The sequence below is a fragment of the Canis lupus genome, chromosome 2 (assembly GCF_011100685.1).
Source record: "Canis lupus familiaris isolate Mischka breed German Shepherd chromosome 2, alternate assembly UU_Cfam_GSD_1.0, whole genome shotgun sequence".
Lineage (NCBI taxonomy): Eukaryota > Metazoa > Chordata > Mammalia > Carnivora > Canidae > Canis > Canis lupus.
In genome coordinates, this window is record NC_049223.1 from 30,466,066 (window position 1) to 30,538,154 (window position 72,089).

Here is a 72,089-nt window from a genome sequence, read left to right on the forward strand (position 1 = left end):
CGAGCACTGGGATGGGTTTTGCTTCTGAAATCAAATATGTCCCTGTTTACAATCAATCTTTCATACTCATAATCAACAGAGGAAAATTTCAGTTCTTGACTCTTCTTCCCTGCTCATCTGAACAATTGGTTGCTTTCTTTTTTTAGTGTTTGCTGAACTTTCCATATTTCCTCGTTTTCTTTAAAACTGAAGGCTCGGTAGTTTTAAATCAAGATGGTAAAGAAACATATTGTTTATGGGGAAAAAGATCTTAGATATTTCAGAATCACCGATACACTCTCAAGCAATGTATTTCTAACAGTTTAAATATTTCAAGTATTTATCTACAGAGTAGAAGTAAATCAACATGACCTCATCAACTGACACTGATTTTTTATGGATGTCCAGAAAATGCTGATGAGGACTGCAGCTTTTCATATTTCCTACTGATGAATGAAGGGAGACAGAAATAGAAATTCTTGGCAATTGGTGGTGTGTTCCAACATATGCAATCACTTCCTTCTATTGCAGAAAAGGAAGTGCCAAAACAAGTTGCTCCAGAAAGATAAGATGTATGGGGGGCTCTGTGGAGGAGGGAGGGGGAGATAAGGTGGGAATAGTGACATATAGAATCAGCATGGACAGTGAGAATGGAGTGAGTAGTATTGAACGTGTCTTGGTTAATAGCTATCAACAGGCCTACCTCCATCAATAATCAACAGCTTGTCCCAGAGATGCTGCTTCTTCATCTGCACGAGCAATGCTGTTTATCAGGGCTGCTTTTTCCTTTACTGATTGCTCCAGCAGCTCTTCATCCAGAATCTACTGGAGGTCAGGCATTGTTCCAAGTAGTCAAAAACCTGTGTCCTTACAATGTACCCATAGCATACTAGACCATGCAGCCTTATGAAATTAGATCTTATAATGAGGTTTCCTGCATTTTAAAGGTTAAAAAATTAATATCTGGGTCATATTTTGACCTCATAAGAACCCCCAAATGACCTCATTAGAATCCCTAAAATAGAATAAATAGTGTATATTTCCTCCCCAATGAGTGGTATACGCAGTCTGACCAGAGGTTATGAGCATCATTCCATCCTCTGAACAAGTTCTGTTTCTCCAGTCTCATTGGGGATCTCTAGGAGAGAAGTAGCTTGGGATATAAATGCAACTGAGAATACAAGTGAGAATTTGGAGCCATTTCTTCACCATGAGGGAAAACAACATGGCAAAGATGAGCCATGGTGTTAAGCAAAGCCAAGAGAATCACAAAGAATTGGAGCCAGATTCCTGCTCAAATTTACTTGAATATTGCTTTGTCTCTGGACTTAGCTGTTATGCAGTCCCCTAAAAAAATTCCACAAATTGTTTAGCTACTATGTGGTGGTTTTAAAATATGTGTACAAATTATTTACCACTTGTCCCTTGGTGTATAAGTTCATCTTCCCTTAAAAGTGAACCACACCTCATGACTTATTTCTGATGAATAGAATGTGGCAGATATGATGGTGGGTGGCTTATGAAGTGACATTATAATGATACTGCTAGTTCCCTAATGTCCTCTCTTGGATGACTTACTTTGGGGAAAGCCAGATGCCATGTCATAATGGCCCTCGAGCAGCCTATAGAGAGCTTCATCTGGGGAGGAACTGCTGAGGCCCCTAACCAACATCAGAAACATGTGTCATCTGTTTGAATGAGCAACTGTCAAGGCTGATCTTCCATCCCCACTCAGACATTCAGATGAGGCAACCCCACTGGCATCCTGACAGCAACCTCTGAGCTACCCCAGCTGAACAGGCCCTCAGAAACTGAGAGGAAATTTTTTTTATGCAGCCATAGATAACTATTGCCAATTTTGGCAGTAGAAGCAGGGCACCTCCAGGAAGTGGGAAGAAGCTGCAAAGATACTGAGTCAGGTGCAAGTGAAAAAAGCCAAAGAATCTCAAAGACCTGGCAGCAGACATCTGCTGGCCTTTGAGAAACCTGCAAGGAGGAAAGGCTTAATGTATGGTGGAGAAAATGCTCCTGAAAACAAAAGGAAAGGGAGCCTTATGAGTTGGTGGAAAGTTTACCAATACTGTTGATTGCAGTAATTCGAAAAATAAATTAAATATACCTTGTGAACTTAGTAACCAGCCAAGGAGACCTCCAGGCAGTGTTTCAGGGGTGCCACCAGGCTGCTTCTTGCTACAAACAGATGTGAAATGAAACGTGAAAAGACAGAGATCAGCTAAAGGAAATAAGGAGAGGAAGCAAGGACTTGCTGATATTGAAATTTCCCAGCACTCCTGATGGCAAACAATCCTAAAGTAAGACATGACTCCCAGGCAAAGAACAAATCCAGAGCACTGTCAGGAACACATGACATAAACTTGGAGGCAAGGCATGATTTCAAAATCCTTTGCCAAGGCCTCACAAAGGTCTAAAGTGACCTTATGTTTAATCACATGATCACATGATTAAACATAAAGTTAAAGAAACTTAAAGATGAGTTTCCTCAGAAGTCCCAGCAGGAGCTCAAGGTAAACATGAACTATTCTTCAGAATATGTCTAGGTGTGGCTTTCATCAAATGAAATATGTCTCAACAAGATTCATGGGAGATGCACATAACTTTTCAAAAGAATTGCAGTAACAGAAAAACCACCAGCCTAGACCAGAAAGGACAGAAGAAATGAGGCATTTGGACCCTAAACTTCCAGAGGCAAGAAACAACCAAGAAAACTACTTTGCTTGGGGCAAAGGCCTCATTTCATGGGAAAAGGATGATTCGGAGCAAAACCAAGAGCCAAGAAGGCAGAGTCAGAAGCCATGGAGGATTACTCACACACCTGGAATCCTCTTGAAGGATGTTCCAACATATGTCCTAGGAGAAACAAGGATTTCAAGGCTGCAGAGACTCCCGTGTGCCTCCGTTGTGAAGGAAAATGCATGCGGGGTTATCTTGTGCTTGCCACACCATTATACATCTGGATGATGTGGTTGGTGTAGCTCACAGGTCTTCAAAATCCAAGAAGCTGAAACTCAACTACCACCACTGGTGAGAAAGGAATGGAGTGAGTAGAATATATTTTCCGTGTGAAAGGGTAGATTTTGTTTCTAACCAAGGTCAGAAATCACTCTACATTTTAATCAAATTTCATAAAATAGCAAGTCCTTAATTTGACTTTTAGAGTGTTTTCTTAAAAGATATTTGTGGTATCCACAGTACTATGGACTGAACTGTGTCCTCCCACCTCCCTTCATATGTTGAAGGCCTGCCCCTGGTACAGCTCTTCAGAGTGAGGAATTAATAATCAGTGTGAGATGAGGTCATGAGAGGGGGTGGGCCCTGACCCAACACAATCAGTGTCCTCATAAGAGGCACCAGAGAGCATTCCTGTTCTTCCTCTGTAATGAGAAGGTGGTTGTCTACAAGCCAGGAAGAGAGCTCTTACCAGGGAACTGAACTGGCTAGAACATGATCTTGTACTTCTGGCATCTAAAACTATAAGAAAATAAATTTCTGTTTAAGCCACCCAGTCCGAGGTATTTTGTTATGGCAGCCTGAGCAGACTCAAACACATGGTATCATTAATTAAAAACCCTAAGATCTTTGGAGATGAAAGTATTGATTTTTTGGCCTGGTTACACCTCTTCCATTAGTTTTGAGGCTACTGTTCCTAAACTGTATGACTTTGGCAGCCTCTAGGGCTTAACTGGCGACACTGTGAAACAGAGGTAGGTTTACTGCAGAGCTATAAAGCTTAAGGCATTTGGGGGATTCAGTTAAAGAAAAGCTGAGCTAGAAGTACTTTTGTAAAAAAGATTTATTTAGGGATCCCTGGGTGGCGCAGCGGTTTGGCGCCTGCCTTTGGCCCAGGGCGCGATCCTGGAGACCCGGGATCGAATCCCACGTCAGGCTCCCGGTGCATGGAGACTGCTTCTCCCTCTGCCTCTCTCTCTCTCTCTCTCTCTCTCTCTCTGTGTGACTATCATAAATAAATAAATAAAAAATATTAAAAAAAAAAAGATTTATTTATTTATTTGAGAGAGAGAGCGCAGAACTGGGAGGGGCAGAGGGAGAGGGAGAGAAAGTCTGAAGCAGACTCTGCACTGAGCGTGTACCCCAATGCTATTCTCAATCTCACAGTCCTGGGATCACGAGTTGAGCCCAAACCAAGAGTTGGATGGATGCCCAAGTAACTGGGCTACCCAGGCACCCCTGAGCTAGAGGTACTTTTCATTCGGAGTTTTCTAGGATATCACTGTATGATTCTTTGTCAAATCTAGTAAGTTATTGCTAACTGGATGAACAAGAGGAATGCCCTGTAGGCTTACTCCCCTGTCGTCCCCACCACCATCCTCACATCAAATACCCTGGGGTTCATGACAGCAAAGTCTGAGGCCTTGAGTATATGCTTATCTTATTTTCTTGATCTTCTTGGGAAAACTGGGTATCTCCATAGGTCCTGAGGTTGTTAACCTCATCAGTATTTTGCAAATTATATGTTTTCTTTTCAGGATCATCTCCTAAATGTAAACATACGTGAGAAATTTGATTTTTCTTAAGATACTATCAGTGAAACAACAAGGCGGAAACACTCATGTTCAAATTTTGAAAATTGGGTCCCATAATGTTTTAAGGACTCCACGATAAATATTTGAAGACTCCAAAGAGAATCTCAAACACAGATTAGATACGATAAATTTATTTAAAAGATTGATAAAGTTTAGATATATCATTGTAACTACCATGTGATAGGATGTTCTACAAGTTTCAATGAAACAAGAAATTAAAAGCTGTTATACACATACAACAGGTATGTTTCAATTATTTTCAAATGTATTATCCAGTAGAACACCAATGGAGTGCAAGAGAAAAAATAATGGAATATGAAACAAAACAGAAAGACGTGTCTTAGAAGTAAAGTCTTTACTCCAATACTGAGTAGAAAAATGTAATGAATGTTTTCCAGATCACACCAAAAGCAGTAATTCATTAAGGGTAAGAAATAAATCTCAAACAGAAGTCACAAAAGGCTTTTGAATTTTCTGATCACACCAATGAAGAGATTGTGCATCATCTAAACCCTCTGCCAAGAAGTTTTAAAATTCTTGCTGATCCGACACAAAATCCTGGCATTAATTATGTTAACATGAAACATATACGATGCCACTAGAAATGGGACATTTTTTGGAAAGTTGGTTAATGTGTATTATCAATCAATTCCATTAATTATGAGTAAAATTTAAAAATCTTGACAAACCCTGTAATCTTACAGCTTACATAGGAGAAAAAGTTGATAGAGGACTTCAGAATATACTATCACCAATAACCAGTTGTAAAACTGAAAGAGATTTTTCAAAACTATTAATTAAAAAAATACCCTGCTAACCATTCTAGAGGAAAGACTAAATTGGTCTATTTATTCTATAAAAATGATAGAACAAATCTTTAGACCTGAGTTAGGTATGCTACCAATTTTTTTTAAGGGTTCCAGAATTATATTAGGCAGCTAATTAAGAGACAGTTGTGTTAGGGGCACCTGGGGTGGCTCAGTCAGTTGAGTGTCTGACTCTTCATTTCTGTTCAGGTTAAGATCTCAGGGTCATGAGATCAAGCCCCAGGTCAGGCTCCCTGCTGAGCATGGACCCTTCTTGGGATTTTTTTCCTCTCTCTCCCTCTGCCTCTCCCCTCACTCGCGCGCACATGCACTCTCTCTCTCTAATGATAAGGTCTTTTAAAAAGACAGTTATGTTAATTTTCTGAATTCCGTAACAGTTGTCATATTGGAATGCTTTCACAAAAATTGCATTTTAATTTGTTTTTTCCTTCTGATTAAAAACATTACTTTATCACTAATTTTCTCCTTGTTTTTTTGTATGTATGTTTTGGACCAATACAACATGAGATCGTGGTGCTGGGTGACCCTTGGCAGTGGTTACCGTATCACTTTCAAGAGTCTTGCTTTCAAGACTAAAGGAAAGGGAGGAATGGAGAAATGGAGTTATTTTAATTTTTTTCTTTTTTTCACTTTACTCTTTGATGGCTTTTAAAAGAAGTGATTGTGATTCTCCCAAATAGATAACATTAGATTAACCCCTATTAAAAAATTAATAAAAACAAAATTATATGGTTCGTATCCCCTTTAAATAAGAAGAGAAACCAAAATGATGACTCATCCATTTCAAAGGTAATATGCAACTCAACAGCAAAGACAGAAAAAATACTTCCCAGGTAGTTATGGTTGGGAATGCGGAGGATCCCTAAAAGAAGGAGGGGGAGATATGGGAATCTTTCCTCAGTCCCTGCAGAGCTAAGCCTTATCTTGCAAATGCCCCTAACCTAGAGAGCATTGGAGGGGCATTTCCTGTGCAAATGTCCTGCACCACAGAGGGAAGAACCCGCGACATTAACAGGGGCACTGGCTCACTTTCATGTATGGGTCAGTTTTAGTCTCTGATCCATGTATTTAAGATAAAATGCTTTTTGTGGTTCTTTCTATGGAATTTAACTGAATGATTAATGCCCATGGCAGGGCTTCTCTCCGTCATTAAAGGGCTTTCCATACTGCTAGTATAACAAGAATCTCTGCTTTGATCCAGGCCGGCGAATTGATTTGAACATGAAGTAGTAGACACAATAAAATATTTTAACAATGAACATCACACACTGTTAACAGCACGGTTGGAAATTATCAACAAGAACAAATGCGTGTTTTCCTAAAAAGACTTTTTTTTTTTTTTGTGAAGTGCAAGTAATTCTCTTCCATGGTTTTGTTAGCTTGCGGAATGCTTAAGACAATCAACACTTTATCAAATGCCTCCCGAGTGGAAGCATTTTAGAGAAATATCCAGCGGAGCTCACTGAGTGCGAGAGGGGGAGGGCAGAGGGACGGGGAGAGGGTGGTAGGGGGAGGCAGAGGCAATGATCCTGTCCCTGCAGGCCCTACAGCGTCCCTGAGGAAGTCAGGCAGATACACATTCCACAACATCACAAAGCAAGTAACACACCAAGGAGCAGTAACAGAGATGCAGAGGACGCCAGTGGGGAGATAACACATTCTCTGTAAGCCATGTGGTTTCTGATCATTTGTTTTCAAAGAGAACATAATTGATCTATCAGCTGATGGACTACATTTTTTTCAACAACAGATTACTGATATGTCTCACATAATTCAGAAAAAGTTGTAAGTACTTCAGTGGAATTCTGAGGCATCCCAGCTCTTCTCAGGGCCTCCATCAAGTAAAAAACCAAAACAAACAACCCCCCCACCAACCCTACAAAGAGATTTAATGCTATACTTATTCCATTCTGTCAGCTAAGTAATAATTACCCACAGATACATCAACTCATAAAAAATATGTGCATTGATTTCATTAGGGTACACATGTCTAATTAAATTCTATTCTTGACTTCCTGAACATACAGTTGTACAATATATTTGTGACTTTGATCAATCTCACACAAATATTAATTATAACTCAGTATAGAAAAACGGAACATTTAGAGCTGCCTGGGCAGAATTAAAAATACTTTATTTTTAATTTATATGTTTTCCTCACACAAGGAATTTTGAAACAATCGATTAAGATGTTCAAGAAAAAAATATTACATGAAGATAAAATTCTGTGGAGGGATACAGTTGGAATATGGTTCAAAGAGAAGAAAGAGTAACTCCTGCAGCCAAATTGCCTGTTCCTGTGTGTCCTTTTAATAGGGGACGGTCAGCAGATCATTTTGTTAGTAAAAGTCCACCAACCACACATAAAAGAACAATTCCATAGGTTCATTTCCTCTTGTCCACAACATAGTGTGCTAAAACCCCAAACTTGCAACTATTCCCCTCATAAGGAAACATTTCTCATCAATTTAATAATAATTGAGAGCTTGCAGTTTGTAAAATATATTAGTATATTAAGGTACTATGTCAGAGGAGTGAAAACATTTGAAGATCACTGTTCTAAAGCATCATAAAACATACCTTCTAAGCAAAATTATCTAAAAATGGAGTTTTTTTACTCATTTGAACAGCTTTGTCATTTTTCTTGAAATAGTGATCAATACGAAACACGTCTTACGTTTCTATCATGAAGTACGTATTTGTTGAAGTAACTAATGATTTCGTCATAATTTCCAGTGATTTTCTTTCATGACTCTTCGTCTCTACTGAAGTTCATTTTGTTTAGATTTTTAAAATCCACCCAGTAAATGTTTGATTTTCTTTTAATAACATGGCTCACGCACATTTCCTAACAGGCACATATACAGCATCTTACACACATGCGCACACGCGCACAGATTTTAACCGTTAGGACTGTAGAAATGTAGTTAGAGTTCTTATTGTCTTAAATAACGAGTTTCGCCAGACATGCAGAATAAAATAAAAATTTACAGCAGACAGTTGAAACTTACAGTACATGGCGTGTCGATGCAGCCACCTGGGCTCGCATGGAGAGGAACAAAATATAGCTTCCACCGATATGTTCTGGTCTGAACAGATGTTTCCAAACCCACATGGAGGATATGAATCTCTGAAAATAACATGCCATTTCCAGGGGCAGCGTTAGGATTATCAGCAACAGACTGCTCTTCACTAAAACTCGCTAACGCTTCAAGGCAGAGATTTCAGAAGTGTTTTTATATAAGGGGAGTGGGTCACACGTCCGCCCTTAGGGGCCTGTCTGATGCCTGCTGGGTACCGATGAGTATGTAGAGCTGCAGCTACACATAGAACTCTGTTGGGAAATATTTTCCTCAGTCTTGGAAGTGAGGCAAAACGAGTGAGTGTGAGTGTGCATGTGAGTGAGTGAGCATGAGGTGGTATGTGTGTGCGTGTGAGTGTGTGAGTGAGGATGAGGTGGTATGTGTATGTGTGCATGAGTGTGCATGTGAGTGAGCATGAGGTGGTGTGTGTGTATGAGTGTGCATATGAGTGAGCATGAGGTGGTATGTGTATGAGTGTGCATGTGAGTGAGCATGAGGTGGTGTGTGTATGTATGAGTGTGCATGAGGTGGCATGTGTATGTGTGCATGAGTGTGCATGTGAGTGAGCATGAGGTGGTGTGTGTGTATGAGTGTGCATGTGAGTGAGCATGAGGTGGTGTGTGTGTGTATGAGTGTGCATGTGAGTGAGCATGAGGTGGTATGTGTATGTGTGCATGAGTGTGCATGAGTGAGCATGAGGTGGTATGTGTATGTGTGCATGAGTGTGCATGTGAGTGAGCATGAGGTGGTGTGTGTGTATGAGTGTGCATATGAGTGAGCGTGAGGTGGTGTGTGTGTGTATGAGTGTGCATATGAGTGAGCATGAGGTGGTATGTGTATGTGTGCATGAGTGTGCATGTGAGTGAGCATGAGGTGGTGTGTGTGTATGAGTGTGCATATGAGTGAGCATGAGGTGGTATGTGTATGAGTGTGCATGTGAGTGAGCATGAGGTGGTGTGTGTATGTATGAGTGTGCATGAGGTGGCATGTGTATGTGTGCATGAGTGTGCATGTGAGTGAGCATGAGGTTGTATGTGTATGCATGTTTGCATGTGAGTAGCATGAGGGTGCATGTGAGTGAGCATGAGGTAGTGTGTGTGTGAGTGTGCATGTGAGTGAGCATGAGGTGGTACGTGTGCGCATGAATGTGCATGTGAGGATGAGGTGGTAGGTGTGTGTGCGTGAGTGTCATGTGAGTGAACGTGAGCGTGTGTGTGTGAGGAAGCGTGCCGGTGGGTGAGCATGCATGGCCGGTTTTAGACACAGACGCGAGGGGCATACTGAAGCCACGTCTGTCCATAACGTCCGCCAGTCCCTCCCTGCAGGGCAACCCACGAACTCCAGTGCTCTCTTCCGACATCCGGCCCTGCCGTGTAGACCGCGTCATCTCCGCTGCAACCCGCGCCGGCCTAACGCCTCCTCTGTCCACCAGGACCAGTGGGCAGCAGCTGCCCGTGAGCACCTCCCAACCTCCCAGCTACGCGGAGGCCAGGGTGGGGTCAGGATCCTCCCGTCAAGGAGGAAGGACGGGAGGAAGTGAGCATGAGTTCAGAGCTAAGCTCATTTTATGTAAGATGCTGTGTCCCCTTCTGTTGACTTGGGGGCTTGCTCCCGGCCACAGGCACCCGGGGAGGCGTTGAGGGCCCTCCACCTGGTGCCCCCGAGGCCCGAGGCTGCAGGGGACCGGATGGGGGGTTGGGAGGGTCACTGGCGGTGACAGGGCCGCGGGAGAGCGGTGGCCGAGGGGGTGGCAGCCCTGGGGGCCTGGGGGCTGGTGTGTGCTGAGCAGCAGGGGGTCTGGGGTGGCAAACTTGAATCCTCCGTGTAAGGAAAGCATGAGAAGCTGCAGAAAAGAAAGCACAGGATGGACGGTTCTTGAGGTAGAGGCACTTAGAGCCGGTTACGCCACCTGACTTCACTCCTACAGAGACTCCCAAGTGTACATGACTTGTCCACAGCTTAGAAATCAGGCTTCAGGGGCGCCCGGGGGGCTCAGCGGTGGAGCATCTGCCTTGGGCTCAGGGCATGACCCTGGGGTCCTGGGATCGAATCACGGGTCTGGCTCCCCGGGGAAGCCTGCTTCTCCCTCTGCCTGGGTCTCTATCTCTCATGAATAAATAAATAAAATCTCAAGAAAACCCATCAGGCCTCTTGCCTGTTGGGGCATCTCTGGATGCCCCCGTATGTGTCGGGGGGCGAGGGGATCAAGGCTGGGGAGATAGATGAGACGCTTCGGTCTGAAAAAGCCTGCTTTAAAGACCATGGGCCAAACGGTGTAAGAGGAGCTGTCTTCTTAAAACAACACGACAACCCACGTGAAGACAGAGTTCGAGTGAAGGAGGGTCCTAGTGGGGACATGGGGGCCCTGCTGACGACAGGCAGGGCCAGACCACAATATGTTCGTTTGTTTTTCTGAGGAGCAGAGTGCTTAGAAGGGGGGAGCCAGAAGTAGGGGGTACAAGGCCGAGGGAGGACAAGAAGGGACGAGGCCAGGCCAGGCCATCGCCTCAGGAGAGCTGCCTCCACACGGGCCAGGCTGCGTGGTCCCCAGTCCCTCCAGCACCGGACACCCCATCCATCACCCGGCAGTGGACCAGCGTCAGGGCCTTCAGAGCCTGCCCCACGGGGCACGTCCCAGGAGCCGGGCGAGGACAGAGCTCCCCAAATAAAGGAGAGCTGGCCCCGAGCACACTGCCACCCCAAAAGGTGCACGTGGGTGTCCACACCGCCTCAAAACGTGCGGCTGTGCCATAGTGCTCATTTGAATGGGAGGCATTTGAAAGACAGCAGGTGCAGGGAGAGGCTTTTTCTGAACGCCCCTCATCAACCTGAAGATGGATCCCCCAAAAGGACCTCAATGTCCTCGGTCCCCAATGTGGGAGCTTCGCCAGCCAGGACAAGTTGACCGCAGACGGTCACAAACTGTCACCACCCCCTCATCTATTCTAAGGGCTCCACCATCTCCCATCTCCCCTATCCCGCCGAGATGAGATGCCTCCACCAGCTCCCTCCCCCATCAGGATGGTATTTACACCTAAATCTGAGCCAAATAAATAACTGAAAATAAATAAATAAATAAATAATTCATGTTTAAAAATTAAAAAAATAAATAAATCTAAGCCACCTGGTTTTCTAGGTTTCTCCCGTGTGGATGCGAGGCCGACATGTTAACGCGTTTCTGTTTGTGTTTGTCCGGACGATCTATGCTGTGTTTCGGGGGGTCTCAGCCTAGGGATTTGAAGAGCAGAGGGAAATCCGTTTCCTCCCCTACTCTGTGCACACCTAGGGGACAGGGTCGGCCCAGTCCTGAGGTCTGGGACCAGCCCCCCAGACCACTCACCTTGGGGAGGCTGCGTAGCCTCCTGCCTTCACCAGCTCCTCAGAGCAGTGCTCCTCTCTCTGAATTTCTCCTTCATCCACCGACGTCCATCTCTAGGATTCTGGAACTCGGCACCTGGCATGACGCCCCCCTGCCCCTCGGGCCGGCCTGGCTGTGTGAAACTCCCTGCGAGGTGCAGGAGCCCAGACGTTGTGGGCCCGCAGCCCCCAGAGCCCAGCACCCTAGTGTGAGGAGCTCCGTTGGTCTTCAGCGGCTCTAACCTCCTCTGTAAAAGCAGGGATGAACTTCCAAGTTCTCTCCTAAGTTTAAATTTTGATTCTGTGACTCAGAGTTTTGCCTTGTTTGGTTTTTCAAAACCTGTTGTGTGCTGGATTTTCCTCTACGCTGGAGTCCAAGCAGGAAAGAGACTCAGCAGAAGGGTCACCTTTGAGTGAGGGTTTCTAGGTTGGCATCGATGGCACTCAGGCGGGTGGGACCCTCACTCAGGACCCGGGGTGGGTGGTCGGGCAGGGTGCATGGCAACACCTGATGCACAGGTGAGCTCGGGGGCCCTCGTGGGCGTGAAACTCTTTTCAGCAACAAATAACAATGATTTTCAGAGTATGTTTAGCTCAGATTTCTGGAAGGTTGATGATATGATTCCCTAAGACTAAGCATCCAATTCAGAACAGGAACCAGCAAACATAGCACCTCCTTGCTTAATGAGAAGATCCAGTTTGCTGGCAGGAAGTCACATGCAGCAGGATTTTAGCAATGTCCCTGGGTTTTAGCAATTTACCTGTAGTTTCCCAGGGAAAATCTGCGGCAGGATTTTGACCTCAAGCAGGTAGGAATTCCCAACACACCTTAATCTCTCCAACTTGATTCACGGGCTTCCTGCAAATCCTCTTTGGGACACACCTTGTGTCTGGGTGAAGACAGGTCCGGTTTCATACATGTAAACCTCTGGGTATGACAGTGACCAGGACAGTGACCTGTACAGTCGGGACAGAACTACAAGCCCGAATCTCTTTTTAAGTTTTTTCTGGGGAGATTAACAACTGATGGAGGAAATTCTGATTTCATATCATCATGAAACTGAAAATCGGTGTAAACAGGGTCATTTTTCAAACAAAAATAATTTACTTTCGGGGATTTTAATATTCTTGTTTCTTCTATGCTTATCACAGGATGCTGTGCCCATTGCCTACTAGGATTAGATCAGAGAGTTTTCCTTCGCATCACGAAGTCCATGGGACAGGTTATTCATTCCCAATAGGTACAGAAGAATCAAATGGGTATGTTGCAAAGCTTATTGCTTATTTTTTTTTCTTGAGTTCCCTTACCTACTGGCAGCGGTTATGATTTATGCATCGAAGCACGTAGCAAAAAGGCAAATAACGGAAATAAATAACCATATAGCTCATTGCTTGGAATGAGAGCTTGACGCAGGATCTCCATGTACCTAACATAATTTGCTTGAACATGAAGCAGGGAATATTTTGTACCGAGACTATATGAAGAATCCCTTTATCTTTATGGCTTTGGATAACACATTCCTCCTTACCAGAATGAAGTGGACTTAAAGTTACGAAAAAATTAAAATTAAATTCAAAACTTCTATACTCCTTTTAAGAAGGGCTCTCTGCATAGCACCGCCGCCCCAACAGGAGGAATGAATCAGCTAAAATAAATGAGGTTTCCAGGGGATCGAGATGCAACGTGAGCCTAGTATTTCATTGTCTGGCCAAATATTTGTGGTGCAGATTGGAGTACAGACTTAGGGATCCAACTTTAAATAAATAACTCGTTATCTAAAACTCCAAGGCCTGCAAGATTCAGCGTGGACTTTCCCATAATAGGCAGCAGACTTTCCTACAAGAATCTGGACTTGGGTCTGTTCTGAGGCCATAAATCCCAGGAGCCTGGTGCATCGGCATGCAGATTTCACCAACAACACTCCTGCCTTTCTCACAAACACCAGACGCCAATGAGCACCAGAGACCAGCAATGGGCTGTGCGCAGGATGGGGACCTCTCACAGTGGCCTATCGGTCTCAGTTCTCATGGCTCCTTCACGATTATTGCTGATTCACGAGGTTCTAAGGTGCATCAGCATGTTGAAGGGGTTGAAGGGGTTTAGAACATGCCACCCTGAAATATACCCTTTGGGCATACTGACTACTTTGAGCTAAAGGCCCTAGAGAGCCTGCATATGCAGCAAGGGCTGGCTGGCCTCCCTTTCTGTACCCAAAAGCAGGTCATCAAATTTTCCACGAGAAAGTCCCTCCCTGTCCCAGGAAGAGCAGTGCATTCTTACCGATGCCAGAATGGGACTGCGTAAACACACCTACTAAATGACCCTGATCATCCTGGAATTCCCCACAGACCTCCCCACAGTTGTCCCACAGTCAGCCCCGTTCTCGTGTGACATCCCCAGAGTTTACCATTCTTTGTGTAAAATGTATGCAAGCTTTGGGGCCTAAGGGCTTCGTCAGATCTTCATTTTCCTTCCGAAGTCTCCTCTTATGGCAGGGCAGTTCTTGGGCCATGGAATCTGCGAGGGTAGAAGGAAGCATTTCCTCTCCTACAAGCTTATCTTGCAAATATACAGCCCTGAGTCAAAGCTCCATCAGATTACTTCTCGCTGGCACATTCCTGACATTACTCTTTCTAATGTGGGGGGACTTCAAGGCTCCGTGAGCAGGGGCAGAGCCCTCTCCTCTGACATCCACTCCATGACATGAACAAGCCTTCAAAGACCAGTGTTCAGGGCCTGGTCAGTTCAGCAGAGCACATAGGAGAAGCTCAAAGAAATATTTGTTGAGCAAATGCGTGATCAATTAATTCTCCCATGCAGAAAAATCAGCAAAGAGAGGGAATCAATCTGTGGGGCTATGAAGCAATTTTTAGCAGGCTTTGCTTTGTGTAAAATCTGCCTAAAATGCTCAATTTACAATGAAAACAAAATTTCATGAAGTTATTTCCTGACTGCACCATGTGCTACTTCAGAGTGATACTGTGGAATATTTTTACTGGGATTTTTTTTAAGTGCAACATAAACAAGAAAGAAGAAGAAAACTATGCTTCTCTTTAAAAAAAATTATATTCAGTAATAATCCTGAGTTTGTAAGATGGCATATATATTTTTTTGTCCCCAATATCGACATAATTAAAGTTGATAACTTTGTATTTTGATGCACAGAGATGTTGAACAATGTGAACTACTCAATGCCCAGGCATCCAGCTCAACAGATAGCAAGCGGTCTGCTAGACGTTGGACGCTGTGTGACAACGTGACAATAAGAAATGCTTGTTAGTGCTTATTTAGGTTTGAAAAACACTATTAGAGATGTCACCTCATTTCATCACTATGAGGACCTTGTGAGCTTCAGGGAGTAGTTAGCCCAAGGTCATCCGGCAAGGAAGCCACAAAGCATTTTGGGGAAGATGACCTTGCCTGAAACAACCCCGCTGTAGGTACCCACTGTGTCAGGGCAATCGGATGTTCAGGTTTCATTAGGCGCCCGGGGGGGAGGGGGGGTGAGGTGGTGTTGGATCGAGAGGGTCTCATGTGCAGTGATACTGAGGAGGGAAAGCGCTCTCTTTCTGTCCTACAAAGCATTGGTGAGTGGCTGCCAGGCTACTACCAAAAATCCCCATTCCTTTGTGTGCAGTGCACTTTGGCGAAATTGAGTTTACTGACACTCTCCACTGGCAGGCCTTTAGAAGAGGAGCAGAAGGCCCTCGGGGAGGTGCACACTGTGCCCTCTCAGGACAGAGAGAGACACAAAGCTGGTGCTTGCACTGAAGAGATTTGTGGTGGTGCCAGGAACTCGGAGCTGTAACTCATTTCCATAAAACCCCACATGTTTTTCTTACAAACGGGTGGGCCAAACCAGCATGTTCATTGTTTATACAATATGTGTAATTTCTCCCAGTAATGAAAGATGACACGCCGCCAGCAGGGAGAGGAGAGCCCGTATGGTGGGAAAGAGCACTAGTGCAGCACCCACGAGCCCTGCGGCAGCCATGGGAACCCCTGCGTGCGTGGTCTGCCCCCTGGGACGCAGGTCCTTTAAACTGCTGATGGTGGTAGTTTAAAAGAAAATCAATGGACAGCATGAAAACACACATGCATTGTTATTTTTCCGGAAAAATACCTCATAACTCAACTTAAACCCACTTCCCCTTGTGGAATTTTTGCAATATATACATACATTGGTAATATCTATAATGAAAATGCAATCATAATTAATTGCAAAGATAATTGTCTCCTGCTAGAACAGATCATAAATATAACTCTTATATAATATATTGTATAATAGATATGAAGTATCTTACCTATTACCATATATTATTATATAGTATATACATTATTGAGCTGTATTATGTAATTTATATCTTATATTTTGTTATACCCTAATGACATATAGGTCATATTGTATATTTTAGCATGATGTGTGATATAATATGTAACAATTTATGAGATATTATATGTATTATATATTTCATATAAGATATGATGCGCATCTACTATGATATACACAGTCCATCATAATATAGCTTGTATATTATGTGCTACGTCATAACCTACATTATATGTAACGTGCAGGATGCTAGGCGGTAGTATGCGTGCTGCGGTATATGTCTTGCATAGATAGTTTCCCTATTTAGTGTACGTGATTACAGCACACGTTACATATCCGCCACCTCACAAGAGCCCTTGGGGTGGCTGGCCACCCCTAGGAAGCTGTTGGCCTCGTCCCCCAGCTCCTTGCCAGGGTTATGTTGCACTTCCAGCAGTGAGGGCCTCCTCACCCCACAGATGCACCGCCGCACCTGCACCTGTCCCCTCCAGTCCATGGGGGTCGCTGTGTCTGATTTATTTGCCCTGCAGCCTCACAGAGCCTCTCAAATCGTCTCAGCGCAAGTTTAACTCAGTGTGGAAAATCGGATTGAATTTGTTAAAATTTTCATCAGCCGACCCCTTTTCCATGAAGCCCCCACGCCTCCACTCCGCCTACCTCGACACATGTGGGTGGCTTTCGGCCAGTCCGTCTGGAGAGACTGCCAACTCGGAGGGTGGAGTGATGAATCGCATCCTAAGACCCATGAGAAGCTCAATATTCAAAAAATTAATATATTTTCAACAATCAGGGTCTGAACACGGCTACACTGTGTTCGCCTCCTGGCTGAGATGGGTATTCGTGTCCCAGTAAAACTAATTCGATGTGAGATAAGAGGTTGAAAATGTGAGCACGGGCACAGAGTCCAGGGCAGGGCCTCGAGCACTCCCCATTTCTGACGGGCGCCCCAATAGTGAGGCACCCCTCATAGCCCCATGTGACTGCTTCCCAGCCAGGGCGGGGCCTACCCTCCCTCTTGCAAAATGGTTTTGCCTGTAATAAAGCATCCGGGTGAGCCTTTTCTCTGCCAAAGGGGGTCGAATCCCACCTAAAGCATCTAAGCTCGTAGTAGAAATTTCTTATTCTCCTCGTAGACGGGTCCACAAAACCTACCTTTGATACTGAACATATTTAAGCAATAAGGCCAAATATAAATAAATAAATAAATAAATAAATAAATAAAGGCATCTCTGCACGTTTTTACCGAAGAACAGAGCAGGAGGAGAGGGGTGCAGGCTAACTCTCAGGCGCTGAGCAGAATCTCAGAGGAAGACCGCTCTAAAAATACCAATGTGACTTTCCCTCTTCATCTAAACCTCGCTAACAGGCTGTTAAAATTCCATCCAAGTGATTGACATATTTGCAAAGATTATTATATTTCTCAGCCTCGTGGGAGGCCCTGACTGAGGAAACAGTAAAGAGGCTCCTTTTATAATAAAGCCTCCAACCCAACCTGGGAAAACGCTGCGTACTCAGGAATACACAGGCCCTGCTTGGAGGTGCAGGGTCCTGCCCAGAGGCCCCTGGGGCAGCCAGGGTGCAGGGTACAGGTGCAGGGTGGGTGTGCGGTCACTGCCAGCCCCACTGTGGGCCTCCTTCCTCGTAGCCTAATTGTTCTGCTTCTCTCCATGAATCGGAGCCACTTGGCCTCTGCTCCTGGCCCTCGAGTCCCATGCTTTCCTCTGCAGGGTCACCTGATGCCTGCCCGTAGTGTGTCCTGAAAGTTAGCGCCCCTCCCCTGGGATTCCTGCCCTGCGCGCCCTGCTCCCAGGGAATGTGTTTGACAACATCAGGCACCTGCTGTTGACCCGGAGGGAGGAGAAAGCACAGCCCCCTGGTGCTCCCGCTCTGTCCTGTTTCCCTCGGCTTTGCAGCCTCTCCTCGATGGAACAGTGGCCGCTGGCCCTGGGGGAGGGGTGGACAGAGCTCCCGGTGGGGCCAGAACAACCGCACAGGACGACGGATGTGGCTGCCTGGACGGAGGACTGACGGGGCCGCAGGGCTGCAAAGTCAACCTTGTAGGAGTCAGTCCAGGTGATCCATTAGTGAGAAGCCGAGTGGACGGGTCTCATTTCGAGACAGAGGGCAAAGAAGCGCAGGACACACTTCTGGACCCCGGTTTTCGGAACACGGGCGTTCCCTATTCCCGCACCCCACATGTCCTGTGCCCCCGTCAGGGTTAAGGCAGTAGGTCAGGGCTTCAGGGGATGGGGGGAATGAAACAGAGACGCTGCTTTCCATGAGCCAACAGCACAGTGGTGCCAGAGCAGGGTTAGAACAAGAGCAAAGGCACAAAAATGTAAGCAAATAATTGGAAATTACGTGCAACAGGAACAGAGCACGCCAGAGAAGCAAGAAAGCTGACATCCTTTCCCCAAATACAGGCACACGGATTCTCTACACACAAGATACCAGTATCTGATGAAGTATTTCAGTCGTTTAATAATACCGGTAATTTACGTCGGGTTAATAGCTATACGTGGGGCACATCGCTTCAGATCTCTGGTTGCTCTTGCCTCCTCTGAATATGGAAGTTGAAAGGTACAAGCTCCAGGTCCCTCGATGACATCGTGATTCTAAGATTCTAGGGTGTTCTGAGCAGAAATAATAGAAAGTGAAGTAATTATCCCCATGTAATTACGGTGTCATTAGGAAGCAGGTGATGGGAAGGCAGCAACGGGCTGCCCTACAAGAGGCTCCAAAATGGATTTCGAGTTTGGATGAGCGCAGCGATCGCCAGGCCTTGTTATTCTGTACCCCACTGTCTGCTAAGTGGTCTTCAATTAATTGCATGAAACGCTGATTCATCTGCTGCCAAAGACCTCATTCAGAAGAAAAACGTCCGCTCGAGTCAAATCAACTGAAATTCTTCATAACGTGGCGTGCTGGGGCTCTTCCTTTTAGGATGGGATATCTAAGGAAATTGAGAACCCATTTAGCTGACTTCAGTAATGCAAGGATTCCGTTGTGTTTCTTGGGACGGTGCACACGTACTCACTTGGCCTCTGGATACTTCTGTGCTTGGAGTTAGTCATGTTAATTTCAGAACATCAGGGCATAGAGGGATCCACCGGAAAAATTGCAACTTTCGGAAAGGAAGACTTTGATTCTCCCCCGACCGAGAATCAAATTAGGGGAAGATATGCTTCTTAATGACAAGAAGATGTAATTATGATCTTCAATAATAAAAAAAAAAAAAGTGGGATGCAAGTTTGCCAGAAATATTAGGATCCAATAGGAAACTTCCAGAAACTCTCTCTCATGACAGATGACTGCAAACCCCTTCAGGACCTACTCAATATCGCTGTTCCCTTTTGTCAGTCAAGCCGTTTTGATAGAAAAGCCTGAGAGGCATTGCTTGATTTACTCATTAAAAATATTAGTTTGTTTATAATTGCCAATGCCTGGAGGCCTCCAAGGTGCCCTTCAGTGGGTGGACAGGTCATTAAACTGTGGCCCATCCAGACAACGCAGCACGAAGAAGAAACCAGCTCTCGAGCCATGAACAGACGTGGAGGAAACATAAATGCATCTCACTAAGTGAAAGAAGCCAATGTGAAAAGCCTCCATACTTCATGATCCCAAATATAAGACATTCTGGAAAAGGCAAAACTATGGAGACCATAAAAGATCAGTGATTGCCAGGGGTGGGAGAGGATGGATGGACGGTGGAGGATTTTTACGACAGTGGGACTAGTCCATGTGATAGCACATGGTGAACACACGTCGTTATACACCTGTCCAAGCCCCTAGAATGGTCGATACCAAGAAGGACCCTTCATGAAAACCACGGATTCTGGGTGATGATGACATGTCAGGGTAGGTTCATTGACTGTAGCAAACGTACCACCTGGTGGGAACGTTGATAGTGGAGAGGCCGTGGGAAGACAGAGGGTACATGGGAGCGTTCTGTACCTTCCCCTCAATTCTACCGTGAACCCAGAGCTGCTCTAAAACATAACGTCTTGATTGAAAAACAAAAAACAACCCAGGAGTGCAATACATGATGAGGACGAGAGCCTTGCAGTGTGAGGTCACAGCTCTCTGGCTTTGGAGCAAGCAGCCTTCCCCGTCCTGCCAGGAGATGGGGGGAAAGGAGAAGCTCCCCTGGCTTGTCCCAGTGCCCACACCTGTGGCTCACTAGCTGACCTTCCAGGTGCAGATTCTGAGCATCCACCATGGGTCAACGTTCTGAGGTGGAGGGAGATCTTTTTAGGGCCTGGTCAGTAAAACCACCCGAGGAAGGGTACTCTGCCTGAGGCTCAAGGCACTGCCAGATGGTGGTTCTCTGGCTGGGGCCATCGGCCAGGGTCACACAGCTGATGTCCCACACTGCATGGAACCCAACCAAAGGAAAACAACAACAATAATTTGCTTAAAAGACAAATTATGTTTAATATTAAATAAAGACCATCTTATGGGGGGATGGTGGCTGGGATGTTGTACACAGCATGATGATGAGGAACCAGATCTTAGCTCTAATGTAGATGCAGGAAAATGTCTTTGAAGGATGGATAGAACAGATGAGAGCCTTTGAGGGGAGTCTGTATGCTTGACTCTGGTGGTTTTCTGTCAGAAACCATCCTCATGGGCAGCCCCGGTGGCGCAGCGGTTTAGCGCTGCCTGCAGCCCGGGGTGTGATCCTGGGGACCCGGGATCGAGTCCCACGTCAGGCTCCCTACATGGTGCCTGCTTCTCCTTCTGCCTGGGGCTCTGCCTCTTTCTCTCTAGCTGTGTCTCTATGAATAAATAAATAAAATATTAAAAAAAAAAAAGAATCCATCCTCACCCCTACCTGCCCTCTCTGCACCCATGGGTCAGAGGGGAATGGGAGTCAGAGCCCTCTGAAAACCCCAGGCATGCCAGGTGAGGACAGGCAGGTGCATGAGGTCACAGCTTTGGCCACATGGCTTCTGTCCCTCGGTGTCTCTCCTGCAGGCGGCTACCTCATCTCAGCTCATCTCTCCTCAGAGCCCCTGTGCTGCTAATAAGAATGCCCCAGGCCAGGGTCGGATTGGGCATTGCTCTTGGTTGTTGCTTCCAGGCTTCGTCTCATTCGGTGGCTCTGAGGATCATCCTCCAGGTACACTTGCCGCCTCAGCTGGTGCAGGCCCTGCCACTAAGGATGTGTCTAGACCATCCCTGTGCAGCCCTGCTGGCTTCATTAATGACACAGCTCATACTGTGGTGGAATGTCAGTCACCTCTGACTTTACTTCCAACTGTGGGGAGGCATTCTGTGATGTGCAACTCTTGAGAATACCTTTGTGTTGTGACGGGAGGGGGTGAACTGGCCATGTTAATTCTCATTGTCTAGTTTCCTTATGGGGTCCTTTCTAATCACCAACCCAGCCTAACAACCCCTGTGTGGGGCTGCAAATGGGTGTCAGGGGTGGGGGCGGGGTGCCGTGGGTCCCTTGAAGGAGGTGGCTCCCATGCTGGGCCCGAATGAAAGGTGTCGAGTGGAGAAGGGGAACCAGAATCCAACACAGCAGGAAAGATAGGGCTTTTTATTAAAAAAAAAAAAATTATTGCCAGAAATAAATTGGCTTCTTTGGAACCGTTGCTAAGAAGTGGGAAGGGGTTTAGAAGTCTTCCAGCAACGTTCACCTTAGAAACAGCTCAGGAGGGAAACCCCTGTGTGAGACCATTGTCTCCACTGGGTGTATGATTGCTCTTCTCCACCTTCCCCTTCTGCTTTCCACTTCCCTCCATTATTATTCTACCTCTTTGTCAATGAAGCATTTCTGGGTTTAGAAAGTGACTTCCCAGATATATGGGTTTTTGTGGGGTTTTTGTTGTTGTTGTTGTTTTGGGTGGTCCTTATTGGTGTCATTGTAAAAGTGAGGAAGCATCTGAGGCTGGAAGAGGAGAGTCCCCCAGACGGCTGGCAGATGAAAAAGCAGAGAGGCAGTCTGAGCCTCTCAGTAGTACTTTCCCCTAATACTTTTGTAGGACCCTTTGCCCCTTTGCTGAATCTTCCTTGAACTAAAAAAAAAAATTCTTATACTTCTTCTATCCTTATTTACTGCTTTTTTGGAACTTTGGGATGTTTTGTTTATGCAGAACTTGCTTGTGGATCCATAGATTATTGAGTGGAGCTGCCAAGTCTCTCCCCGTCCCACGTCATGTGCGTACATACATGTGTGTGTATATGTGATGAGTGTATACATGTTAGGTGCCTGTGAGTCTTCGTGTGTGTACATACATATCTGCACATATACACGTACTTGTGTACATATGAACACACACGCATAGTCTCAGGGAGTTTTGCCCTCAGCACTCCTGACATCACTTGAGGCCACAAGACTCTTTGTTCTGGGGCTGTCGTGTGTCTTGTAGGATGTTCAGCATCCCCCGCCTCTGCCCTCTGGATCCCGTTGCTCCCACTCCCCCCTTTCTGACAAAAAGGATCTCCCAGACATCGCCACCTGTCTCCTGGGGAATAGAACCTCCCTGCTCAGTTGAGAACTCGATACACACGCATACATTTCCTTTTCCCAAGAAGCATTCCTGAAATGCAGAAATGCTTGTATCGTAAAAACAAATGAAAATTTTGATTCCCATCACTGAAGTTGCTGTTGAAAAATAACAGAAATAGTGAGGGTTTAAGCATTACTTTGTCATCCCATTTCTGACAGACCACATCACAGCACGGTCACCGCACTCAGACCACCTGCCATTTTGACCAGATTTTTATGATCCTAAAACCACTGTTTGATCTGTGTTTCAATAAAATGAATAGCCCCCAATATAAAAAGGGAATATTGTTCTACATGTTATCTCCAGATTTCCTTCCAGCTATTTTTGGACTTTAACCAAGTACACATGACTGTCTTGTGACTCTTTTTATTAGCATACCACTTCATTTGTGTCTTGAGATTGGTGAATTGTCTTGAGATTAGTAGAAAATATCTCTTCAATCAAAGCACTTATGACTAGTTTTATTTTTCAAATATAATCATAAAGCCCCCGTGGTTCCCAATCCCTGCAGTGAACAGACCCGGGGGTTCATGGTGTTGGATAAGCCCAGTGCAGTGGCAATGTGGTGTCTGATGTGCCTGCAGATGGGCAGCCTGTTCACCAGGGGTGTATTAGCAATGGCAGTGAGCTGCCATCCTCCCCATGACTCCTTAGACACCAGTGGCCATTTCTTTGCATGCCCTATCACTCAGCCTCTGCCTGGACAGATTCCCCCCATGAGGACAGGCTTATTCAGTCAAACAATCCCACTGAATAATTTCTACCTGCCAGTGTCCACTCACATGGCAGACAGATGATCAAGGCCCAGCCTGCCAGGAACCTCATGGTGGATGTGGCATTGAGCTTCCACACCATCTAATTCCCCCAGAGTGACAGTTTGACCCAACCCCTAACCGTTGTAACTCAGTACTGTTCAAGGATAAACAAGACTGATATTCTAGAGATAAAAAAAAAAAAAGTATTAAAACAACCAAGCAAAGCACCCTAGGTTGTTCATCAATAATGTTGTTGAGCTCCAAAGTTCTGACCGATAACATCAGCCAAGAAGAGTAGGTGGAAACAAAGTCATCCAAGTTCATTCTTTTTTTTTTTTTTCCCAAGTTCATTCTGAAAGTAGGGTGTGGATAACAAAATCAAGCTCAAGTCGATAACAGTCTGTAACCCAGGGTTACAGAAGGGAAGGGTCTGAGGAGCAGCAAGGAAATTGGGGTCCAAGTGCTTAGCACAGAGTAAGCCCCAGGTCAAGGCCCAGAAAGGACAGAGGGATGCATGGGGACTCTTGAACTAGATGTGGCTTTTGACCTGACAGACGGCCCTACTTATCGCAAATTCAGATGCCTTCAGAGGCCAACCTGTCAATGTAAGTCAGAGTGAGGATAATGTCTCTCTTAGTCTGTATTTCATTTTACCAGTTTGGATTACGAGTCAGACACTCAGGAGAAGGGTTTTGTAGTAAAAGAAAGGAACATAGCAGCCTAATGGCCGATGGTAACTCATGTGGGACTTGGCGTGGGTGGCCAATGGTAGGACCTGGAGAAACCCATCCTTCCAGGGCGATCCTCACCCAGCTCCAGAGCTAGTGGCCAGGGGACAATGCAAGTTCCCCCAAAGAGTCCGGCCTGGGATTTCTCCATGTGTGGCCATTAACTCAAAATCCTTTATAACTCTGTAAAGGGAAAACATGTCGTCAGGCATCCACCAGAACGAGCCCTCTGGGTCCTGCTCCTCAGGTAGCCCAGGGGAAAGCCCAGGTGAGTGGAGGCAGCATGTCACTTCCACTTCCTACTGGAAGATTGCCAACCAGAGACCTGTATCCTTTGGTTCCAAGTCCTAGACTCTTGCCACAGTGTCCCAAGATGGTGTACTGAGATGTGTCCAAACCATCATCTGGTCTAACCAATCATCTCCTAAAAAGTGGCAAAGCTCTATTCATGAAGGATCCTTTCCTTTGATTTGCCACAAAGCCACATTGGAGTTCAGGATTTCTTCAAAACCTGCATTGAGAGCTCCTTCTCCAGGGCCTATCCTGAATAACTTTGCTTGCTTAGAATTTTGAAAATACGTATCACAGAAGTTCAATGACTGTGTCTATCTTTATTCTGTACCCACTCTCTAGCTTTGTATACACACACACACACACACACACACACCTTGCTTCCTCATGAGAACTACATTCTGCTTGCGTTGAAGGAAGGCCTTGTGCACATGTGTGCATGCATGTGCGGTGTTTGTAATGCCTCTGAGATAGTTCAGAGCAAAGAAATCCACATAGCAGCACTCAGTCGATGCAGTAAATGCTACATACGGGGGCATAGGGACCATGGCACCAGGATCAGATCATGCCTGACTAAAAGAGCAAACATAGGCATTTCTCAGAAAAATTAATATTTTGGAAGAGTTATATGCCATGAAAACATAAAAGTCACTCTAACGAGGATACAGATGAGTCATGTATTGTTTTCTTTCACCAAAGACTAAAAGTTCAATGTTCAAAACTGAAATAAGTCATGATTCCTGCCACTGGCTGGTGAAATTAAATGCACTAGTTGGCCCCAGTAGGTAAAAACTGCAGCATCCAAGTAAAGCTCTAGTGCTCCCTAGCCCCGTGAGTGACAGATCCATTTCATAAGCTTTAGAAAATATGAGATTCGTTTGTGCACTAAAATCTGATCGTGATCTTCCCACTGAGGCCTTCGGGCAACTCTAGACATAGAATTATTATTCTTTAAAGATAAGGATTTGGAACAAGGCAGGATGATTCTGTGCTCCTGGGGAGACCGAAGTCTTTGGCATGTGGTGTGTGTTGAGTCTTGCTCTCGGACAATGGGCAGGAGGTGGGAAGCGGGATCTGACCCCTCTGCCCGTGTCGCAGGCGTGAGCTGGGGCAGATGCACCGCTATTTATGATGCATTAGCACAGGGCTAGCGACCAGAAGATACGGATCATGGTTCTTGTTCTATTGCCACAAATATGTTATGTGACTTTAGAAAATTTCAGAAAATTGCTCATTCTTTTTCTGCCTTCTCTGGCTAATGCCTGACCTATATAGCTCATGGAATGGTTATGGGAAGAACATGTCAATGACTCTAGAAATAGCAGACAAATTGGTCTTTGTGCCATCTTATTCTGGTCTCATCCTCTTAGAGGTATTAAAACATTAGAGAAACAGTATTTTTATGAATCAAAAAAAGTTCCAAAGGAAGAAGGATGTACCTATGAACACCAGTGACTGTAGTGGGCAATATGATTGCAAGTGATAATTATGACATATTAGAACATTCAATCAATATCTATTTGCTCACTTTGGGCCAGGCTCTCGGCAACACAAAACAAGACATATATGTTTATTTTTACATAAATAATGGATCAATTAAAAAAACAGGTGTTGGGATCCCTGGGTGGCGCAGCGGTTTGGCGCCTGCCTTTGGCCCAGGGCGCGATCCTGGAGACCCGGGATCGAATCCCACATCGGGCTCCCGGTGCATGGAGCCTGCTTCTCCCTCTGCCTGTGTCTCTGCCTCTCTCTCTCTCTCTGTGACTCTCATAAATAAATAAAAAAAAAAAAATAAAAAAAAAAAATAAAAAAAAAAAAAACAGGTGTTAACTTATTTGTATACACCTCATTTCATCACATTAAAGACACCATTGATTTTAATGTATGACATTATTTTCTATGCCACACAGATCTTTAAGTGGTCAGCATAGACCTGCCTTTGTAGAGACTTCTAAAAAAAATTAACTGAGTTTTTTTCTCAAGAATGCAAGTCCTATTTCTGCAACTGCGGTTTCTGACAGTGTGATCCTGGTTTCAAATGTTCTTGAGCTCAAGGCTCCATGTATGTGAAGCCACTGACAATAAAACTACTGAACAACCCGTGATGTGTTGAGATCTCTTCCCCGACCCTGCTCCCAAGGCTGACCTAGACACTGATCCTAATTCTCTCCTAACCGGACTTAGGCACTCATTCCCGGGGGTTCCCTCCAATTCTATTTCACTTCTCTACCTATAAGATCGGGTTTGTCAAATATTTGACTAAGTCAAATATTCACTAAATCCACGTGTCATTGTAAATTCAGCTCTGAGCGCTGAGAAGCAGCCCCAAGGTGAGCTGTTGAAAGTAGAAGGAATGGGAGCAAGGGCTTCAGAAAGGAGCCCCTTCCGGCCACCCTGCCGAGAACCACCTGAGCTGGGGACACAGGGATGCTTCCAGTCTGTCAACGTCCCAAAGGGGCTCCCCGTTCCCGCGTGGGTGGGGAGTGTAGGAGTCTCACCTGATTCTGCAGTGTCACATACACAGTAAGTAAGTGCTCTTTGCCAAGTGGCCTCTGTCTTTCATGCTAGAGAGAGAGTGAGTTGAACCTGCAAGAGAAAGAGGAGAAACCCAGCCAGGGTTTGCACCTGGGGATGCTGTGCCCATGGCCACACCACAGCACCGCATCTACTGCAGTGTCATTTCTAAGAGGACCGCAAAGTACACCAAAGTCCAGACACTAGAAACCACTTGTTTTAAGGAACTACTCATGAGTTTCCTGATAACAAAACAAAACAAAACAAACAAAAAAACAACAAAAAAACAACAAAAATAGATTCCCTAGTGAATCTAGGGATGTCAGGCAAAGACCACAGACATGATTTCCAGACCCCAAAGCTAGAACCTAGTATGACACTTGAATGTGAAGCCCACCTGACATATTCACTCCTCCTGCAAAAAGGGAAAGAGGAAGAAAGGATGAAGGGAAGTAGATGGGTAGGAAGGAGAGAGGAAGAAAAGAAAGAGAAAAGGAACAAAATTATGCTATAAGAAAGAAGATGTGGTCTATGTATACAATGGAATATTCCTCAGCCATTAGAAACGACAAATATCCACCATTTGCTTCAACGTGGATGGAACTGGAGGGTATTATGCTGAGTGAAATAAGTCAATCAGAGAAGGACAAACATTATATGGTCTCATTCATTTGGGGAATATAAATAATAGTGAAAGGGAATAGAGGGGAAGGGAGAAGAAATGGGTAGGAAATATCAGAAAGGGAGACAGAACATGGAAGACTCCTAACTCTGGGAAACGAACTAGGGGTGGTGGAACGGGAGGAAGGCGGGGGGGTGAGGGTGACTGGGTGGCGGGCATTGAGGGAGGCACTTGACAGGATGAGCACTGGGTGTTATTCTGTATGTTGGCAAATTGAACACTAATAAAAAATAAATTATTTTTAAAAAGAAAATATAAAACATAAAAATAAATTAAAATAAATTATAAATATATATATTAAGTGACTATCAGGAAGTACCTAAAACCTAACATCCTTTGCATTTTCTAATCCCATAAAATATAAATAATTACGATTCCTTAATGGTTGTACACACATCATTTGCATCACTACAAATATCTTCTGAAATCTGGGTCAAGACAGCTCTCCAAACATTTTTCTATTTCCTGCCAATCTGTGCAAAAGTAATCCGTGACAATACCATGTGTTTATCACTCAGTAGCTGGAGGTCCTAGAGGCTCAGATCACGACGGGCAGAATATATGGGAGAAACTTGAAGGTCCTCTCATGTGAAGAATGTTTTCTCACTGGGCAGGAAAGTGAATTTTTTGAAATATCTTCTGGACTGTATCAGTACTAAGAATATTGGAAGTTAAGTGCTTGTGGAGTACTTGACATGGCATGGGCTCATGATAAACATTAAGTGAACAACCGTGATGTTTGTGTTTAAATTCAGGCAGGATCTGAGCTATCCAATTTCTACTGGATAGCTACCGTTTCTGTATGGCTATCTAAATCTTTAAAAATTAAAAATTAAATAAATGTTAATATTCTGTTAACATTTCCTCAACCAGCCACACAACCACATGTGGGTCTTGGCTGCCAGATTGGGCATTGCAAAGGTTCCACGGGTCCGGATACTGACTATCCAGGTCCCCCCACAGCCCACAAGACCAGCACGGCTATCTGGCATTACACTCCTGCTTCTTTTTACAGAGAGTCTCATTTTTCTTATCACATGCCTCCCCTTAAAGTTTGTTGTTTTGGATAAGAAAAAAACAAAAAACAAAAAAACAAAACAAAACAAAAAACCATGCAGCCCTGCAGGATACTGAGCTCCAGTCGGAGCTTTTCCCACCTCCGAATAGAATAGAACTTCTGGGTTGATTCCAGAAGGTCCTGACTCTCCCTATCCAACACCCGTCACCCCAGACTTCTTGTTTGTAATGGGTTTGCTGATCTGTTGATGTTTTTGGTTTTCTCGCTGGCATGTTGGCTTTCTATAGCTACTGTTTTCTGAGAGCCTGAGAGTAAGTTCCAGATCTAAAGGTTGTATTGTAGATTCTAGAAGCTACGAGATTCAGTTGAGTCTGTTGTGACTTCTGCCTTTTATTATGATTTAAATAATTCCCTCAGAAGAGCATTCATGTTATTCAAGGTCTTCACTATGTTTTACATGATTATCACTCTTGTGAAGTCAGGAATTCCTTCTTACCTTTTCCTCCGCGCCACTGGAGGATGTATTTTAGTACCACCTTCTGTTGCCGGCATCCCACTTATTTTTAACTTTCAAAGCAGTAGCACATGCATTATTCAAAGCTCTTGCTAGAAGATTTGGGGCAGACTCTGCTCTGGTGATTGCCTTTGAAAGCTCTGAGTTGCCAAGCACTGAGCAAATCTCTTCTCCGGTTTGCTTGTGTTTTTATATATCATTTCCATTCGCGTAGTAAGTGTAGGAATCATGATCACAAAGAATCATTAGTGTGACCAGACACACGAACTGGCGCTAATCATTAATTCGTAACATCTTGTTTATTCTTCTGTCTCATCAAGTGCTGCTGGGCGTGAGGCTTTAGCTTTCATTCGTGACTTTGTCCACAGGATAGAATGAGTGTAACGGGTCTCAAAGTGTTCTTCCATTTTCCCACCCATAAAGGAAGATGATTAAACAATACATCGGTTTACTTTCGTCCCCAGAATACCTATCAAGCTATGAAAACAGCAGCACATCCATGGAGACATCTGGTGATGCGAGCGTGGCGCTGGATGCAGGTGGCTGCAGCCGGGGCATCCCTCCCTCTGTCACTGTGTGGTCTCCATGGAAAGCGTGTGCCTCGCTGATCCAGGAGCACCATTTTGGTGAAGGTCAACAAGTTCCCAGAACACGGCTCAGGCTCTCACCCAGAGCAATCATGACATATTTGCTTTTTGAAACATCCAAAGCAAGCATGTCCCTTCATCGGTTGTTATTTTAGTTCCAACTCCGATCAAAGTGACTGTGTGGGGCAGCCTCTAACAATACAGTCCAGTCACTTTCATTAATTTCGTTTGGGAATGCGTGGCTTCCAATACAGAAAGGAATATTTTCTTTTTAATGAGAATTTTAGAAAATATATATAAAGAGCACCCTATAGACAGAGTTCATACTGATTTACCCAATGTCACACTGGACACACGCTAACACACGTGTGGTCGAGTACAGGCAAGCCCTTCTCATTGCAAACTGTCTCTGGAGCCACAGGTCCAGAGTGAATTGTACTTCCTTGTCGCTCTTCTTGACCTGTTTTACGTAAACCCTTCAGAGCCCATCCTGGTAACTGCCATTGTCAAAAAGGTCCCTCAGATTTTCTACGTGTTTTCACATTTCTTCAGTCAACACTTCGGAGTTTGAATAATGGTGCTTTCCGCTACTAGTTTATTATCATGGAAAGATTACTTAACCTTGACAAGTATCAGTTTGCCCATCTGTAAAATGGGGATAAATTGTAACTAGTAGGTAGGGTTGTCATGGAGACTAAATGCAATAATGCGGTTTCTCAGCATGCACCATTAAAAATGAGAGTGTTATATTATTATTGTTATGATCATTCCCAAGTTCCCCAATCCTGAATGTAAAGAAAATTATTTGATTGTGTAGTGGTTTGCTAGATGCAAATATTGCCCCAGTCTGATTCATGTCAGTGCTGTTTATCCTGTCTTGCTGATTTCAGTGAGGGGATTGGAAGCCAAATTCTCTATCCAGGTTTCCTAAGTTCAAATCACAGCTCAAAAGCCTATTGACTGATGGCTGCAATAGACAGATAAAGTCCAAAATCCCAGCAGATCCAGAGTTGAAATCTAGGTCTTATTCACATCCTGCTCAAAGCAAGAAGTCCCGATTTAATTGGCAGGCTCTTTCCTTCCGGGCAGTAACTTGGGGACCCAGGCTCCTTCCATCTTTTGTCTCCACCATCATCAATGTGTGGCTATTAATTAAACAGGTTCTACTGCATCACATGAGCAGAGCAGGGAACAGGCCACACTTCTCCTGGGAGTTTGCATGGTCCAGACTTGGAATCACTTCTGCCAACGTCACATGGGCTGGAACTCAGCTCTATTGCATATCTAACTACTAGAAACACAACCATGTGCCAAGAGCTAGCACATGAGTTTGGTAATTACCCAGCAACACTGTCTAGCAGAGTTTTCTGGAGTGATGGGAATGATCTAGATCAGTTCAGTTGCCCACTAGCTTCATGTGGCTATTGAGCCCTCGAAAAGCATCCTCTGTAACTGAGAACCAAGGTTTTACTCTTATTTGATAGCAATTAGTTTTAAATAAGCTTGAATATCCACATGTACCAGTGTTTCCATACCGGACAGAGCAGAAGGCTCTCACACAATGATCAGTTTACTTCTGAGGTTCCTTATCTACAAAGTACTGAATCACAAGCATATGCGTTTCAAAAGTTAACTGAATTGAATGAGTAAATGCTCAGGTTTATGAACACACTATATCACAAGCCTACTTTGAAGAGCCTACTCTGTCGTTAGCATATTGCTGCCATTTACAGACCCCTGTATCAAGTACAATGGTCAAGAGCAGCAAACTGTCAGGGTAGACCCAAATTTGATTCCTAGTTTCTCAGTGTATCCATTGGGCTTTATTGGGAAAAAAAAAAATGACAGGGGATCCCTGGGTAGCTCAGCAGTTTAGCATCAGTCTTCGACCCAGTATGTGATCCTGGAGTCCTGGGATTGAGTCCCGCGTTGGGCTCCCTGCAAGGAGACTGCTTCTCCCTCTGCCTGTGTTTCTGCCTCTCTCTGTGTTTCTCACGAATAAATAAAAAATAAAATCTTAAAAAAAAGAAAAAAATGACATAATTTTCCATTTGCCTATGTATAAAGGATACAATAATTCCTACTGTGTTTTTTAAGGATTAAACAAGATAATATATTTTTTAATCAACAGAGTTTAGGGATCCCTGGGTGGCGCAGCGGTTTGGCGCCTGCCTTTGGCCCAGGGCGCGATCCTGGAGACCCGGGATCGAATCCCACGTCGGGCTCCCGGTGCATGGAGCCTGCTTCTCCTTCTGCCTATGTCTCTGCCTCTCTCTCTCTCTCTCTCTGTGTGACTATCATAAATAAATAAAAATTAAAAAAAAAAAAAAAAAAAAAAAAAAACAACAGAGTTTAACTATTATTTCTCACCCCGTATAAAAGGCTCCTTAATTAACATAAATCAAATGGTCACCTGCATAAACTAATTTCCAACTGCTTCAACACTTTGCAAATAAAAGCCTGTATTGGCCACTTTGATCTGAATTACTCTGTACTGTTCTCTCAGCATAGTGATGATAACTACTAATTTTAAACATCTGGAAGGCCCTATGTTTTCAGCAAGACCTTATGATTTTTCTCTAGAGTTGTCCCTCACTTTCTAGGCTCACAGTCCATCCATGAGTTGTCCACTGAGGATGGCATAGAAGCTGTTAATTATTTCTTTCTGCTGCATGCGACTTGTAATGCCAGTGTGGATGCTTGTGCAGCTCCCTGCCTTCCTTTCCCATGGGCCAACAATGCAATTCCAGTCCATAGTCTCAGAAGGTGGAGTCATGATTTTTGTCATGAGTAGGCTGTGAAGGAAGGTGAAGAGCAAAGTGAGCCATGATGTGTTTGTAAAGATGAGAATGAGCAAGATGATCACACATCTAGAATACAAGCCAGGGAGCTAAGATCATTTTCCATCCCCAGGCATTGAACTAAACAGCTTTCAGGAAATATTCAACAATCCTTTGAGGAGACATTTGGGGTGAAAACTGTAGTGGGGGCCCCACTATTTATGTACACCCCCGCTTCATCTATGTAGGCAATTTGCACAGGTGAAGGCACATCCTTAAAGGTCCAGATCCCATGCTTCTTGTTCCGTGTTAATGAAGTTCATGATGACATGAACAAATACTCCTAGGACCAGCCAAAGGCAGGCAACTTATCCATTCAGGAAGTTTCAGAAAAAAATTAACAATTCTGATACAAATAATAATTGGTTTATTATTCAGGATCACTGCACATCATTATATATCACAATTACACTGGTTCATATCATAATTACATGATTATATATATTTGAGGTAAGAGTGTTCTATGATGTAGTAACACTGGTATGGCCATGTTCAGGTAGTTGTTTCTTGAGCCTCTGTGCTGGGATTTCTGTTTCATAACCTGATGACTATTGGAATTGGCGATGTTGATTCCAAGATATACCATATTAATATCTTTCTTCAGTATCATACTCTCTGTCACATTTAATAACTAGCTTTTCAAATACAGGCCACTTAAAGAATTCAGATTGAAATTCACCTGAAGAGTGAACAAAACTTACTAAACTTTCTTTGGTTCCAAAGCACACACACCCTCGTGTGCTACACTCAACAGACACCAGCTGGGAGGTGCTCGCTGGGTGAGAGGGGGAGGAAAGAGCCTTCAGAAGACATAACGGTAAGCAATTCAAAATAGTATCAGGAGTGAGATCTTCTGTGGCTGTTTCTGGAAAATAAAATCAACATTTCCAATCAAGGAGAAAAAGCAGAAGTCTTGAGTGAAGACATTAAAGCCCCGTAGAATAAGCCAGGAATGATGTGCACAATGTTGGACTCAGTAAAGCTAAATACCTTTGCAGATGATTCAGGCCCACAGCAAAGCTGAGGCATCTAAAAGTAACATGAGCCATTGACCGCAAATATGCTGCAGACCTATAAATGTGATTTCTGCTGCATAGAAAGATAAAAGAAATTATAACTAAAAGAAAAGCTGTACAGCTTCCCCATGGCTCTGGGCTTAAAGTCTTATGCCCCCCTTTTTTTGTTGGTGGTGAGGTATGATTAAGAGCACCATGATCTGTCAGTCATCTACCTTCTCTCTTCCCATTCAACCCACCTACTAAACCAGGTGGCTCAATTTACTCAGCCTGTAGGCTTCAGTCTAGGCCAAACTAGTTAACATTTTCTTTCTCCTCCACAAACCTAGGGACCTATTCAGACATTTACACCTTATACTATTGACACCCCTAAGTATCAAAAACTCTGTAGTTGAGTTGCCCACTGTACTGTACACAACTCAGAAGAACAGGGATGCTATTAGCCCTTGCTAATCTCTGTTAGAAAATAAGGCCATTGTGAGACCATGGCCCTCATGGCTGTTCAGTTTCTCCATCGGTCACTGTTTACTTTTATAAATCCAGAGACAGCATTAAGATACAGAAAACAGTGTCTTGGAGGATATTTGAAGAGTCTGGCACCCAATTTAAGATGAATTTCTCAGTTTTCCATCATGAGCTTTTAGGAAATGTTTCAACAAGATAATCAAAGTCCATCTTCAGAACATTATGAATAAAGTCACTTTTTACTCTATGATCTTCATGTTTACTCTTTCTCCATCCTCTATGGCCCCAGATTCAGTCTTCACTCATTCAACAATCTTCCATCGAACATGGTCCGGGAACCAGGCTCTGGGAAGGGAACCAGCTGCTGCCATGATGGACCCTTGACCTAACCTGCCTTTACCCTGACACTTGCCTTGCATCCATCCCACTTGGTTCCCTCTTGTTAGTCCACACTCTTCCCAAAGCCTGTCCCCCTGTGAATTGTACTTACCCATGTAGTTTTAAAATTTATTTGTTTGTATACATATGTTCTGCTACTCCCTTTGTGCCTAGATTCCAAAAGAATTTGAGGAGATATGAGTTCACTTGCTAGTGTCCCATCCCACCAAATTCCTGTATCTGCTTTTCAGTAATGGGCTTGACAAAAATTATCAGGGGGACAGAAATCACTGTGCTACTCTGTGTGAGTCATTATAGAAACATGACTTTTATTTTTTTAAAGATTGTATTTATTTATTTTTGAGACACACACACACACACACACACACACACACACAGGCAGAAACACAGGCAGAGGGAGAAGTAGGGTCTCAGCAAGGAACATGATGTGGGACTTGATCATGGATCCCGGAATCATGCCCCAGGCCAAAGGCAGATACTCAACTGCTGAGCCACCCAGGCATTCCAGAGACATGATTTTTAAACCTGCTACAGCTTGGTAAAACAAGTAGAACTATTTCTGCTTTATAGATGAAAAAAACAACAATGTGAGATCTGCTTCCTTACCAATTTTTCAAATACACAACACAATATTGTTCACCATAGGCTCTATGTTGTATAGCAACAAATTATCAGATTGTATACATTAAATATATGCATTTTTGTATCTCAATTAAACCTCAATAAAACTTTCAAAAAGAAGAATATGGCACTAGAGTTCTACTCAAAACAGTTTCAAGAAACACTAAATTGGCTTCATGCTCCAGATTCAATCTTTAGAGTAAATGTTTGCTCTTGAACTTCAGAAAAACATCAATAAGTTTAATTATTTTTAAGAACATTTTGTTCTGTTTTTGTTTGTGAGAGCTCTTTAAAAGCAAATGGTCTAAAATAATTGAAAACACACTATAGATAATGTTCGTCATATACGAGATAATATCGGTACTAAATATGTTCAAATGCATATTTAGAGTGAATAAATCAAATAATAAAACTGGAAAAAATGCTACATTGTATTTCTATGACCATGCACTTTCTTCCTTGCTTGTGAATCTGATAAATGTGAAAGTTGAAAGGATGACAGACTGTCTTTGTTTAAATATTTTTTTAATATAAGGAATAGCAAACCAAGGTAATGTGATGGTAGATTTGTATTATGGCAAAAGAATGTTTCCTATGCAGAAGCTTTTTATCTTAAGTCCCAATAGTTCATTTTTGCTTTTGTTTCCCTTGCCTTCATAGAGGGATCTTGCAAGAAGTTGCTGTGGCCAACTTCAAAAAGGGTGTTACCTGTGTTCTCCAGGATTTTGATGGAATCTTGTCTCACATTTAGATCTTTCATCCATTTTGAGTTTATCTTTGTGTCTGGTCCAGTTTCATTCTTCTGCACGTGGCTGTCCAATTTTCCCAGTATTTATTAAAGAGACCGTCCTTTTCCCAGTGGATAGTCTTTCCTGCTTCGTCATATATTAGTTGACCATAGAGTTGAGGGTCCATTTCTGGATTCTCTATTCTGTTCCATTGATCTATGTGTCTGTTTTTGTGCCAGTACCACACTGTCTTGATGATAACAGCTCTGTAGTACAACCTGAAATCTGGCATTGTGATGCCCCCAGCTCTGATTTTCTTTTTCAATATTCCCCTGGATATTCAGGCCTTTTCTGATTCCATATGAATCTTAAGATGATTTGTTCCAACTCTCTGAAGAAAGTCCATGGTATTTGGATAGGGATTGAACTGAACATATAAATTGCCCTGAGCAGCATTGACATTTTCACAACATTAATTCTTCCAACCCATGAGCATGTAATATTTGTCCATCTGTTTTTGTCTTCCTCAGTTTCTTTCAGAAGTGTTCTGTAGTTCTTAGGGTATAGATCCTTTACCTCTTTGGTTAGGTTTATTCCTAGGTATCTTTTGCTTTTGGGTGCAATTGTAAATGGGATTGACTCCTTAATTTCTCTTTCTTCAGTCTCATTGTTAGTGTAAAGAAATGCCACTGATTTCTGGGCATTGATTTTGTATCCTGCCACACTGTCAAATTGCCGTATGAGTTTTAGCACTTAAGAAAAAAACTTCTGCAAAGCAAAAGAGATAGTCAACAAAACTAAAAGACAACCTGCAGAATAGGAGAAGATATTTGCAAATGACAGATCAGATAAAGGGCTAGTATCCAAGATCTATAAAGAACTTATTAAACTCAACAGCAAGGAAACCAGCAATCCAATCATGAAATTAGCAAAAGACACAAACAGAAATTTCATCAAAGAAGACATACACTTGGCCAACAAGCACATGAGAAAATGCTCTGCATCACTCACCATCAGGGAAATACACATCAAAACCACAATGAGATCCCACCTCACACCAGTGAGCATGGGGAAAATTAACAAGACAGGAAACAACAACTGTTGGAGAGGATGTGGAGAAAGGGGAACCCTCCTGCACTGTGGGTGGGAATGTGAACTGGTGCCGCCACTCTGGAAAACTGTGTGGAGGTTCCTCAAAGATTTAAAAATAGACCTGCCCTACGACCCAGCAATTGCCCTGCTGAGGATTTACCCCAAAGATACAGATGCAGTGAAACGCTGGGACACCTGCACCCTGATGTTTATAGCAGCAATGTCCACAATGGCCAAACTGTGGAAGGAGCCTCAGTGCCCATCGAAAGATGAATGGATTAAAAAGATGTGGTCTATGTATACAATGGAATATTCCTCAGCCATCAGAAATGACAAATACCCACCACTTGCTTCAACATGGATGGAACTGGAGGGTATGATGCTGAGTGAAGTAAGTCAATTGGAGAAGGGCAATCATCATATGGTTTCACTCATACAAGGAATATAAGAAGTAGTGAAAGGGATTATAGGGGACGGAGGGAAAATAAGTGGGAAAAATCAGAGAGGGAGACAAAACATGAGAGACTGACTCCTAACTCTGGGAAACAAACAAAGGGTAGTGGAAGGGGAGATGGGTGGGGGGATGGGATGACTGGGTGATGGGCACTGAGGGGGGCACTCTATGGGATGAGCACTGGGTGTTATATTATATGCTGGCAAATCAAACTCCAATAAAAAAATATACAAAAAAGTAAAGTCTGTTTTGTCTGGAAAAAAAAAGTTTCTCTGAATCTCAAATCAGAGGTTAATTCCAATTTAGCTATAATTGGCCTATTATTCCATTCAAATTGATTTCTTTTTCCATCATCCTAAAAATACATCCATCCTTTCTGATGAACAAGACTTGACTTGAGATGTTGTGGTAATTCCCAAGTGATTCCTAGAGTCACAGCCTTCCATACCAGTAGGACCTGTGCCACCCCATGATTTACCTTCCTGGGTGAAGTGCACGGTAATGGATAGGAGCTGGTCTGGCTCAGTGACAGGGATGGTTGGAAAGACAGAGCACCAGTCCATCACAAAAGGGTTGAATACTCTTAATTCCAGCCAAGTAATTTTGTGTGAGTATGGAGGCCAGATACCAAGAAGCCAGAAATCCAAAGCTCTATGTGAAATCTCATGATTTTTTAAATGTTGGTGTCCAGCCTAGATTTAAAACTGTGTTTGGGCCAACAATGTGAAAAACATTGTTTGAGCCAACTATGTGAAGCCAAAATTCACTGCTGAGCCCGGCCTGGGAGCTACCAGTTTGTGACTTGGATGTGGGAGCTCTAGAGGGTCTCATTATACCTACCGTCTATGAAACATTGCTCCCTGGGGTGACTCCCTTGGCAGTAGGCCAGCACCCAGCAGCCAGAGATGGTCACCTGCACTTACTGTTATTAACTTCTCTTGGCCTTGGAAAGGAGAAAGTGGCCCAGATCAGAGGTGAGGCCTTCCATGTAATTTCTCTCCAGAATTGCTTAGGTCATAGCGCACATCCCTGTGCATCTTTTCTGTCAGAATGCCTTGCCATGGAACTAAGCCATGACTAGACTTTGTAAATCTTTTTACATATCCAACAATAAAACCAAACAGAACAAAATGTTTTAAATGCCATAATTATTAAAGCACATTACCTAGTCACACCTGATTACCTCAAGGGCAGTCAGACTGCACTCAAAACAAGCAGGAGAATTCTCTGCCCTGAGGGTACTTTCTCAGACAGTCTGAGAAGACTAAAATAGGGAAGGTTAAGTGAAAATGCCTTCTCAACCACACAAGGGATTAAGTCTATAACACATTGCTTTTGCTTTAGTAATGATAAGGTTGGGTTGGTTGGTTGGTTTTCATTTCTGCCACATAGTTCAAAATGCCAAATATCATGGCAAATTAGCAACTTTTGCTAATATCCTAGTTGATTACAAGATGTTATGCACCACTTAATTAAGATTTAGAAAATTAAAAAACATGAAATCAGATAAATGCAAGAATTTTGGTGTCTGGAACTCCAGTTATGAAGGACAGGTGATGAAAGGAATCAGGGAAGTTCAACTCCTCTTAGCAAATATTATTTGAGCATGGAGCATATGCTTACTGTGGTGAACATGGTGGTGATAGGAAAGAATTACGATTCTGCACATTCATTAGGATAGCTTGTAACATAGGAATGGAGATCTCTTTTTCAAAACTCCTGAGAATATAATACAGACTAGAATCCCAGAATTATGAAGGTTCCAAGGCCAGAGACAAATTGCATTCAGCTTGAAGGCTGATGGGATTCAGACTCTGAAGCAGCCCACTGGAGCGGCTGACGGTGAAGCACAAATTGAAAGATGCATGAAAGTATTAAGGCTGTATCCTGGGAAATAGTGGGACCATTAGTGGAAGCAGAAAAGTCAGGACACAAGGAGTAGATTCTAAAGGAAATTTTGATTTTGGCCCTCATGAATCTTAGGGTAAAAGCAGGTCATGCTGGAGTAGATGCCAAAAAGACCATTAGAGGTGTGCAACTTGAGCTCAAAAGACCCCAAAGCTAGAAATTTGTACTGGAGACTTGTCTGTGGAGAGAGGATAACTAAAGTATTTTGCCTGAAAGTTATCCTAAGGTCACGAGAGAAGTTTGAAGGAGAGAGGGCGAAAGACAGCTGAAGCCAGAATTTTTAAAAATAAGTTGTTTATTTGACAGAGAGAGAGAGCGCACAAGCAGGGGGAGTGAGAGACAGAGAAGCAGTCTGCCCGCTGAGCAGGGAGCCTGATGGCAGGGCTCGATCCCAGGACTTTGGGCTCATGACCTGAACTGATGGCAGATACTTAACTGAGAGAGCCACCCAGATACTCCGGAAGCCAGAATTTTTAAAAAAGCCTTATATTAAAGGTCAAGCAAAAGGGGGACACGTGGGTGACTCAGTCAGTTAAGCAACTGACTCTTATTTCTGTTCAGAGCATGATCTCAGGATCATGAGATTGAGCCCCTAGTGGGGCTCCACACTCAGTGGGGAGTTTGCTTGGGATTGTCTGTCTCCCTGTCCCTCTACAGCAAACCCCACCCTGTTCACACACTCTCTCCCTCTCTTAAAAAAAAAAAAAAAAAGGCTAGAGAAAGAAAGCCCTAGGAAGCAATACAAATGAAGGAAAACCAGGAAAATATGTATTTTGATAGAAGCTTTAGGACGGAAAGATATCCAGAAGGATCTGGGAACCAAAACATGTCTAATACTGTCAAATGTTGCCCAAGTTCAAAGACAACAGAATTGCTTACTTTGGTGAACAGAAGGTGATCCTTGATAAGGGAGGATAAGTGATTTTAACAGCATTACAGGGAGAAACTTTACAGATCAAAGGACAAATTATAGATAGAAGGAGTAGGCACAGTAGAAAAGAATAGCCAAGTTTTGGGGGGAGTTTGACATTGAAGAGAGTTTTTTCTGTTGAATGATTAGTGAGGTCAAGAGAAGATTTTGTCTTCTTTTTTGTAGGAGAGAGAAGACAAAATGGAGAAAAGGTAAACCACAAAAGAGGAAATAACTGGTGGGTAGAGATTCTGAGGATGAAGTACATTTCTTGGAGGAAACATGGGAAAGAGAAGGATTATTTCCTCTACAAGAGACAGGAAGTGAGAGAGTGAGTGTACAGAAACATAGGCATCTGAAATAAAGATGAGAAACATAAACAACCCTCAAAACAAGCTTGACTCCATGTGTAGAAGGGATTGAGCGAATGCCTGAGAGGTGTTGTAATGATGAGTCAGGAGAACAGGGAAGGTGGAGCAAGAGCAGGAGGTTCCTAAGTGTTGCTCTTGCAAGTGGGATAGAGTTCTAACAAAGAAGATGTGTGTGTGTGTGTGTGTGTGTGTGCGTGCATGTGACATGTACATCATTACTTGTGTTGTTCTCATCTCATCGGTGTCTTTTCCTTATCCTGGTAAAAAGAAAAGACATTGATTGGAAGAAAGTCTTTGTGAAAAAAAAACATATGTAATTAGGGACTAGTATCCAAAATATGCAAAGAACTCTTAAAACTCAACAGTAAGAACCCACTTAAGCAGTCGATTAAAAAATGGACAAAATCTCTAAATTGACACCTCACTGAAGATACACAGATGGCAAATAAACATATGAAAAGATGCTCAACATTGTATGTTATTAGGAAATTGCAAATTGGAGCAACAATGAGGTACCACCAAGTTGCTATTAGAATGGGCCAAAAAAAAAAAACAAACAAACACAAAAACAAAAAAAACTGACAATACTAAATGCTGATGAGGATGTGAAGCAATGGGAACTCTGACTTAGGACTGATGAAAATGCAAAATGGCACAGTCATTTTGGGAGACAGATTGCCAATCTCTTGGGAAACTAAACAAATTCTGACCATATGATCCAACGAATGTACTTCCTGGTATTTGTCCAAACAGTTGAAAACTTACAACCACATAAAGTCCTGGAATGTTTATAGTTGTGTTATGCCTAATCCCCAAAACTTGGAAGCAACCCAAATATCCTTCAATAGATGAATGGGTAAAAAGCATGATACATCCGTACGGTGGAGCATTATTCAGCAATGCATGCATGAAAAGGTAGAGCACGGGGGATATTTAGAATATGGAAAGTGCCCTGTGTGATGCAGTAAAGGTATGTACACTTCCTTAAACATTTAGTAAGACCCACGCAGTATAGAACACCAAGAGTCAACCCTAAGGTAAGTACAGACCTTGGTTAATAATCATGTGTCAATATCAGTTCATCAATTGTAACAAATGTCCCTCAGCAATGCTAGATAATGCTAGGGAAAACTGTGCAGGTATATATAAATAATCTATGAATCTTTTAAGACATAATTGCAATTTTAGATCTACACCAAAATGCAGTGAAAAGCCTGACTTGGGAATTTGCACTAATTACTTAGACTTTCTCAAATTCTTTTGTATCTTTCATTCTTTTTTTTTTTTTAAGATTTTTATTTATTTATTCATGAGAGACCCAGAGAGAGAGAAAGAGAGATTTGCAGAGACACAGGCAGAGGGGGAAGCAGGCTCCATGCAGGGAGCCCGACGCGGAACTCGATCCCAGGTCTCCAGGATCAGGCCCTGGGCTGAAGGTGGCGTTAAACCACTGAGCCACTCAGGCTGCCCCTCTTTCATTCTTTTTTTTTAAAAGATTTATTTATCTTTAGGGGAAGGGCAGATTGTGTGATGTGAGCAGAGGGAGGGACAAAGAGAGAGGGAGAAGAGAATCTCAAGCTGACTCCCTGCTGAGTGCTACGTGAACCCACGACCCTGAGATCATGATCTGAACCAAAATCAAGAGTTAGACACTCAACCCACCCAAGTGCCCCTATCTCTTTTAAACTTAATTTTTGTTTGTATGTGTTCACTTTGGGAATGTAAGTGAGAAACTGATGGAGAGAGAATTTCCAGAGGAAGAAATTGCAATATTTTCTTTTTATGAGCACTCATCATATAATATAGGAGGGAATGCTGAGTATAAATAGACCACCTTTATTTTTTGTTTAATCTATTCAACTGAGATCTGTATTGCCACTACATCAAGTATTCAGTTTTGAGAATTCAGAGAGTAGTTTTTTTTTTACCTATTTCTCACAATCAGTGATAATTTAGCAATCCCTACTCACATATCAATTGATTCATTTACTAGGATAATGAAATCAATATTGTCTAACTTCTTTCAGATTATGATATTAAAGAAGGCATAAAGTTCGAATTTGGGAAAATGAATTTTTAAAAATATCTGTAAAACACAGTTGGTTTGAAATAATGGAAGTGGAGCGGGTTTGTGGAAATAAATAGAATGGAGCAGAAAAATGGTTTGAAGGGGATATAAGCGAAATAATGTGTTAAATTGATTTCGATGGAACCCTTTATATTGGCAAACTGCTAAACAATCATTTTTTTGCATATCATGAGTTACCCACATTTCCACCGTCTCTCATGTTCAAGCAAAGTGCTGACGAATTAATGCTTATTAGGGAAACAACCGTGAAACAGAATGACACTCCACTTCAGGCGATATACGCAGTTAGAAATCAGAATGCTAAAGAATATCTTAAAATCCGTCAATTAATCCTCTTTTTTTCATGGCTATATTGTTGGCTGATTACAAATGAGTCACCAAAAGTATTCTGTGCATACAGAATTTGGATTTAAGGAGTGTTCGTGTCAAAGCATAGAAATACAGAAATTACTCCTAATTTGGCCAAACCTAGATAGTGCATTCCAATCTCTAAAAGTCCACTCAGAGGGACACCTGGGTGGCTCAGTGGTTGAGCGTCTGCCTTTGGCTCAGGGTATGATCCCAGTCCGGGGATCGAGTCCTGCGTCAGACTCCCTGCATGGAGCCTGCTTCTCCCTCTGCCTATGTCTCTGCCTTTCTCTCTGTGTCTCTCATGAATAAACAAATAAAATCTTACAAAAAAAAAAAAAAGTCCACTCGGAAACAAATAAATGTAAGTGGAGTGATTGTGACTGACTGACTGACTGCTCGGGGTGGTCACCGGGACGATGGCTATATCCACGCCACGAGTATTGCACAGAAACTCAGATTGATGGATACCAGTTTCACATACATGTTTGTAAGCGTGCAAAACAAAACCATAGTTAGTAATGCATGGGGGGTTGCAGATTTAGAAGAGTATTTCCATCGATACTGCATTTGCTTATGTGTGTGTCAAAAAGGAGACAGAAACACACCACCTAGTCCAACACAGAAAAATGATGTAATCGTTGACTAGGCATCAGGTTTCGAAGAAAAGAGAGGCTATGTCCACAGGGCTTGATGACAGCAAAGGCAGGGCAGCCACCCCTGCTGGGCTGCGGGGAAGAGGGGACGGGATGGCTGAGTCTCAGGGGCTTGGTGGAAGCCCAAGGAGCAGAAGCTGGTAGACCTCTGAGGAGTGGAGGAAGGAGCCCTGTGCCTGCCTGCACGCTCCTGCAGTAGAGTCTACCCTGGGGCCAGCTGGCCCAGCAGGAATGGGTTTGCGGGGCCCCAGCCTGGTATCACAGAGCAGTGGACAGACGGCAGCCTGGAGCCGAGGGACACCAGCTCAGTCCCTGACCTGGTGCTCGTGTCATCTCTCACCTCCTGCGCAGTTCCCTCATCCTGGGAACACATTGCAATTGCTCCTTCCCTGTCTTGGGATGTGTCTTGGAGCCTCCCCCCACCCCCAGAGCACCTAGGTGCCGTCCATTTCTGCTCTTCAGTGAGGCAAAGAACTTCCCTGAAGTCTGCCTCCCTGACTCAATCACCTCCGGAACCACAGTCCCTTTCCTAAGGTGCACAGCAAACCACCCACAGTCGGCTTATCGATGGTGAGCCCGTGTGAGGCCCACGTGAAGCACGGAAGCTCCCGGGCTGTATCTCTCCCCCATGCATCTGTAATCTCCCTGAGGACAGGAGCCCCATCTGGGGCATTTTGTTACAGCAGCCCATGCAGACTGAGACAGATGCCCAGGAAGTTGCCAGGTGGAGGCTGGAAACAAGGGAGCAAACAGAGAAGGGGCTAGAAGAAGCATCCTGGTCTAAGAGCTCGTCACTTGGACTTGGTGCCAGCGCATCTCTAGAGCAAACTCTTCAGGCAAATGACTTCATGGGGTAAATTAACAACCACAGAGAACAGATGCCATGACCCCCATACCTGGGTGGAGGCTCTCGGAACTTTGTGAGTCTGGGGCTCGATGTCTAGAACATCCATTATGATATCCGCTTGATCCACTGCCATGAAATGCACCTCCCTTGTAACCTAAATACTTTATTCCACATTTTGCTCCGTTTTCGAGTCCTGTCCCCAGAGCAACCTTCCAAGGGCATTGTTGATTGACTACATGCAAGTCAGCATGAGACAAGCAATCCGTTAACTGGCTTGTCTTGTCCAAGGGGGTGTGAGGCAGGATGAGCTGGAAAAGAGAAAGTGGGTGAACATGGAATCAGAATGTAAGATGTCGAGCCCCACACCTTCAAAGGGTACCTCGAAATAACAACAAAACAGCATCCAAGCCCAAACTAAATTAAAAAAAAAAAAAAAAAAAACAATGTCGCTGGACCCGTGCCATTTCTGCCACTGCACTGAAACTGGGTTTTAGTTAACATGGCTTAAACGTTTATACTATCTGGAGCTCGCAAGCCATGTTTGCAGGTAAGTTTTTTTCTTTACAACTTGAGCCTTTATTTATTTATTTTTTTCCTTTTCTCTGTCATTCGTGACATGTAGACTCGGAATAAAGCAGTAGATCTGGGTACGTCGGTTGTTAATTGGAACATCCACCAAAAGATAATTAGCACATACTCTTGGGATGATGTGACAACCGAAGAGTCGTGACTGGAGCTGGGTTTGAAGTCGAGTAAATACAGAAATTGCATCTCTCTCTCGAAATAGCCTGCTCAAAATCTGGGTTAAGTGTGAGTGCCTAGGTGTCAACAGCAGGCTGACCACAGAGCCGGGAATCAAGACACGAGCATCCAAAGTGATTACGGGTGAAGAGAGGCAATGGGATTAAAAACTGGCAGTAAAATAAATAAATAAATAAATAAATAAATAAATAAATAAATAATAAATAAATAAAATAAAAAATAAAAACTGGCAGTGACGCAAAGGCGAGGCAGGGGGAAGTGACCACGACAGGGGTCTGAAGAAGACTCACCGAGGAGGGAATGGTTAGGGCCATATTGGCGCACACATGTGGAAATACAATTCAGTTGAAAAAGAACATTCGTGCCCCTGCCCCAGAAGGTCATGAGAGTGGGCATCATTATATTAAATAACCTCTCTGGAGAGGAGGCACAAGCCAGTTTACTAAGGTATTTAAGATTGCACTGCAGGGCCGCCTGGGTGGCTCAGCGGTTGAGCATCTGCCTTCGGCCCAGGTCATGACTCCAGGGTCCCAGGATCGAGTCCCACATTGGGCTCCATGTGGGAGCCTGCTTCTCCCTCTGCCTGTGTCTCTGCCTCTCTCTCTCTCTGTGTCTCTCATGAATAAATAAATAAAATCTTTTTTTAAAAAGGGGGGAAAAATCCTATCGGAGAAGCAATTAAAAAAAATCCCACTGGGAGCTATAATTCACTGGCACCAATATCGACTTGACAAAATGTTTCCCGTTCTAATTTCGGAGGGCTCGATGAGGCTCTTATTTCTCTCCTCTGTACCATTTATCTCTAACCACCGTCTTGTGCACTTGAAAGGGGGCTAACCGATTGGAAGGAAGTGCTGGGTGTCCTTGAAACAATATTTAGATTCCTGATTTAAGGTTGGTAGTTCTTACATCACAAATGAAATGTTGAAGACCGAGAAGGCTAACAACAAGGGAACGCCTTCATAAAATCGGTGTTAAGGAAGACTCTAACGTTAGGGACGGGATCGTTTTCCAGCGAGCGGTCCCTGGAGTCTGTCGGGAGCTGAGCGGCTGGGCTGCGGGGCCTAGGAGGCCCGACCTCCTTGAGCTCGGTCTCTGCTCGCCGCCGGCCTCCGCTCCCCATAGGTACCTGTATCTGAAAACACCTCCTGTGCTGCCGCGCAGAGGGGCGGTGAGGATGGGACGGAGGACCAGGTCAACAGAGCCGTCCACACAGCTAAGCAGCTGTCCCAGGGCACAGGCCAACATCGTGTGACGTTACAGGGAAGACAGTAAAACGGTGAAGTGACAAAGTCTACAATGGGAATACGCACGTAAAAGAGAGTGTTCCGGGGTTCAGAAAACGGGGACCACGTATACAGGCTGACCTGCATGGCACCGTACGCTCCCGTAGTGACTCCCTCAGTGCCTTAGGTGGCCTCTTGTCTCTGACCCCAAAGCAGCAGGTGACATTGTCAACCCATTTTCATTTCTTCTGTCCCCAGGTGGCCCTCTAGACACTTCGCGGTCATAACGCAGTCCTCTGCCTTTCTGTCCCCCAGACCAGGGATCCCACTGCCTGCAAGAGACTTGGCTCTAGCTCGATGTGGGCCTCTGCTCTCGTCCTATGCCACCCTTGAAACTCTAGAGTTCTCGGATGTCTAAGGCTGCTGTCTGAGGAACTCTGCAACAGCTTCATGAGTGAATCAGACCCCTCAGGGAATCCTCTGCATCCCTGCCGCAGGGCCTCCTCCCCGCCCCACCTGCAGTGGGATGCCTTCTGGATGGAGAACAAGCGCCCACACTACACCCATGTGACTTCACGGGCTTCAGAACACCTTCCACTTGTCCCGTGGGTGTCTCACACTGCGCTCCTCCAAACACTCCCACCCCATTCCTACAGGGTATCAAACAGCCACTGATTTATGTAAGGTGCGGTGGCCTTCATCACATGCTAAGCCAATCTACCATCTGTGCGCCAGGTCGTGCCCTGCAATACCTGGGGGAACTTCCTGGTGCTTTTCATTTGGGATGATTAGCGATGCTTACAACCTGGTGGCTCTGACAGTATGATCAATAAAATAAGCGAAATTTGGAACAAATCCTTTGCTCATAAAGGATGTTGTCCTGCAATCCCCAAATTGGTTGATGTGGGACGGGTGGTGACCTTGGAGGACTTGAAGGACGAGCCAGTGAGACATCTGGAAGATTCTCATTGTACCCTCGGGGCTTGGTTGTAGTTAAAAAGTGGACTGACCCCAGAGAGTCCCCGAGCACTCTCCCTTCCTTTCAAGGGCGGCTCATGTCCCACCTTCTCCCGAGTGTCCCTGCTCTCTGCCACTGCTGTCACTGTCCTCTGAACTGTTGGAGCATTTTGTCTTTGCCTCTGGCTTCCTCGTTAATGACTCAGCATAGACTGCAGCTGATAATTACAAACATATTTTTAATGCATGCACATATTCACCCTCAGCAAGTAGTTGCCAGCCGTGCAAGGCAGAGGACTCACCGCACGGGTCTTTCTCCCAGGGTCTTGCTGGAGCCCGTGCTGCACCGATGCCCCAAAAATACAGACGGGGACCTGGGCAATGGGGGAAAGGATAAGACGCACGACCAGACAAGAGTGACTGCTTATCTAAAAAGCAGGACGAGGCCTTTACCGGGTGGTTCCTTCGTTGTCCATCAACGCGGGTCTTAGAGCTGTTCTGGGCGTTCCGTGAGCTAATGCGTGTAAGTCGCTTGATCCAGGACAGGCCCCGGGCACGTGCTCAGTGCACACCAGCGATGGCTGTGGTTGCTGTGGGCTGCAGGGGGCCTACCTCTGTCTGCCCACACACCAGCTGCAAGAACCATACTCTACCCCAGTGGGGGCTCGGAAAATATTCCTAAATGTAATAGGATTGAACTGGTGGTAAAGATGCTGCAAACACTTTGTACGTCTGATTTGCAGAATTAATGACCGATCGAATCCTACTGATGCAAATGGCGGGAGACACTGTGCTTTCGTTGTAATAAAACCTCACCGCGGATGCTCTCAGGGTCACAGCAAGGGGTCGCGGAACCTGAGGACCAAAGGGAACCAATAATGGGGCATCAAGGAGACCATAAAGGAGTGCTCTGAATGTAGTTCTGCAGGAGGGGGTTTCCGTTTTCAATGTGTGGCACATACACCTCAATAAAAATTAAAAATGAAATAAAATAACAAATACAAAATTAAAAAAAAAAAAACTCTCGAGCTCCTTATGGGACCTGGGTCACCTTCTGTTACAGCTGTTTTGCTTTGTTTTCTTTCTATCGGAGACGGTGATGATTGGGGGAACGTTGATATTAGGAAGAAACCCTTCCCTGCTGCGCGACGCCCCTGCAACGCTGGCCCCTGGCACGGGGAGCAATGCTGCAGCCCCAGCTGGGTGGGCTGCAATCTAACCAGGTCCTGACACCGGCCACCTGGAGATGGGGTCGGACCCCACAGGCTGAGGCCTGGTCCCACAGCACCCCTCCCGACCCCTCACAGACAGCACCCACAGGTCTGCGTGGTCCCCTGTGCATCTGACCTACTGGCTACTACTGATCGGAGCTGCTACAGATTCGCTTAGTGTGCGGGCGCGGCTCACAGAACTTGGGGGAAACTTACTCTTTTTGCTTACTAGACTACCAGGTTATTAAGAAAGGATATGGCTCAGGAACAGCCAGGTGGAGAGACGAGTGGGGCAAGACTGCGGAGAGGTGTGGAGGCTCTCCAGGGCCGGAGAGCTGTCCCCACTCTCCATGTGTCCTCCAACCCCAAAGCTCTCCAAACCCTGTCATTTTGGGGTCTTTGTGGAAGCTTCATCACAAAGGCGTGCTTGATGGGCAGCTGATCCAGCCCCCAGCCACTCTCCCCCTCCTGGAGGTCAACGGTTGGGCTGAAAGTTCCAAATCTCCTATGATGCCTGGTTCCCCTGGCAACCAGCCCCCATTTTTAATCGTCTCCAAGAGCTGGATTCTTTACATAAACCCAGGTGTGGTCGGAAGGGGTTTCTGATGAACAACAGGACCCTCCGTCTACCCTTATGATGCCACAGCTATTTCAGGAACCGAGAGCAAAAGAAGAAATACTAGAGCCAAAGATGCTCCCATTGCTTTGATCTCTTAGGAATTTGCAAGGGTTTCTGGAGCTCTGTGGCAGGAATGAAGATGAGGATGGAGTATTTCTTACAAATCACAGTATGGTAGCTGAGTAGGAATTATTTGAGGTGTTAGGGAGGCGGCGAGGGCAGTGCCTACGTCGTGTGACGGGTGAGTACACAGCACGCTTTTTCTCTGGCCCCAGCGGGAGCCTCTCTGAGGTCAGGGCCACCTCCCTGGGCCTTCCAGGGCTGGCCCCGAGCTTGGAAGCCAACTACGCTCCGTGGTCAATGAGCCGCTTCCCTATCCTCCCTACTGGGGGATAATGAGGGTTTGGTAGTTTAGGGGTGAAGGTCCTGCACATGCCACTGCTAAAATATGCAGAACTGGCATATTGACTATTTTGAGTGGAAGTCGCTTGCGGATGCAGGGAGGGGTCTCTGACCGCCTCCTTCCTATCTCCTTTCTCTCCTGGGTCATTAAATCCCCCAGGAGATGGGTGCCCAGCTGCCTCAGTCCATTAAATGTCCTACTCTTCATTTCGGGGGCTCAGGGCCTGATCTCAGGGTTGTGAGATCGAGCCCCACATCAGGCTCCACGCTTAGCATGGAGTCTGCTCGAGATTCTCTCTCTCCTTCTGTCCTTCTCTTCCACTTGTATTCTCTCGCTATTTCTCTGTCTCTCTAAATACATAAAATATTTTAACAATAATAAATAATAAGACTATCTTTAAAAAAAAATTCTGCAGGAGAAAGGCCCCCTCCCTTCACCAGAAGAGCACACATTCTTAGACACCGAAACGGGCCTGTGCGAACGTGCCTACGACAATGACCTAAATCCCCAGGGGTCCCCCCATTTATCTCCAGTATTGCTGGTGGCCCACACCTCTATCTCTCCTGTCTTGTCAGTCTCTGCCGTGGAGCATGTTCTTCAAATGGTACATGAGCTCTCAGGACTACCTACTTTCTTGGGTCTTCATTTCTTTCTTTCTTTTTTTTTTTTTTTTTACATTTTTTATTTAAATTTTATTTTTTAAATTTTTTAGAAATGTATTTATTTACTTATTTATTTATTTACTTGAGAGAGAGAGAGAGAGAGAGAGAGAAAGGCAGAGGGAGAAGCAGGCTCCATGCAGAGAGCCTGACACGGGACTCGATCCCGGGACTCCAGGATCGCCCCCTGGGCCAAAGGCAGGAGCTAAACTGCTGAGCCACCCAGGGATCCCTATTTAAATTCAATTTACTAACATCTAGTATAACCCCCAGTGCTCATCCCGTCACGTGCCCCCACCTCAGTGCCCATCCCCCAGTCACCCCATCCCCCCACCTGCCTCCCCTTCTGCAACCCTTTGTTTGGTTCCCAGTCAGGAGTTTCTCATGGTCTGTCTCCCTCTCTAATTTGTCCCATTCATTTTCCCTCCTTTACCCTTTAATCCCTTTCACTATTTCTATTCCCTGAATGAGTGAGACCATATGATGATTGTCCTTCTCCGACTGACTTGCTTCACTCAGCATCATGCCCTCTGGTTCCATCCACGCCGATGTAAATGGTGGGTCTTCATCTCCTCTTAATCTTGGGTCTTCATTTCTTATGTAACGGAGGCCTCCATGGACACAAAGAATATTAACACTCAATAAAGTATGCACGTTCTTCTGTTCAACTGTCTTTTTTTTTTTTTTTCCAGTTTAATTCCCAGCAACCACAGATCCCAGATGGGCAGAGGACAATCCTCACCTCCTCTTTGCTTCCGCGGACAAGGTTACCTGACCCCAAACGCCATGTGTAGGCGACGCCAACCAGGATTCAGAAATATTCCCATCATAGCGACATTTCTTTTAAAAGCATCCATCAGTGATAGCTCCCTAGCAAAATTTTCCCTGATTGCCATACTTTATGCCCTTATTTTAATTTGCTTAAGCAGGCGTTATGATTATAAATTGGCTCTTGATTATCCACAGAGGTATTATCTCCCGATACTTGCTGAAAATAACTGAGCAGAAGAGGCAACTAAACTGTTTATTTTCATTCACATCACTCTGTGCGCGCTTTTACTTTTCTGGCTCCTGTGACTGACAGCCAGAGATTTTATAATCTGAGATATTTGATTACTTCCCCAGCCCAAGAAAGGAGCAGAATGAACCCGGGAAGAAAGAGAGCTGACGAGCATTTTTGCTGGAAGCGAGGGGTCGTGCAAACATCGAGGAGGCTCGAGCAAAGGTAGGCGGGCAGGCGGGTACTCGGCCTGCGACAGGCTCCAGCCTGGGGTATTGTAGCTGTGGCTTTACTGAGTCATGAATTTTCCAGCACGCCCTCCCAAGAAGACACCTTGCATAGTTAGGCCACCTGAAGATGCTTTAAACTCTTGTTTCCTGAATAGTGGACAACGCACCCGGCCGCGCTCCGCTTCACATCTCAGACACCTCCAGCTGCTACAACAAAAACTCCGCAGACTGGGTGCCTTACCCACATCGGGCATTCATCCCCTCGGCCCTGGAGCCTGAAGTCTGAGGTCCAGGTGCCAGCACATCCCGTGTCTGGTGAGACCTTACCGTTTGGTTTATAGACGGGGTCCTCTGGGCAGAGGGCCGAGGGGGCTCCCTGGGGGCTCTTTTTATTTTTTTTTAGATTTTATTTATTTATTCATGAGAGACACAGAGAGAGAGAGAGGCAGAGACACAGGAAGAGGGAGAAGCAGGCTCCCTGCAGGGAGCCCGATGCGGGACTCAATCCCAGGACCCTGGGGTCATGCCCTGAGTCGAAGGCAGATGCTCAACTGCTGAGCCACCCAGGGTCATGGGGGGCTCATCTGTGAGGCCTCCCTTCCTGTTGTGACCTCCACACCTCCTGGAGTCCCCACCTCCTGACACCGCTACACGGGGGGTGAGGCTTCAACAGATGGACTCGGGGGGACGCACACATCGGGTTTCCAACGCGCCTCAGGACACCAGGGCCTACAGGTGCAAGCTGTGAGCACTCAGGTGAGAGCAGGGGTGCGAGGTCAGCCAGGCCGTAAGACCCCGGCCATCGGGGGCGGGCGCTGCGGGCAGAAGGCCTGGAGTGTCCCCGCAGGAAGCCGTGGCCCTTCTGTGACGACAGAGCCCCCTCTCCCGCCACCGGCCCTGCCTAGTTCCAGGAGCATCATCACCTTTGGCTCTGAGGTGGGCCCCTGGTGCTGCCGGGCTGCACACACTAAAAGCAGAGATGAAAAGCCACCAAGAGGCAGCGAAGTGAGGCTGGTGCTGGGCTGCGGCCGGGAGGCCTCAGCGGGCAGCTTGGCAGCAGCTTCGGCCAGGCCGCCAGGTGCAGGCCGCGTGGCAGCAGGCGCATACTGTCACCCCCCCCACCGCTGGCCCTCACCGTGCCCTGTCCTGTCCCCCTCCAAGGTGCTGACCTGGTCTCGGGTCCTAGCAGGAGTCCTTCAGGCACAGAATGGTCCACGCAGGAGGAGGGGTCTCCCTGCAGACCAAAGGGGGAGAATCAGGATCTTTCCCTGCAGGCCCAGGAAGAGAAGGCAGGGTGCGTGGGCTTCGGTGTTGATTTATTAGTTCGTGGGTGGGGCCGGCCTGACATTTAGGGGAGAGAGAAAGTTCTGGAGAAAGAGAGGGTGGGAGAAAAGGCCAGCACCTGCCCGGTAGGGAAGAGGAACTTTCAAACACGGTTATCGGTGCTTGATTTGAACTCAGGGGCTGAACTTGCCTCCATTGCTAAGACGGAGTCAAGAACCCCCTTATTGGGGTGTCAAGTAGGGATGATGTCAGAGGCTTAAGGGGTGTGTGATCCTTCGGACTATGTTAAAATTTCTATGATACACAAAGGTCCGCCTCTCAGGTAGAGCCCCTGGCGCAGCCTGGTCCCCCTGGGGCTCAGGAGTGGCGGTTGGCGCCCGAGGGTCCCCACCGAGGGTGCCTGGGGTAGACTTCCACCCCTGGAGAGAGGGCTCGCCCAAGCTCTGCCTGCGGGCAAGCAGCCCGGGCCCGGGAGCCCAGGCCCAGCAAAAGCCAGACATGTCATTTATGACCATTTCATGACGCTGACCTTTTTAAGTTTTTCTTACAGAATTCAGCAAATTGTAGAGCATTAGGGAAACTTTATTTTTTTAATATTATCATGCAATCACCCAGGATGTCAAATCTGAAGAATAAAGGAAGTTGTTTTATCACTATATGTTTTTTTTTTTTCCCCAACCTTTCATGGCTGTAAAATCACTAGAAAAATTGAAGGACATGTGGATTCCATTTTGCTAATGAGTTAGGAAAGCAGAGGAATTAGAGACAGGCATAGAACAATTGATTTAGAATCTGAACATACCATGGGAGACCTACACATTGGGCTCACAGAAAACGGGACCAGGGGCACTTGGGTGGCTCAGGTCATGATCCTGGGGTCCCAGGATCGAGTCCCACGTCGGGCTCCCTGCAGGGAGCCTGCTTCTCCCTCTGCCTGTGTCTCTGCCTCTCTCTCTGTGTCTCTTGTGAATATTAAATAAAATGTTTAAAAATAAATAAAAAACAAAACAGGACCAGTTATATAAAAACAAGCATGCAGTTGTGTCCGAGGTGATGACGGAACACACGTGCCCTGGAGCAAGACCACGCCATCTTCCTGTCCGCTCTGTGATTCGTGCCAGCTGAGGACCTCCGGCAGGTGCTGAACCTCGCTGTGACTCAGTGGCATCCTCTGGAGCCTGCAGATGACGATACCCACCTCAAGGTGGTGGTTGATGCCATGTAAGTGGGAGCACATCTGTAAAGTGCTCAGAACGTATGCACACACTCAAGGGAAGAGTCGTGTTGCCCATGAACCAGCAGTGTGAAAGCAGACAGGTGCGATCAAGCGGGGCCTTGTGTCTGCTTCTCCACAAACAACGTCCTCGCCAAAGTCACACTCCGCAGGGTTGTTTCTGAGGCCAGGCAGAAACATGGAGTTTGGACGTTGCCATAAGGACTTTGCACCTGTTGAATCTGCTAATCCTCACAATAGCCTGAGAATCTGGTGCTGTGATCTATACGGTTGTGCAACAGAGACTCGGGAAAGCTGTCGTCCAACAAATGGGCAAACTAGAATTTGGAGCCAGACTTAATAGTTGAAGATGGAAATTGAGAAGTTGATGCTTGTTCAAGGGGGTGGGGCAATGGAACAGTTAGAAATCATCAAACCAAGGTACTCTCCAGATACCTGGGCGCCGTTCATATGAACAAATGAACCACAAGACTCTCCACATGCTTGACGTGAGGCCTTGTTTTCGTCCAAAGTACCCACGACGGTGCGGAACATGGGTAACAACATCCATGGTTGGGATGAAGACGAGTAATGTTTGTGTGAACCCTAGATTCGTAAGAAGTACATCACTTTCTATGCAGAAGGCAAATACTGTCAAGAAATAATTCAAATGTCCAAGGGGCATGAGAGCCACCTCTCTATTCAACTGTAATTCTCAAGGCAGAGCGACTGCATTGAGTAAAGACCCTAGGAGACAAATACTGGGAATAGTCGACGTCCGGTCCTCTGGTTCAAGTTAAGTTCAGGAGCAGAGTAGCATCAATTACACACTAAAATAGATCTCACATTATTAATGCAGATCACAGGGAGGCCAATCATGATTCACTTCCGTGCGCTTAGGGGGCCTCAACACCAGAGCATCTCAGCTCAACTGGCCCCAAGGGGGCTGGTCTTGTTGCAAAAAGCCTTGCTCGGCGCTCACGGGCAGAAGGACTGTTTCTGGACTTGATATATCTCAATGGACATGTGGTTGAAAACCGATTTACCATTCTGATGCCAAGTCCAGGGTGGGGGTGTATAAGTGGGTTTCTCCCACGCCACCAAGCAATTCCCCACCACCACCTGGGGGTCCTACTGTTCCACTCAATTCTGACGCTGTCTACCTGGAGATGGGCCAGATCCCACTGGCTGAGCCCTCAGTCCCACAACCCTGCTCCCACCCTTCATACACCAATTACAAGTCCAAGTTGATACCAGGGGGCTTCTGACAGATGGCTGTAGATCAGAGGGTCATAGCAATTCCCTCTTTAGGTTCTGTTAATTTCCCAGAGAGGCTTGTAGAACTCAGAGAAACAGTTGACTCACTGGACCACCATTTAAAAAAATATATGTTTTATCTATTTATTAGAGAGAGAGAGTGGAGGGAGAAGCAGAGGGAGGAGGAGGGAGAGAATCCTCAAGCAGGCTCCCCACTCAGTGGGCCCAATCCCAGGACCCTGAGATCACACCCTGAACCAAAATCGAGCATCAACCACTTGGCCGGCTCGGCCACTGAGGCACCCTTGGGCCATCTGTTTATGCTAAAGGATGAACCTCAAGAATGGCCAGATGGAAGAGGTGCAGGGGACAAGGTATGTGGGAAGGGCATGGAGCTTCCCTGCCCTCCCCCAGCAAGGCACCCTCCCCACACGTCCAGGGGCTCCCTGGGAGCCCTCTGAACCCGGTCCTTCTGGGGTTTTATGAAGGTCCTGTTACACAGCCATGGTTGATGAAGTCATCAGCCATCAGCGGTCTGCTCCTCCTCCAGCCCCTCTCCTTCCTGGAGGTTGGTGTGGGGGCTGGCTGGATCTGAAAGTTCAAACCCCTGAGTCACAGGGTTGCTTTTCCTGGGACCAGCGCCCCGACTCTTGGGGTGCCTTCCGAAAGCGGCCTCAGTGACATAGCAAAAGACATGTCCCTGCCCCTCTTCACTTAAGAAATCCCAAAAGTGCTAAGATCTCTGCGCTCGAAACAGGCAAGAAGACCGAATATGTATTTCTTCCTATAAATCACCACATCACAGCCTCTTTACTCAAAGACGCTGAGCCTGGGAGGGAATGGTCCCTGCTTGCTGCTCACCCAGCAGGAGTGACCGTGGGCCTGAGGCCAACCCCTGGGGTGAGCTCCTGCTCTGCCCCTGACCTGGGGTGCGCCAGAGGACCCTGTAGCCCTCAGTTTCCCTCTCTGCATGAAGGACTGTCGCCCAGAGTGACAGGGATCATGCACCCCCCACCCCAGCATTCACCCAGTGCTGGAAACAGAGCCCAGTTCTCAGCGAATACTACTATGTCATCAACACTTGCCTCCCTCATTTCATGTTTTTCCGTCTTACTCTGCTGTCCTACTTTTCATGCCGTAAATCTGGTTTCTAACCACAGATAGCAACTTCCATCAGAGTCTATATTTTATAGCTTGGTCTTTCATTCTGACATTGTCTAAAACACCCTGCAGCATCCTGAAGTGTTCCACAAATCCTTGGGAATTAAAGGGGTTTCCACATTAATAAGGTGAGCATCCGTTACGTATTTTTTTGTGCTAGGCCGTATGCTGCGTGTTTTACTTGCTCGGACTCATTTCATCTCCACTAACAGCCTCGAAATGCACATACTCTATGAATGAAATACATTTTTTGATGAGTGGCCAGGATGCCGCGTTTCTGTTGCCATGGCAGCAGAGGTCAGGCCCTACAAATCTGATTTTAGGAGGTGTAGTCATTGTTCTGCTCTTCTCGTCCGTCTCTGCGCTGTTTCAAGGCATTCACGCGACGATGGTGCGGCGTGAGGCCTGCCCCAAAGAGATTTTCTTCACTGTTGTCATTGTTTCCCACAACTAAAAATGGATGTTCTAGAACCTTCCCACTGCAGCTACTGAGCATGGCACCACTCTGAGCCCAGGCACAGACCTCCAAAGCCCTTGGAACATGCCTGTGACAGATAAAACCACCAGGGAGAAAGTTGGCGTGTACTTGGGGAGCTTGGCTTTAATTCAATTGTTCAACGACTGAAAGCATTAGTTTCATACAAATGCGGGGGGCATGGTGGATTATGGGGAATCCGGTGTTTGCAGGAGCGTTTCATGTAAATGTTGAGCTTGCAGCAAGCTGCTGCCCATTGACTCCCCAGACCTCCACGGCTCATGCTCTTCAGCAGCCCAGGTGGGTCACAGAAATCCCCGTCCTGTCAAGCCTCGGTTTGAGAAGGGATTGTGTCCACAAATGTCCTTAGCGAGAGGTGGGAACTGGTTTGTACGTGCCCTTTCTAACGCCTTGTCCACTCGGGCTCCTAATAAAGCACCAATGAGCATTCGAGGTACAGCGAAAGAATGTGTGCACTTGGGTAAAAAAATAATAATAATAAAGAGATATATATTTATACATCTCTTTTATATAAAGATATATATATTTGTATATATATCTATAAATATATCTTTATAAATAATAAAGAGATATATTTATATATCTCTTTTATATAAAGATATATATTATATATAAAGATTATATATATCTTTGTAAATGTATCTTTATAAATCTTTATAATTTATAAATATTTATATATCTATATAAATATATTTATATATTTATTTCATATATACATGCGACAGTTTTCTGATTTTTAAAATGTTATTGAACCCTAAAACACAAGACTTCATTCTTTGGACATTTTTGTTACGGTAAAATATACATAGTATAAAATTTACCATTTTCACTGTGTTTAAGTGTGTGGTTCAGGGATAGCCAGCAGGCACTATCTAACTCCAGAACTTTCCTCGTCCCAAACTGCAACTCCTTACCCATTTAAATGCACACCGCTTCCTTTCTTAGCAGCTATCACAACAGATCCACGAGGATTCTTGCTTTTTTCTTTTTTATCCTTTTTTTTGTGTGTGCATATTAAGGTGTATTTAACATATACAATATTAGTTTCAGGTGTACAACGTATGGATCCGACAATTCTATACATTACGAAACGCTCACCAGAATAAGTGTGATCACCATCTGCCACCTTACAACGTTCTTACAATATGATTGACTACGTTCCCTGTGCTTTACTTTTCACCCCCAGTGACTTATTTATTTTATACCTGGAATTTTGTACATACGTCTTAATCCCCTTCACCTATTTCACCCGTCCTGCCCTCCTCCCCTCTGTCAACTAGCAGTTTGTTCTCTGTATTGATGAGTCTGCTTCTGGTTTTGTGTTTGTTCATTTGTTTTGTCTTTTAGATCCTGTGTAAAGGAAACCGTTCGATATTTTGTCTTTCTCTGCCTGATTTATTTCACTTCGCATAATACACTCTAGGTCCATTCACGGTGTGGCAATGGCAAGATCTAATTCTTTCTTATGACCGAGTAATATTCAGTCGTATATGTACACCATATCTTCTTTAAAAAATATATATGTATCTTTAAGTAGTCTCTACACCCAACATGGGGCTCAAACTCACAACCTCAAGATCAAAAGTTACACGCTCCACTGACTGAGCCAGCTAGGCGCCCTGACCACGTCTTCTTTATCTATTCATCTACCAATGGACGCTTAGGTTGCTTCCATATCTTGGCTATTGGAAAAATTGCTGCAATGAACACAGGGGCACATATACCTTTCAGAATTACTATTTTTTGTTTTGGAGGGTTAATTACCCCGTAGTGGAATTCCTGGACCATAGGGAAGCTATATTTTTAACTTTTGAGGAGCCTTCACACTGTTTTCCACAGTGGCTGCAGCAGTTTGCATCCCCACCAACAGTGCACGAGGCCTTCCCTTTCTCCGCATCCTCACCAGCACCTGTTGCTTCTTGGGTTATTGATTTTAGTCACTCTGACAGGTGTGAGGTGTTTCATCAGTGTGGTTTTGATTAGCATTTCCCGGCTGATGAATGATGTGGAGCATCTTTTCATGTGTCTGTTGACCATCAGTATGTCTTCTTTGGAGAAATATCTGTTCAGGTGCTCTGCCCCATTTTTTTTTTTTACAAAAAGGCTTGAGGAATTATTTTTTTTTATTATTTATTCATTCATAGAGGCACAGAGAGAGAGAGAGAGAGAGAGAGAGACAGAGACACAGGCAGAGGGAGAAGAAGGCTCCATGCAGGGAGCCCGACGTGGGACTCGATCCTGGGTCTCCAGGATCATGCCCTGGGCTGCAGGTGGTGCTAAACCGCTGCACCACCGGGGCTGCCCCCTCTGCCCATTTTTAATCAAATTATTTGGTTTTCTTTCGTGTGAGTCCTAGAAGTTCTTTATATATTTTGGATGTTAATCCCTTATTGGATAGGGTTATTTCATACGCAAATTTCTTCTGCCATTCAACAGGTTGCCTTTTCATTTTGTTGATGGTTTACTTCACTGTGTGCAGAAGCTTTTCAGTTTGTTGAAGTCCCAATTGTTTATTCTTGCTTTTGTGTCCCATTCCTGTGGAGACGGATCCCGAAAAATATAGCCGAGGCCTATGTCTAAGAGTTTACTGTCTATGTTTTCTTTTAGGATTTTTATAGCTTCAGGTCTTTTTTTTTTTTTTTTTAGTAGCATGAACATATTTATTTAGGAAAAGTCATTATAAGTATCATGTTTTCTGGTTACATCTGAAATTGTTTAAAAAGGGGAGAGGGAATAGGCTGCCACATCAACTATCACCTAGCAAAATACCTGGCATACAGTAGGTATTGGAATATGTTTGGCAATTGGAAACGATAACAGTCAAAATGAGAACCTGAAAATTGGGTATTTTCAAAACAATCCAAATTTTTCTAAATTACATATACATTCAGGTAATCCATTATTCAATGTGTTTTTTACTTTGTGTTGCATTACTTTGATATAGCTTCAGGTCTTACGTTTGAGTGTTTAATCCATCGTGAGTTTGTTTTTGTGTATGGGAAAAGAAAATATTCCAGTTTTATTTTTTGCATACTGCTGTCCAGTTTTCCCAACATCATTTGTTGAGAGGACTTTTCCCCATTGAGTATTCATTCCTCCTTTGTTGAAGCATAACTGACCATATACTTGTGGGTTCCTTTCTGGGCTCTCTATCCTGTTCCACTGATCTGTGTGTCTGTTTTCATGCTACCGTTTTGATCATTATGACTTTGTAGTATAGTTTGAAATCTGCAATTGTGATTCTACATGAGGATTCTTAAAGCATGTGTATATGTTTCAGTCTCTGAAATTATGGGATATTTAAATATTGATCCATATTCTGAGGTATTTGACATTCTCTGTGGAAATGTGTGTCATGTAAAACTTAAGAGTAGGGAAGTGACTACCACTTTCTTAGTAAGGAAATGTGAAATTACCACGTGATATGAGCTACCAAGCTTGAAATGTGGACCACAATTGCATTACTTAAGAAAAAAAAAATAAGCAAAAAGATTTATGTCTAAAAGAAGCCAGAAAGGGATGTAGGCAGAGTTATTTGAGATAATAGCATCTGACAGAACTTAGTACAGGTTAGTGATTTGTGTGTTACTCTTAGGCTCTAAGTGAGTTACATGGAGTTACTGATATTATTACTGCTGGTTGATTATGTTTTAATCTTCTCACACCTCACTTGTTTCCATGGACGGATTTTATATTTTTGTGGATGATGCTTTAAGTGGGGAGAAGATGGGAACACCAAAACAATGGGTCTGTGTCAGTAACGTTGGATGCCATCCAGATTGGCACCCGGCCTTGACCTTGCATTTACCAAAAGCCATTGTCGGAAGAACTGTGCCTAAGAAGTCATAGAACTAAATTCAATACATATGTATTTGAGGGCAAATAACTGATTTGAGAACGAAATTTTCAAATTATTTTTTCTCAAGTGGATGGACTTTTCAATTTGTCAAAAACACTTTTTAGATCCGTTGTCCTTCTCCTCCTGAGGTCTGGCCATGAGAGTTAGAAGAGTGTTGCATTACGAAACATTGTCGGAAGAGCCAGATTATGTCCAGGAGAATATTGAAGCTGGGCTAATCACCAAAAAAAATTGATTTAGCATTTGCAACTGAATTTGTTTTAGTTTGCAGTATCTTTTTACCATATGCTCCATGTGGGCAAGTAAACATTTCGAGTAATGAATGTTTATTACCCTGTGTTCCTAAAATAAACTTTCTATTCTGAGCTACTTGTATGTGCCAAGGTTCAATACAAGATTAACAATAGAAAGCAAAGGTATACAGAGTTACTTCATCTTTGGTGTACAGTGCCTCATTTACAGAAAATGGTCCCAAAATATTTGCCAGATGAAATAATTCTAGAATAATAATTGTGTTCCGGTTAAAATAAATTCTGTAAAGGAGTTTTGTTATCTTATCCATGTAGAATTCTCTAAACTCAGCACAGGTTTTATACTCTTTATATTATTTAAATAGGAAAAGAAGAAACAGGAAGTTGAACTGAGCTGAATTATCAGATTAAGTTCTTTGTTTTTAATAAAAACAACAACAACAACAAAAAAGATAAAATAGGGGCCCTCTATGAATTTACTACAACCAAATAACTTTTCTGATGTTTTTTAGGTATTTCTCTTTTAGTCTTTTTTAGACGCATTTTATACAGCAATTATAATACTATGCTTTGTTCACCTAATATGAGCACATTTCGCATTGTAGAAACCGGACAAACTTTTTTTTTTTTTTTAAAGATTTCACTTATTTTTTCATGAGAGACACACAGAGAGAGGCAGAGACACAGAGGGAGAAGCAGGCTCCCTGTGGGGACCCCGACATGGGACTCGATCCCAGGACCCTGGGATCACTCCCTGAGCTGAAGGCAGAGGCTCAACCGCTGAGCCCCCCAGATATCCCCTGACAAACATTTTAATGAACTTTTATTCTTTTGTTGCTTAGATGTGTCATACTGTAATTATTCACTTTTATATTGTAGAAAATTCAGAACTTTTATTTTTATTACTATTATGAGTACACCATGAGAAAGATCATTCCACATGTGTTGAAATTATTATCTTAGAAAGAGTCCCCAAAATAGAGACACTGAATCAAAGGCTATGAACTTTTAAGATTCTTGTCAATTTGGTTCCTCAGGTAAAGAATTTTCTTAAGTAAACAAGGCTTGTTATCACTTATAGTCACATCAGCAATGTAACTGAGCATTCATTCCTTACTTATAAAATTTAAAGGTTAAAAAAATGCCATTTGTTTTTAACATGAGTCTTTTGAGCAACTGCGATTGTTAGTCCTCTGTGTCAAATCAACTGGGTCACAGGGCACCCAGGTACTTGGTAAACATGATTCCAGATATTTCCGGGGGTGGGAAGGATGTTTTTGGATGAGATTAATATTTCAATGGATAGACTATGTCAAGTAGATTACCTTTCCTCATGTGAGTGGGTCTCATCTGATCAGTTGAAGGCCTGAATAGAACAACAACAACAAAAAAGCAGATTCTTCAATAAGTAAGCAGGAATTCCTCTTGCCTGATAGCCTTTGAACTGGGATGCCGGTTTTTGCCTGCCTTGAGATGTGAACTGAAATGTGAACTCTTCTTTGGGTTTTGAGCCAGATAGGTACTGGACTAGAACTACACCTTCAGCCCTCCTGGGTCTCCAGATGGCAAACTCATCCTGCAGATCTTGGGAATTGCTGGCTGATATAATCACATGAGCTGATTCCTTATAGTCTATCCATCTATCCATCCACCCATCTATCCATCCACCCATCTATCCATTCATCTATTTATCTACCTATCTACACACTCACACATATATACATATGTACATCCTTTTGGTTCTATTTCACTGGAAAGCCCTAAGACAACAGCCTCAATCAGCTTACTGCATATTTGTTCATTAATTATATTTCCTTACTTTTGAATGATATGTTTATGTTCTCTGGCTATGTATGTATGAGGGCATTCTTATTGATTGCCATGAACTAAATTCTATACATTTTTGTAATACTTTCAGTAAACTTTAACTGTCCTGACCAACCTACCTTCCCCAAATCTCAAGAAATTCTATCAGAAACACTAATTTTTTTAAAAGATTTTATTTATTTATTCATGAGAGACACACAGAGAGAGAGAGAGAGAGGCAGAGACACAGGCAGAGGGAGAAGCAGGCTCCATGCAGGGACTCCAAGATCAGGTCCTGGGTTGAAGGCAGGCGCTAAACCGCTGAGCCACCCAGGGATCCCCCTAAATTTTAACTAAAACATGAAGAAGTTCTGATTCAGAAAAAAAGAAAAGGATGCATAACTAGAGTATGGTGAGCATGGCTTTTCTTCCTCCTGGTCAAAAAAGAAAGAAAAATGAAAAGCAAGTTTAATGTGTTGTGCATAATGAATCAGTTGCTCTTTTGGTTTGTGTCATGGCCAAACCCAAAGGCTGGCTGCGAGTTCTCCCGCAATGCATTTGATTTCCGCCACTGCAGAGCAATTTGATAGGAGCATGGAGTTCGTTTTTACTTGTACTGGAGAGATTCTAAGTCTTGTGAAGGTGATCATCCCGAGGCATTGGCAGAGGAGCCGGTTTCAGGGCAGAAGGTCTGCCCTGAGCTCCTGTGCAGGTGGGCCTCCTGCCCTCGGCCATCTACCTCTTACAGCTCCAAGCTTCTAGAAATAAGGACACCACTGCTTCCATCTGGAACCTTCCTGTGTATCGCGGTTGCCTGTCCCTACTGTGTCGGTTGACAGGACGTTTGTGCCAACCATGTGCTCTCTTCTCCACCTTGGAAGCTAAATGAGAAATAAAATCACTCTGCAACCAGCAAGAACAGTTTCTGACCTTGGCGGTGGTTCTTAAGGATTTATTTAGCCACTTCTGGTTTTCTAGGCAAGAATTTCCTTGAAACACTAAAAAGATCTCCACGTTTACATAAATCAGACCAAAACAGTTCCTGACCTTGCTCACTATCGTTCTGCCTGTGGCTGACCACGAGCTCTGTGTGTCAGGGATGTGCAGCCCGGGACCCTGGCCAGAGCACTTGCTCCCACGCTCTCTCCCAGGCCCTTAAGTACATTAGGGGAGGCTTAATTGTCCTCAACACACACACAGAGGGTCTCTACATTAAAAGGCCTCAAAACCCACTGTCTGAACTAAAAATCCTAGCACGCTTTGCTGTCTAAGGCTCACTGGCTGAAAAAAAACAAAAAAAAAAAAAAAATGAAAGCTGGGATGAAGAGAGTGGAAAGAGATGGGATTCTAGCCCTAAAACCCAACTGGCCAATAAGTGGCCTTAGAAAGTGTGATCATTCATTGTTGTCTCCTGACACTAAAATTAAAACTATTATTATTTCCCCCACTTAATGGTTTAAGTTTAACCAACCATTGTAAATATTTTAGCAGGCAAAAAAAAGGGTTTTCTTAATAGGAACTCATTCAAAATATAGGATAGTAATTAAAGGAAACCACTGGTGTTTACAGTTTTATACTCCCCCTATTAAAATGAGCGAGGTATGAAGAAAAATGTGTGTCATAAGTGGAGATTATGGTCACTGGAGAGAATTATCTATTTTAAGCTAAATATAAATAATTCATGTGTTTCCCATAATAACACGTGCTATCGGAGATATTCGATATAAATTTATAATACAAAGAAACTGGTATTATTACTAAAAGGCAATGATAAGAATATTTCTAATTTCCATTGTCTACCACAAAAATGCTGGTAATTATTTAGGGTGAGAGTTTTTTTTCGTTTTGTTTTCTGAAATTATTCTAACAAAACCACTTCCTTTAAAGATGCATGATGAAGTGTGAGCCTCTGCTCACTGCAGACACATCTGTGCAAAATTGCTAAGAGACCTCTTCGAATGTCCCATTTCTTTTTTAAAGTGCACATCTTCTGCTGTAATGGTCACTGCTAAAGTGCTGCTAAATTTGCAGGAGAAAATGTTGTACAGAGCATCAGTTTAGGGAGGAAATGACAATGAAGCCCCTCAGAAAAGATTTTAAAGGAATATGATTGTACTTACACGGCCTCAGGTATTTTCTTACTACTTTTTTTGTGCCACAAAAAAAGATTTGAGGTTGCCTTAATGGAAAACCTAGATAAAAACAAAGACCATTAACAGAAAATTAAACAGTTTAGGGTCCAGTGGCTGATACTCAGAGGCTTCTCCAGGAAAACCTTAATTCCAGATCATATGGCTGCTCAGGGCCACACCTGCCAGGGAAAGGCGGGGCTGTGATTGGGAAGGAGCTGGGGCGGCGATCCTAGGCCCTCAAGTCACTCCAAACATCTGTCCTCGATTCCCCACCGCCCTTGTCAAAGGGAAGACAGGGGAAAAGAAACGCCCTGGACAATGAGTCCACCAAATGGAGATGCTTAGCAACCATGTCCTGCGTGTGATCATGGGGCCCAGGACCTGCAAGTACAGGCTTCCACTTTGCCTCAGGAGGCCCCTGGCCCCGGGTGGGAGGGGGGGAGAGTCAAGTCCTGAGCCACAAGCACAGCCTGCCACAGAAGAAGTCACCTGTGTGGCAAGAAGCCGCCCTCAGGCTTACTGGGAGGTGTAGGGCAGTGCAGGGGGTTGCACCCTCCTCTCCACCTGCTTGGCTCTCCTTCTCCACCCTTCTCTCCAGCCCACCTGCCAAAGGCAGCACCCTAGAAGTGCCAAGCTGAAGGACATCTCAAAGCCACCTGGTTCAGAATGTTCAAATCATTCAGGGTCTCAAGTCTCACCAGTTCTTCTCACCAGGTGGCCAGACGAGACCGAGGAAAGCACTGCCGAGCACCCATTCTGGTCCCTTTCAACAGCTGCTGGGTCCCCGGGGACAGAGGGAGGGCAGTCTCGTGGGAAAATCTTCGGGGCCTCGTCCACAGAGCCACGGATGATGTCTTATGTGCTTGGAGCCTCTTTTCCTCACCTGGGAGCTGCGAGGACCACAAGTCCCCGGCCGGCCTGGTCCCCCCTGCACGGTTGCACATCAGTCCTGCCCTATGTGCGCCTCTCCCCTCATCCCTCTTCTTTCGGAGTCTCTACCTTCTGCGCCTCTGATCACATCTGCTCCGGGTCTCAGGCTTTCTGCGGCTTCTCCTCATCATCACGCGATGCTCACTGATGAAACCAATGACAGTGTGCCAGCAGGCTCTGAATAAAGCCAGGTAGCTTCCACTGTCCCAGTCCTAACTCTCCAACCAGCTTTGTGACCTAGAAGAAACCCTTTCCCCAAATCGGATATATTGTTCATAAACAACTGGTCTCTTTGGATTATATGTTGGGTAAGTGACCATCCTGGTGAACTCTGGGGCTCGCCCAAGCTAACATCACATTCATTTATTTATTCACTAATATATTTATGTGGTCAACAAATAGTTTTTTAACACTCGTTCAGTTTGCGGCACTGCTCTGAGTGCTAGCAACATGGTCTAGGATGATAAAATACATTACTGATAGATTTATTGATATACATCACATCCATGCATTTATTTACCTATATTTTTATATAAAATGACCTGTTATCCACCCACCCATGAGCCCACTGTCTCCAACATGATATTAATATGCTTCTCGAGAAGAGGCACAGAAACTGCATCTCCTTGTTTACAACCCAAGAACCCAGCACATTACCTTTTGCTTAATAGTGAATATATGAATGTTGGTGTGCACTCACGTATTTATTAAACAAATACTCAAGCCATGTGCCACAGTGTGCTTCAAATGGAGCCATCACAAAGCAGGCAAGAGCCCTGCGCTCATGGACTTTACATTTTATAGGGGAAAACAAGGAATGTGAAACCCAACGAAGGAATAAACACCATCAGCACAAACTATCAAGTAGTTAGGAGTACCAGGAGTTAAGGAAGTGAGAGAAGTGTGAACGCAACAGTGACTCAACACCACAAAGGAAGGATGAGTAAAGGGCTATAGGAGGTGAGTGCTGACCTGAGACCAGACTGGACAGAAAGAGCAGCAAGCTTTGAAGATAAAGGAAAGCAGCATTTCGGTAAAGGGAAGAGCCCACGCAGAGGCTAGTGACCGGAACGTATGCCATATTCCAGGAAGAGAAAGAAGGCCAATGGACACAGCAAAGTCAGAGAGCATGACAACATCATTGTGGACAAGAACGGCTTCTTGAATGGACTGTAGACAATGAGATGCTTCTTTACTCATTGGCCTACTAATCCTTTCAAAATATGTCAGATAGTGCAACTCTTCTCAAAATAGTCCATGTTTCGGCTCTTGGAATAAAGACCAGAGTCCATTCAACATAGGAGTTTGTAATGCCCTCTGCTCCAGACCATCTCCCTCCAGCCATCTACAGGCCTCCCTCCTTAATGTCATCATCAAAACTTCTTTAGAGGCCTTCCTAGACACCTGTCCAAAATAGAGCCCTTTCTTTTATCACTATCCAGCATCCTCTCTGGTCTATTTTTCTTCATAGTCCTTACCAATGCCTTGGCAGTTAACTCGTTGGTCGTTTGCCTATTTACTTGCTCTCTGTCCCCTTGCACTACAATCCATTATCTGACACTTGGTTCTATAACCACCACCCAGAATAAGTCACACACCCATTCATACAAGAGAAGGAATGAGTAAAATAGTCGATGCGACCAGAACCCGTTAGGGATACAGAAAGCCATTGGATCAGCTCTGATGAAAGGGAGTGATATCTTGGATCGAAGCCAGTGGTAGAGATGGAGAAACATGGTAGAATCTATAGGAAAGATAGTCAATCAGACATGGGGAATAATGGCAACTAAAGAATTCGGAAAGGCTTGTAAAAATTTGGAGTTTGAACAACCAGAGTGAAGGTGGGACTGTTCACTAGGAAGTGGGGACTAGAGCAATATGCTTTTCTGTTTATTTTCAGATTTATGCTTTTGTTTTGATTGAGTTTTTCTCTTGTCCATAATAACCTGTGCAATATATTAGCTCAGTCAAAATTGCATGCATGCAGTAGATTAATGACTCTGAAGCTTATAAGAGAAGTCATAACTAGAAATATAAACAACAATCATGTACACGCACAAAGATTTTTTTTTTCAGAGCCGTGCAGGTAAATGAGTTTACTTGGGAGGAGAAAGCAGTTAGAGAAGAAAAAGAAGCCAAGAATCTATCTTTCTGACATTCAGAATTTGAGAAAATGAGGCAGACCCAGCAAAACAGACTCAGAAGAAGTAACCTATAAAGCGGAAGAAGAATCAGGAAATAATAAAAGGGTCTCAAGAGGAATTGTATGGTCGACTGCATCAAACGCTGCTGTGAGCTCAAATAAGAGAATTGCAGGGAAGTGAACATTGGATTTTGCAACACAGAGAACATTGTCGACCTGAGGAGAGCAGTTCCTTGTGGAAATGTAGGGACAGTAGCCCCTGGAAGGTAAACTGTTAAGTTTAATATATGGATAAGAGGAAGGAATGCTATCTCTGTCTATGATCCATCTGTCCTTCTGTCAATCCTTCCTTCCTTCCTTCCTTCCTTCCTTCCTTCCTTCCTTCCTTCCTTCCTTCCTTTCTTCCTCTCATCCATCCATCCATCTGATTATCTATCCATGCCTCAGGAGAAGGTACTGGCTTAGAGAGACAAGGATGTCTAGTCTCCTATTAGGCAAGAATTGTTTAAAGTGATGGGTTTCCATGATCATTCAGATATATCTGATAAGGAGGCAAAACCCAAGGAAGAGATTAGGCTTGATCTAGTGACTAGGAGATTGTCAAATCCATGAGAGTGGGTGGACTCACTGAGGGAAAGGCATCTTGGGAGGAGAGCAGAGGTTCGTGAGGGAAAGCCCAGTGGTGAGGGATAGACAGAGGGGTGAAAGGACCCAGAGGGTAACTGTAAGCTTTTAGCAGAGATCTAATTCAGGAACCAGGCTGACAAACTGCAAGAGTACATCTCAGAGGTTATTTGAGCAACTTCAAGTCAAGTTGCAGGACGCATGAAATGAAAGTGTCCCCCATTGTGACTTGTTATTGCAAAAGAATCATCACATGCCTTCGGGCTGTAGCCTTGTAGCACTTACACACACCGGGTGACCCAAATGTGGCGTCTTCTTGCTCTATGACTATTCCAGGGGTGGGGGTGGGGGCAGTTTCTGAGATTTCCAGCGGCGTGACAGCCCCTCAGGAGGCCTGACCTGCCTTCTTTCTGACAAATTATAAGCTGTTCTCCTCTTGAAAGATCATAAAGGCATGGGATGAAAAGTGCCTGGAGAGCTGCTACATCAGGAAGCTACTTGCAAGGCTTTCCTCTAAAAAAAGATGTGAAGTTTGGAGGAAGAACTAAAGCTCCTCCTAAAAATTCTACTTTCGGGTGGGCTGGAGAAGAACAATGGACCGGATTCCATGCTGGGGACAATATCTAGTTGTCTCTCCGCAGTGAATGGAAGCTCTGGAGCGCCCCCCCCCCCCCAACGATGACACCTTCTCTCAGTGTCATCCTGCCGAGCCCGGCAGGTTTCTGTCTCCTCAGAAACCACAACCGGTGGTCCTTAGACACTTCTCTGCAAAATATGCCATTTCAAGCAAAGAAATAATGTCTTCCCCTCAAAAAGGCCGATTGAATAAACCCGGACAGGTGAGGAGTCCCTCGAATAGATAGGTCAGTTAGCAAGTCACCACTGGAAACCAACTCAATGAGAAGGTTTCATGTTCAGAAATAGGGTATTGTTGAAAAGGATGCCCGAGAGTCGTTTTCCCAAATCAGACTGGCTTTCCAAAGTAACTTAGATTATATGAGTGAAAAGTGTGCTCATTAGCAAAACCTAAATCAAGGCCGACGTAATTATACGGGTGACAGCGCTATCTGAGCACCTCGAGCTGCCCTGATAAGCATCTCCGTCAACTGGAACTGGAGGGGCGTGCGGTGAAGCTGCTTGGAGCTGCAGACATTTGTGATTTTTATAACTAGGTAAGAAAGGTAAAATGTAATTAATTTGAGCATCTATTGGAAGAATCACGTCCTGATTCCCGTAGACACTAAGGCAGCCACTTCCAAAGAAAATTGCCCGGGTTTGACTGAATCACCACTACTCAAATTCTAGGATGTTCTTGACACCTAACATTACGGTCTACCTTTCTAGCTAGCTCACTGGCCCTCTGTAATGGCTGAAATATATTTGGGTAAAAGTTAACTGATACGACTACAAATAGATATATATGTGTGAAAAAAAAAAGATATATATGTGTGGATCAAAAGTTTGGACGCAAGTTTTACAAAACCTTGGAGTTTTTTTTTGTTTTTTGTTTTTTTTTTTTGTAAATAATGGTCACATATTAGAACCTGACAATTAAATGGTTAAGGAGATTAAAAGTTCTCATCATGTGTTCGAAACCGTGGGTTTTTTTTTTTTCTATTTTAACTCAGATCTTGACTAAAATAATAAAGAATTGATTTAGTCAATGCTATTTGATTTCTTAGAACTTCAGCAACTGGAAATTTTCTTAGCAGAACAGGATTTCCTGGTTTTTGAGAAAGCCGCAGAGATCAAACACACATCTGGAACCCCGGCCCTCATGTGGGGGCAGCGGCGCGATCATGCAGATTGCTTCACTAGTGTTTGGTTTCCACTGTCTCTTCCTCTCTTCTCCTCGTTTACTGGAGAAGGGCCTGGGATCCTTCGGGTTCTCCCCAGGACACCAGAGACAGTTCTCTCCACGGGCTCCTTTGTGCGTTTGTTTCGATTTTGCTTCTGATTTGTCGCATGTTGCTTTTTTTCACGGAGAAAAACGTAAATGAAACTTTCAGACTGAGCTTTTCTCTTTTAGCGAAAGAGGAAATGCTTCTCCTGGTCCTTTAGAAATTTCCCTTTCGTTGCACCCTAAGCAGTCAGCCACCAAAGGGGAAGACTGCAGGATGTCAGCAAACAGGGTACTGGGGAGGTTGCATGCTCCTGGGCCTCGGGAGCGCCTACTGGAGCAAGCTGCCGAGTGGCGGTTCATGCTGTGTGTCATTGGAGGAAGTGGGCTCATTTATCTCTGATTCATTCTGGGTATTTTTCCTGGTATAATGTAAGCTCTGAGCAGACCACATCTCAGCACCATGGCCAATCAGAGACAGGTCTCTACCAAAAGATCCTATTGGGAAGAGATGTCTATCGCTTGGGCCATGGATAGACCTCAGAGTTTCTATCTCAATTCCAACTCCCTGCCCTCGGCCCCAAAGCAGTCTGTGATTATGACAATGCAAAATGACACTTGGGAGTGGTGACAGCTATCAAACCCATGTCTAATCTTTCTAAGAAGAAAAAAGTCACATTAGGATAAAAATTGTTGACTTTTCCGTTGCAGAATTCCGTGGCACTCAGTAGTATCCGCGGACTTAGGATGACAAGGCACCCAGCATACACACTGCTTTCATGTCCTTGAGGCAGTTGCCTTAGACTCCTTAAAGATTGCTTCTGGTCCCTAATTTTCCTACAACTGGGTGGACTGGGATGCCCAGAATATGGCCTAATCTAGATCTACCCCAAAACATCCCCCCTCCAGGGGTGTGTACGGGTGTGAGTCTCAGATTCACCTGGCACAGCCAGGTTGGTTTTTTCAGCAAGGCTTACTCACTGACCTTTCACTTTATTTACAGGTGACAGATACTCATATTGAGTGGCGGGGCTGGGGTCGGGGGGTAGGTTGTGAGTCCTGACCTGCAACTTGTATTAATGTTCACTCAAGATCAAAACAGTCATTTACTGAGATGAGACCTGGCATGAAATCCTACCAAGGATCTGGAGAGTTTTACCCCCAACCAGCACACATTTGCCATCACCTGCTCTGAGCGCAGGGCCGTGGGGTGATAGGATGCTCATCCCCATGGCTGCTCACAGCAGACACACCAGGGAAAGGACCAGGCAGGTAGCAGGGGGGTGATTAGTTCTTCACACAGCCTGAGAACCCGTGTAGGTAGGACAATGACATCCTAAACCCAGTCCCTAGACTATGGCAGGTGCCAGACATCACAAGGACTATTTGCATTTAAATTTACTACTTTTACTAACAGAAAAGACTGAGGATGTGCATTTGTTCTGACCCAAGGAGAACAGTGCTACGACCAAGAACAGCCATACTTTGGCAAATTAACATTTTCAGTCATCACCGCAATTAAATATTTAATAT

The 72,089-nt window shown here is 44.5% G+C and overlaps 1 long non-coding RNA gene across 5 annotated transcripts; it reads right to left on the bottom strand.

The window, feature by feature from the left end:
* Positions 1–23,702: 23,702 nt before the first annotated feature.
* On the bottom strand, positions 23,703–49,132 carry LOC111091703. Of its 5 annotated transcripts, XR_005355389.1 has the most exons (8): positions 48,866–49,132; positions 47,892–48,293; positions 46,385–47,812; positions 44,543–44,801; positions 33,291–33,454; positions 32,346–32,544; positions 26,933–27,020; positions 23,703–24,326 (listed from the first exon to the last, which is right to left on the bottom strand). It is a non-coding gene; the product is annotated as an uncharacterized LOC111091703 (long non-coding RNA). The 5 variants fall into 5 exon arrangements; XR_005355391.1 differs by lacking the exon at positions 32,346–32,544; XR_005355392.1 differs by lacking the exons at positions 23,703–24,326; positions 46,385–47,812 and having other exon boundaries at positions 26,285–27,020.
* Positions 49,133–72,089: the final 22,957 nt, after the last annotated feature.